Consider the following 70,429-nt stretch of genomic DNA (forward strand, 5'->3'; position numbering starts at 1 on the left):
ACACAAAAACATTTGACAGCCCTATGGTCACACATTAGACATAGTTGCAAATGGTGATTAACCATGATTAATTTGAAACTGATTAATTACACTAAAAATCGTAAACATCTAACAGGCCTATGGTCATACTTCAGACAGTTGCAAATGGTGATTAATCATGACTAATTAATTTGAGACTGTGATTAATTACACTAAAATGGTAAAGATTGACAGCCCTATGGCCATATTTCAGACATAGTTTCAAATGGTGATTAATCATGATTCATTTCATATTAATAATAAATAATAATAATACATTTTATTTGTATAGCGCTTTTCAAGATACTCAAAGACACTTTACAAAAGAATGAAGTTGAATAGAGCAAGTAAACAGAATAAAAGACACACCAAAATACAACATTCATTGGTTAGTACACAGTTAAAAAAGCGGGGGCGGGGCACAGCAGTCAGATATAGAAGGTTAGACATTAAAAACAGATTTAAAGAGGTGGGTTTTGAGTTGTTTTTTGAAGGTGGGAAGGTCAGGGCAAGCACGGAGTGAATGGGGCAAAGAGTTCCAGAGAGTGGGGGCAGCGATGGAGAAGGCTCTGTCTCCCCAGGTTCGGAGCTTGGTCTTACAGGGGAGTGCCAGGAGGTTGGAGTCTGAGGAGCGAAGGGGACGCGGGGGATTATGTGGATGGAGGAGGTCTGTGAGATATGGGGGGGTCAGATCGTGGAGGGTTTTGTAGGTGATGAGAAGAATTTTGAAGTGAATGCGTTGGGGGACGGGAAGCCAGTGGAGGTTTTGGAGGACAGGGGTAATGTGTTCACGGGAGCGGGTGGAGGTGAGGAGGCGGGCAGCGGAGTTCTGAATATATTGTAGTTTGTTGAGGGTTTTGGATGGTGTACCGTAGAGAATGCTGTTGCAGTAGTCGATTCTGGAGGTGATGAATGCATGGATTAGGGATTCAGCGGCAGAGAATGTAAGTGATGGACGGAGTCGGGCTATGTTCTTAAGATGAAAGAATGCAGTCCGGGTTAACTGTTTGATGTGGGGTTCAAATGAAAGGGTGGGGTCTAGGAGGATACCAAGGTTGCGGATGAGCGGGGATGGAGTGAGGGTGGCGCTGTCAAATTGAAGATGGAAATTATGGGTGGGCGCCGTGGTGTTTTTGGGACCGATGATGATAATATCTGTTTTGTCACTATTAAGTTTGAGAAAATTTTGTTCCATCCAAGTTTTGATATCAGCTAAGCAGTTGGTGAGGGTGGAGTAGATGTTGGAGTTGATGGAGGTGGTAGAAATGTATAGTTGAATATCATCAGCGTAGCTGTGGAAATTGAGGCCATGTCGACGGATGATATTGCCAAGTGGAAGGATGTAGAGGATGAAGAGAAGAGGACCAAGCACCGAACCTTGGGGAACACCTTGAGGTAAAGGGGCTATGGAGGAGGAGCAGCTATTTATGTGCACAAACTGTTGACGGTTGGTGAGGTATGATTGGAGCCAAGACAGAGCAGAATCGGTGATATTGAGGCTGGTTTTGAGGCGGGACAGGAGGATAGAGTGGCTAATGGTGTCAAAGGCTGCGGTGAGGTCTAGGAGGATGAGGATGGTAAGATGGCCGGAATCGGAGGAGAGAAGAAGATCATTGGTGATTTTAAGAAGAGCTGTTTCAGTGCTGTGTTTGGGACGGAAACCGGACTGGAAGGATTCAAACAGGCTGTTGGAGTTGAGGTGAGATTGAAGTTGAGCAGCTATGACACGTTCAAGGATTTTGGACAGAAAGGGGAGGTTGGATATGGGACGGAAATTGGAGAGGTTATTGGGATCGAGACCAGACTTTTTGAGTGTGGGGGTGATTGCCGCCAGCTTGAGAGACTGTGGGACGGATCCAGTGATAAGGGAGGAGTTAATGATACTTGTGATCAGCGGGGAGATGATGTGGAGGCAGGGTTTGATGAATGAAGAAGGGATAGGATCCAGGGAGCATGTTGGAGTCTTCATACCGGTTAGTATTTTAGTGAGTTGCACGGGTGAGATAGGTGTAAATTTGGAGAGTCGTTGGGTGGAGCCAGATAGTGGAGGGTCAGGAGGAAGCGAGTGAGTCGAGGGGGGGTTTAGGGAGCTGTATATTTTGGTAATTTTGGACTGGAAGTAGGTTAAGAAGTTGTTGCATTTGGTGGTGGTGAAGGATGAGGAGGAGTTGTCATTTGGCTTTAGCAGTGTGTTGATTGTTGAAAAGAGGGATTTAGGATTGTTGGAACTAGATATAATCAGATTGGAGTAGTATCGTGAGCGGGCAGTGTTTAAGGCATCTTTATATTGCTGTAGAAAATCTGTGTAAGCTTGAAGATGAACAGTTAGGCCAGATTTCTTGTACAGTCTCTCAAGCTGGCGTTTACGGGTCTTCATATTATGGAGCTGAGGGGTGTACCAGGGGGCAGTGTGGGAGAAGGAGACCAGTTTGGTTTTTTTAGGGGCCAGTTCATCAAGACAGGAGGAAAGGGTATTGTTGTAGTAGGAGACAAGTTCAGAGGGGTCCTCAGACAGCGGGGGAGGGGAGATAGCAAATTTTGTGGTTAGAAGTGAGGTAAGGGCATGAGGGTTGATGGATTTGAGATTCCTGAAGGTTATTTGACGTTTGATTTTTGAGACACTAGGAGATGTGTGTAAATCAAATGTGATGGCCAGATGGTCTGATATGTGCAGGTTATGGCTAGTGAGGTTGTGAATATTGATACCAGTAGTGCAGACAAGATCCAGGATGTGTCCTCTGGTGTGGGTGGGGAAGTTAACTTGTTGAGTGATGGAGAAACAGCTGAGAAGATCAAGGAATTCTGTCGCAGGTTTGGAGTTGGAATTGTCAATATGAAGGTTGAAATCACCGAGCAGAAGGATGGATGATGAGATTGCATTTAATTGGGTGATGAGGTCCGTAAAATCTGATAGGAAAGAAGAGTTTGGTTTTGGGGGGCGATAGATGACAGCAGTGACAAGGGGGGATGGACCGGACAGTTTGAAGGCAGTGAATTCGAAGGAGTGAACATTTTGGAGGGATATTGGAGTGACTTTGATGTCCTTTTTATATATGACTGCTGTGCCACCGCCACGTCCGTCGGGACGGGCGTTTTCAAGGTAAGTAAATCCAGGAGGTGTTGCTTGGTTTAGGGAGAAATAGTCCAAAGGTTTGTGCCAGGTTTCTGTCAAACAGAGGAAGTCCAGTTTATTGTCAGTGATGTATTCATTTAGAATGAGAGCCTTGTTGTTGAGAGAGCGGACATTTAGGAGGGATAATTTGAGATTATAAGAGTTCATCATTTGATCTTGGCTGCGGGAGAGTGGGCGGAGATTTATTAAATTTGCATGTTTATTGTTGTAATAGCGGAGTCCAGTCGGGCGGTATGACCAGTGGGATGGGATCTTGTTTGTAGGTGAAAGAAAAGGCTGAAAAGTAGAGCAAGCAGTAGCAGGGTGCAGTGAACGCTGTGGCCTGCAGGAGGAGCTGTGGGTAAAATTGTAGCCGGATATGGAAGAAGAAAAAGAAAAAGGGGGGCGTGTCTGACCATATTGATTAATTACACTAAAATGGTCAACATTTGACAGCCCAATGGCCATACTTCGGACATAGTTGCAAATGGTGATTAATCATGATTAATTTGAAACTGATTAATTACACTAAAAATTTAAAACATTTGACAGCACTATGGTCATACTTCAGACAGTTGGTGATTAGTCATGACTAATTAATTTGAGACTGTGATTAATTACACTAAAATGGTCAAGATTTGACAGCCCTATGGCGATATTTCAGATATAGTTTCAAATGGTGATTAATCATGATTAATTTCAAATTGATTAATTACACGAAAATGGTAAACATTTGAAAGTCCAATGGCCATACTTTGGACATAGAAGTTGCACATGGTGATTAATCATGATTAATTCATGTGAAACTGATTAATTACACTACAAATAGTAAATATTTGACAGCCCTTCTTATAAATCATTTTCAAACCAATTAAGGAACCTATATAATAATCTACTTATGTGTAATAATCTTGTGTGTGGCACAGCGGTTAGGAATCAATGCACGACCCCACTGTGCTGCGTATATTTTAGGTGATGATGTTGATGAACATACGTATATAACTGGCTGATTTTCAGTTGTTTGTGATGACAGTTTTGTTGTTGTGCAGATATAATGAACTTTAAGAAGAAATAAAGCAACCATCTTTATTGTGGACAAGCATCAATGCTGATCACAGATAACCGCTCCCCAGCACACCTCCTGGACCCCACTTGGCATTCCGTCATTGTTGTGGCTACACTGCCAATGCCAGAGTTCACACAAAGTGGGGTGGAGTCTTCTGGACATTCTGATACATTCTGGCACACACAACTTCCAGCTGATTATTGAAAAAAAAGAAGACAAATGATTATTATTATTAAATCAGTAATCACTGTCCCACCGTGATGCCCACGTGATGCCCACTGTTAGAAACGATCCCAGCAGACTCACCGTGACACTTTGTTCCGGGTTTGCAGTGCTCACAAGAAGTAGACGTCTCTTCTGGCCACTTACACTCACTATCGTTGACCAGTGTGAATTTGCGGCCCAAACACCGTAGAGCTCCTAACTGGCAAACGCCAACCACACGAGATGGGATCGTGCTAAATCTGGCACACAACTCTAGGGAAGCCCTTCAATACATATGGGGAAATCAGGAAAACGATTTTTGACACATGTTAAATCCAAAAAATAAAAATAAATCATACTCACGGGCACTGAATTGGCATTTTACACACACAAGTTTTTCCTACATTCTCCCACAGTTTACACTTCAGTTGCACAGGAGGAGTAGGAGCCATCAGACCTAACAGGAAGGACAATTTCAAGGTTAATAATTTTGGTATTTTGCTCCCACAATAACACATAACACATATTTTAACACTATAAAAACTATGAGCGTTTACTACACCTTTACTACAGTGAGCGGTGGATGGAGAAGGCGACCACTGCAGACTGGGACTACATATGACGTCTGATATGTCACCTGTCATCATCAGTCCGGATGGACAGGACAGGGACACTGTGTCTCCAATCTGGTACGCGACTTTAGTAGGAGTGGCTATAACGTCACTGTTGAGCTGAGGAATGTTACAAGTTGAACCTGTGAAAAGAAGTCGCTGATTAACGGCCAAGGATTTCGATTTTTAGAAGGGTATACTTACTTTTACAAACCATTGCTCCTGTCTTCCAATTCTGACCATCAGTGCATTCAGCCAAAGAGTTTCCACTGAGGTAATAACCATCTATGCAAGAGTATTGTACTTTGTTTCCTACCAAATAAAAATCTCTGGGATCCTGAAAAAAAACACAACATCAGTAGTTGCACTTCACAACATAGATGTACTATGTACGGTGTGGACATTGAAAGGGTGAACGAAAACAAATTTCTGGGGATCACAATGAGCTGAAAACCTCATATTACAAATATACAACATAAGGTGGCCAGAAATATTTCAGTATTGAACAAAGCAAAATTTGTTCTCAATCAGAAATCACTCCACACTCTTTATTGCTCTATTCTACCATATCTTACTTATTGTGTGGAAATATGGGCTAATAACTATAAAAGCAATCTTCACTCGCTAAATGTACTGCAAAAAAGGTCAGTAAGGATAATTCGTAATGCCGCCTACAGATAACATACTAACTCCTTATTTCTATAATCACAAATACTTCAACTTGCTGATATAGTTCATCTTCAAACAGCTAAAATAATGCACAAGGCTAAAAACAACCAATTACCTAAAAATGTCATCCAATACTTCTCTACAAGAGAGGAGAAATATGATCTCAGGTAAGAAGTACATTTGAAACACTTCTATGCTAGGACTACGTTATGCTAGCCATAGCATTTCAGTATGTGGAATCAAACTATGGAATGGATTGAGTAAGGACCTCAAACAATGCACAACGATGAGCCAATTCAAGAAACAATACAAGCAGTTGATGTTTGCTAAATACAAGGATGAAGAGTCTTGAACCAGTCATGATGTGCTATATATATCACTATATTGACACTTACTATGGTACACATTATGTCATTGGATGCTCATATCACCTCCTACTTTGGTACGGGGTACATTATTAAAAAAACAAAAAACTTAAACTGTATTATGGAAAGCAGAGGCACCTCTTTAATAGTCTTTGTCATACGGTCATTTCAAATTAGTTATGTCACCTGGATGAAACCATTTCTGAGGTTTGGAGGAGGGCCACAGATCTTTGGTGGAGTCACAGACAGACTGAAACATTGAGGCTCCATCATCCTGGTACGCAGGTACAGACGGAAAACACAAATTCACATCCTCATTGGACTATTTTTATTTTTGGAATGAGAATGTGTGTCCTTACTGTAAATATTCTATATCTGCATCCTCACAGGGTGATTGCTCGTTGCTTAGGCCAGAGCAGTGCTGACCACCTCCGCTTGGACTGGGGTTGGTGCAGCTACGGGATCTTGACTTTTGTCCCTCAGAACAGGAACTCCAGGCTGACCAGCAGCTCCAGCTACCATGGATCACCCCTGTGAAAATATTTTTGTAATATGAATTACAATATGGTAATGGTAATGGTTTTATTTCATTTGAACATGCATCAGATTACAATTGAATGCATCACATAATCAGTTCACAGTTCCACATGTCCAAAAGGAGTAGGAAGAAGCAAAGCTTATTAAATCCTACCCCTCCATCTGGTACTTTTACAATCAGTAACTGTTGCATTTGTTCACTTCCTGCTTTCCATAATACAGTTTACTTTTACAATCAGTAACTGTTACATTTGTTCACTTACTGCTTTCCATAATACAGTTTACTTTTACAATCAGTAACTGTTACATTTGTTCACTTCCTGCTTTCCATAATACAGTTTACTTTTACAGTCAGTAACTGTTACATTTGTTCACTTCCTGCTTTCCACAATACAGTTTACTTTTACAATCAGTAACTGTTACATTTGTTCACTTCCCGCTTTCTCTAATACAGTTACCTTTACAATCAGTAACTGTTACATTTGTTCGCTTCCTGCTTTCCCTAATACAGTTTACTTTTACAATCAGTAGCTGTTACATTTGTCACTTCCTGCTTTCCATAATACAGTTTACTTTTACAATCAGTAACTGTTTCATTTGTTCACTTCCTGCTTTCCATAATACAGTTTACTTTTACAATCAGTAACTGTTACATTTGTTCACTTCCTGCTTTCCATGATACAGTTTACCTTTACAATCAGTAACTGTTTCATTTGTTCACTGATTGTCTCAATAATACCTCAATGTCAGGCATGGCAGGGTTCACTCTGTGCATTTTGTTTCAGCACCTTGCTTCGTTTGTTCAATAGAGCAACGGCATGAACGGAGCGAGCCCTCTTCCCAGCCATCAAATCGCTCGGTGACAAACTGAGACAAAGAACATTTGTAACCATCATTTACCTGGTTGTTCTCCAATCGCAGTTCCATGCTCACATGCTCCTCCGGAGGTTCCTGGCCGACAGACGCATCGGCACTGTGAGCCTGTCAGGAGCGGCTGGCCGTTATTCTGGCAGGGTCTGCAATGGCAAGGATGCTCCTCAGCCAGGTACTCTTCAGTGGCCCTTTTCAGGTGGTGCTTCTTCAGACCTGCACACTGGACCTCCTTTACTAGCTCGTACAGAGGACGTAGCTGGAAGTACACAATAACATTAATGCATTATTAATGAGATGTATTATTAGCTATTACACTAAAGCTGTTGCTTTGTTTGTGCTAGCAGTCATACCTTCTGGTCTATGACATCAGGGAAATCTTTAACAGAGGAGGCCCAGTTGTCATAAGCCTCTCCATTTACTTCTGGATTTTCTAAGTCTAGAACTTTCAGGACATCTGAAAATGATGGATCTCCTCCGAAGGTGTTCACCTTGATGGGCATCTTGGTTGCACGATTTTCTGCGGGGAAGAAAACACATCATAACAACCGTGCGACGATACACATCTTAACACCAAAACAACTTTACTCACCATCGTCAAATGAGAAAGATTTGGAGAATTTTTCACAAATTATTTTGACCTTTTTCCTGAACAAGCGTCGTTTAACCTTTTTCCAGCACCTCTGGTAGTCGATATTTGTTGCCTCTTTACAAAGAAAGAACACATTAGTCCTTTTCCTCAACAATTATTAAGTCCTATGACACACACAGAACAATAAAGAATGCCATGTCTGTCTCCTTTGGTTGTGTCGGAACAGATTCAGTTAAGCGCTATGCTATATATATGATGGGGTGTTCAAGTACATTGGTAAGTCTGAATATTAGGTGTCAGCTTTTAGACATCAAACAATCAGAAGATGGAAAAATGTTGACATTACTGTGCACCTGTGAGGAGAACCTGAGGAGAATCTGAAATCTGATTGGTTAAAGAAACGGTCCCATTGCTAACAGTGTTTAAGTAACATCGAGCCAGCACGCCTAAATCTGAAGGCCCTGGGTAGAATTGAAAGAATAGAGAGACTTAAACTTTGGTACTGTGATTAAATACACAGAAATTGTAAAGATTTGACAGCCCTATGGCCACACTTCAGACATAGTTGCAAATGGTGATTAATCATGACTAATTAATTTGAGACTGTGATTAATTACACTAAAATGGTAAAGATTTGACAGCCCTATGGCTATATTTCAGACATAGTTTCAAATGGTGATTAATCATGACTCATTTCAAATTGATTAATTACACTAAAATGGTAAACATTTGACAGCCCAATGGCCATACTTCGGACATAGTTGCAAATGGTGATTAATCATGATTAATTTGAAACTGATTAATTACACTAAAAATTGTAAACATTTGACAGCCCTATGGTCATACTTCAGACAGTTGCAAATGGTGATTAATCATGACTAATTAATTTGAGACTGTGATTAATTACACTAAAATGGTAAAGATTTGACAGCCATATGGCCATATTTCAGATATAGTTTCAAATGGCGATTAATCATGATTAATTTCAAATTGATTAATTACACTAAAATGGTAAACATTTGACAGCCCAATGGCCATACTTCGGACATAGTTGCAAATGGTGATTAATCATGTCAGAGACTTAAAGTTTATCCTCTTCTCTCCTTTTTAATTGTGAATTGCAACCACTCTTGTTAGTCCCACCCCTTCCATTACGGAGCAATATTTAAGAGTAGTTAGGGTGCATTTGAAGTTACTTACCAGACGTTGTAAAAGCCTGACTGTCCAACTCCAACAAGCCTTGGTATTCGCCTCCAAGTGAGCCCTCAGAGAGGTAGTGTGTGCCGTACATCTGCAGCAGTCGACGGTAGGCAGCGTAGTCGTATGTGAACGGAAGCGAGATTAAAGCCTTCCAGAATTCTTCAGCCAGAGGCAGATACTGGGGGGCCGAGTTTTGGAACTGAGCCAACTCCACTTTATTCTTCAGGATGATGAGTCGATGATTCTGGAGGATATTGTTTGATAATGAAGAGGAATCGAATCATTTTGTTTGACTTGTTTGCCAAGTAGATTACATCTACAGTGTTACTGCACCTTTGTTTCAGTGAGCTCTTTGTGAAAGGTACGACGGTCATGTCCCATTAAAGCATTGGCCTGGATGTGCTGCATGTAGGACCAGGAACTTTCATAAGATTCGTCAATCTCCTCGTTGTCCACTTTCACCTTCAGGACAAGACAAAGCAATATATTGCTACAAATTCTGTATTATTGTTTTGTAATATTATCATCCACCAGAAAAACATAGATATATGTGGAATTATGTCATTTGTACGCCATCTCTGTATATACTGTGTGTCCTTGTGAGCACTAAAGGATAAATTAAATGTTTTACTAATGGTTCTCTTGGTGACCGTGGACCCAATTATTAACAGAATTCTGAACCTTGGGCTGATGCCTCACATTTTACAGGATCATCCTGACATCTCTAAGACTACTTCAGTATGAGGGTGATTTCCTGTTAATGATTGAACCAGCCTTGGACTCCGTATTAGCTTAGTCTTCCTGCTGAAGGGACAGGACTAATTTGGTCGAATTCTCCTCTGTTGGCAGGGGATTTAATACAAATTTCACTCAATGCATGAATTTCTTGCTTTGCACAACTTTCTGCACAACCTCATATCAGGGCAACATGATTGGCAGTCACAGAAATGCTCTGTTCCAGTGTAAACAGTATTTAGTGTCATTTGTTTGTTCAATTACTGGTTACCTGTTGTAACAAATTAACCTTGGAAGGTGGGAGGAGACGGCATGGCGGTCGAGTGGTTAGCGCGCAGACCTCACAGCTAGGAGACGAGGGTTCAATTCCACCCTCGGCCATCTCTGTGTGGAGTTTGCATGTTCTCCCCGTGCATGCGTGGGTTTTCTCCGGGTACTCCGGTTTCCTCCCACATTCCCACATGCTAGGTTAATTGGCGACTCCAAATTGTCCATAGGTATGAATGTGAGTGTGAATGGTTGTTTGTCTATATGTGCCCTGTGATTGGCTGGCGATCAGTCCAGGGTGTACCCCGCCTCTCGTCCAAAGACAGCTGGGATAGGCTCCAGCACCGTGAGGAAAAAGCGGTAGAAAATGAATGAATGAATGGAATTTGGGCAGAAACCGGAGTACCCGGAGAAAACCCATACACACGGGGAGAAAAGTATATAAAAACGAAAAACAATCTACAATAAAAGATTCATTCATTCATTTTCTACCGCTGGAGCCTATTCCAGCTGTCTTCGGGCGAGAGGCGGGGTCCATCCTGGACTGGCCGCCAGCCAATCACAGGGCACATATAGACAAACAACCATTCACACTCACATTCATACCTATGGACAATTTGGAGTGGCCAATTAACCTAGCATGTTTTTGGAATGTGGGAGGAAACCGGAGTACCCGGAGAAAACCCACGCATGCACGGGGAGAACATGCAAACTCCACATACAGATGGCCGAAAGTGGAATTGAACCCTGGTCTCCTAGTTGTGAGGTCTGCGTGTTAACCACTCGACAGCCGTGCAGCCCACAATAAAACATAATATGGTTAAATATATGACTATGTAGAACATTATGCTAAATAATGTAGTAATTTCGTGTGTGTATTTTTAACTTGTTTGACTTACCTCAAAGTTGTACCTTAGGACATTCTGCGGCAGTCGATAATAAATTTTATGGTCACCACTGAACACCTTTCTGCACTGCCCTCCGAAACTCAGAGTGTTGATCACACCTGCCCTTAATTTCCCTGTAAGCACATCATACCTGGGAATACCAAACACAAAAAATATGGTTATACAATAACTAAAAAATAATCAAGAAAGAATTGTTGACTTAAAGTAAACAACAATATCCAAGTAGTGTATTTCCAAGGGTTACGGTTAATAATAACATTAGTCTTCACATAAGCAAACATAGCTTTTTTTTCACAAAACAAATACAAAATAATAACACGTAGCACGAGGACCACCTGAATAAAAAAAAACAGTACTCACCCTCTGCCAGTCAAGTCAGAGTTTGGGGGTGTTTTATCAAGATCACAGACAAACTGACTATTATCTTCATTACACCCCCTCTCATCGAGACCATCTTCACAGTCTTGGTCACCATTGCACACCAGAGACTGGCTTATGCATTGACCTGTATTGGGGGTATTTTAGGTTAATCATACAATGGCAACATTTATTAAATGTATTAAATTCTATGCACCTGATGTGCATCGGAACCTTTCTCCACAGCCTGATTCCAGAGGACACCCCTTCTGTGGGACGCAGGGGTGAGTTTCTGTGCTTTCTCCTGAACATGGCACACCCCCAAACTGGGCATACACCTCAACATGCCGTGTGCGCACCTGATAATGAAGCAAAATGAAGGCCATTTAATTAAACAAGCGTTCAATTCATTACAGGGGCAGTAAAGCCAATACCGATACTGGCGTTGATACTTATTACTTGAACGTTTTAATAAGTTAGAGGTCATCCAGCGGTTGATACTGATTAGTTTGGTTAGGTTTCATTGATAAGTACACTTGTGTGTCATCTGTGTATCGTAGAAGTGGAAGTTAATGGAGTGTTTTCTAAGGGGGACATACAGTATAAAGGGCAAACAGTACAGGTCCTGGGCGTGCTGTATATATTATGGGTAGAACATGCAAACTCCACACAGAGATGGGTAGAAGGGTGGAATCGAACTCGGGTCCCCTAACTGTGTGGCCATGCACGCTAAACACCATGCAGCCCTGTAATTAAAGCATGCTCCATTACATAGATATTTGTATATATTGTAAACCTGTTTATGACCTTCTAAATACCCAAGAGCCCTCTACACATTACCCAATATAGTAGACATAAGAGAAAATAAGACATAAATAAGACATAATATAGACACACGCATGTTGGTGTTGGGTGAATTTAGTTCTTATTACTCACAGTTGCTGTCTAGTACTTCCCACAGTGGCTATTGTCTTGTTAATGTAACATTACTGATACATAGTGACCAGTGAAGAACACTACATGTCACAACATGTCTTTGAAGGCATCTTTAGAATGCCTTACATTTGTACAGTATTTTAGTTCATTCAGCCAATTATTATGCGTGAAAATGATAAATTTAGGCCAAAATATTTATACAACATTTGATTACTAAACTTGTTGAAATATTATTGTTTATGTTTAGAAAGCGGGCGGCACGGCAGGTCGAGTGGTTAGCGCGCAGACCTCACAGCTAGGAGACCAGGGTTCGATTCCACCCTCGGCCATCTCTGTGTGGAGTTTGCATGTTCTCCCCGTGCATGCGTGGGTTTTTTCCAGGTACTCCGGTTTTCCTCCCACATTCCAAAAACATGCTAGGTTAATTAGCGACTCCAAATTGTCCATAGGTATGAATGTGAGTGTGAATGGTTGTTTGTCTATATGTGCCCTGTGGCTGGCGACCAGTCCAGGGTGTACCCCGCCTCTCGTCTGAAGACAGCTGGGATAGGCTCCAACACCCCCGTGACCCTCATGAGGAAAAAGCGGTAGAAAATGAATGAATGAATGAATGAGTACAGGTCCTAGCACGAAACCCTGTGGGATGCCATGTCTGACCTTCATGTGTATGGATTCTTGGCGTGAAACCAAGTTCTAATCACTGTCAATCCTGTCCAATGCTGTAATAAAACTAATAAAAACAAAGTCTCCAGTTTTATAGTATGCACGTTACCGTATGTGTATGTTACCTTTGTTCTGGTGCAACCATCGCACTCGGACCAATCTCTGTAAGACCCCCATCTGCAGTTTATTGGCCGCAGACAGCTAAAGTACACAAAGTAATTACAAATCATATCATTATGTAGATTCCACGACCAAAACTTGGCGGTACGTTAGCACTTACCAAACGGGAAAAAGAAACACGAGCAGCAAAGTCAAAGGAGCCAACTGTAAACATACAATAATAATTTATGACAGTGCAGAAATGCTCTTGATTTAACTTCAAATTGAAACACAAGATATATTATATGTAGTATGGTATTTAATAGTACAACAAATCTGACTAATTAACATTTACCTTCATGGTGTCCTTGCCTTGACCACCTTGTCAGTGTCATATAAGAGATTACTCAACAGAACTCCAAATTCTGGAATTTCCCCCAAATAGGAAACGTCTCATCGATCATTTCCACAGAATCAAACTGTGTTCTTCTCCAAGGCTTCACTTCAATCTCTGGTAAACATCACAGCCTGTGCAATAATGAGACACATTCTGCTTTCTGTCAGAGTGTTCCATATAGTTGTGTAATCATTGTTTATTCTGAATAAAGGGGGGCATCGGCCCGGGAGAATGTGCTGAACAAGACAAAGGTCAGCACATCCAAATTTGTCAAGTTGCAGACACAAACCATTCGCTTGGGTTAGTTTTTTCTGCTTTATATAGTTTGTTTTTTTTAAATAGGACCTGATTTGATGGTGTTATCTACAGGAAAACAAAAAAGTACTACAGCAATAAATCAAGCACATATGTTGATGTTGTGTCACTGCACTTTTTTATAAGTGGACTATGAGAGTAGTAAAAATCAACATTTGCAGGGGTCTCAAACTCAATTTACCTGGGGGCCACTGGAGCTAGGATCTGGGCAAGGCTGGGCCGCATCAGGTTTTTCCAAAAAAAACCAAAACGCATTTATTAAAAACAGAAAAATATACAAACTTTTTCAGTGCTTTGGTTCCGATTTTCAGAAGCTCTGATAAAACATTCCACTGTTCCCAAATATCTTACTTTATTTTTCTACACAAAATAAGATGAAAAATAAATAAACAAACCAAGAATAAAGAAAATCAATCAATCAGTAATAAATAAATAAATATAATAATAATAATAAAACGGCAAATAATAAAAACTATTGTAAATAAACCACATATAGTTGGTGGGTAGACAAATTATTTTTTCAGATTAAAATTAACAAAGCATTATTAGAGCCCCGTAGACATGGCAAAACACGACTATAGTCACATTTATACTTTTTTTATTTACAACATATTGCGCAACTGCAGGGTCTTGAGACACATGCTAACTCGCAAACTAGAGAGCTAGCAACCTAAACGGTAGCCTTCAAGTTATTTCCTTTAAACTTAAATAGCCAAAAACTTACCACTTCCACACGGATAGGGAGGATAACTATTAACAGTTATTTAACCTTTAACATGAACATTAATCAAACGTAATCATTTTTTCTGGGTACATGATACCATACAGCATCCGTATCAAACTTTCATATCAAGGTGGGGGCCTCAAACTAGTGTCCTGCGGGCCACATTTGGCCTCCGGGCCGCGTGTTTGAGACCCCTGCTTTATATTAATTGTTGGCTTAGTGCTCGGGTAGTTGAGATAATGATGAGTTGTCATGTCACGTTTCATTGCTCATGGGTTGGTCTCAGAAAGTGCAAATACACATTGGACAATACTGAGTGAGTGGCTGTATCAATTGATGATTGGTTTTGGAGGACTATATAAAAGCACAAAAAAGGCCAGTATTGTTCGTGCAGTCAACGGCATCATGCCACGAATGAGTCAATTTATAGCATTGAAGGCGACAACCTTGGACTTTGAAGATGTTTTTGTTTTAAAAACCCTTCATGGGCGGCACCGCGGTCTAGTGGTTAGTGCACAGACCTCACAGCTTAGGGTTCAATTCCACCCTCGGCCATCTCTGTGTGGAGTTTGCATGTTTGCATGGGTACTCTCCGGGTACTCCGGTTTCCTCCCACATTCCAAAAACATGCTAGGTTAATTGGCGACTCCAAATTGTCCATAGGTATGAATGTGAGTGTGAATGGTTGTTTGTCTATATGTGCCCTGGGATTGGCTGGCGACCAGTCCAGGGTGTACCCCGCCTCTCGCCCAAGGACAGCTGGGATGGGCTCAAGTGCCCCCCGCGACCCTTGTGAGGAAAAGCGGTATAAAATGAATGAATGAATGAAACCCTTCATGTCGTCAGATGGTTATTGGACTGCACGGATCGTCTTGTGTCTTGATGTACAGCCAAATACAGTAGATCACATTCTTTCATAATTTTTTTTTTTTGGGGGGGGGGGGGCAACCACTTTACTTTTTTGTTCTATAACCCTCAGGATCTTTTAAAACATGTAAAACCACCTATACTTTGTACTATCCTGTACCTATACTAAAATGTATAATACATATGCATAATACTTTCCATCCAACCTCAGTGGGGGTTTTGACAGTATATACAATCAACCCACCATAAAATGTTATTCTTTGTAAGGTTGTACACTTACAATATCAGCAGGGGGCCAAAAAGAAGTTGTTTTTAGCTAAAAATTGAATGTGGTATCATAGTATCCACCGAGTATCAATATATAGTGAAACAGGGTGGCATCAAATTTAAATATAAAAATGGCAAATCCAGCCATGAACTGCTTTAAATTTAAGTGTGCACTATATTTTTTATTTAATGTAATTCAATTCAAGTGTTTTCTGGGTCTGAGAATGTACTTCCATTACAATACGTTGGCTTGCTGGAAATCTCAGTTTATCATGAACTTCCACGCTTCACCGATAGGTGGTGCAACTCCGTTTTAACTGATCACAGCCAAGCTGAAAAAACGAGCCTGTCTTTCTGCTTTCATACAGCGGTGTGTGCTTTGACATTCCCGGTTGTAAATGAAGGTATTCCCAGATGGGTTTTTTTGAGGAAGTTGTCTTGCAGTTCTGTTTAGTTGGAAGAAAACACCCTATGGAATCGCGCGGGCGGGGACGCTTGTTTTCCTGTTTTCAGCGGTGAGTAGTGGGAGTCAGCACGCTAATGTTTCTCCATATGTTAAAAACCATCTCGTACTGTAACTCTCTAGTACTCGTAGTAACTAAAACTCATGGGATGAAGTGTTTTAAGCGTACAAGTTACAAATGTTCTTTACTTTTTTCTCTGTGGATGTGGCACAGTCCTCGTCGGCACACCGAGGTATAATACATCTGCTCGTGAAGGCTATATCTGGACATGTAAACACACTATAAACAACTCCTTGAACTACACTTTAGCTTGTATTTACCAAAATGTAACATTACCAAAAAAGTCTATTGCCGCTTGTGTGTTGCTGAGATTCTTTGCACCATTCTGATTAAAAAAAAAAAGATATAATAAGAACAGGTTTAACTGGACGTAGCCGGTGAACACATTGCAGCACATCATAGTAATCCCACATGTGACCAGTAAGGAATGCCTTTTTTTTTTTTTTTACAAGTATCCACATTGTAATGCAAATTGCATAATATATACAATACATAATACATACAGATGTGAATGTTGGCAGATATATTGTAAACTAAATGAATAAATGCAGACCATATAATACAAAATAACAGTAAATTCAGAAATAAATAATTGTGTTTCATGCTACTTATATATTCATTCATTCATTTTATATCGCTTTTTCCTCATGAGGGTCGCGGGGGTGCTGGAGCCTATCCCAGCTGTCTTTTGGCGAGAGGAGGGGTACACCCTGGACCGGTCGCCAGCCAATCACCGGGCACATATAGACAAACAACCATTCACACTCACATTCATACCTATGGACAATTTGGAGTCGCTAATTAACCTAGCATGTTTTTGGAATGTGGGAGGAAACCGGAGTACCCGGAGAAAACCCACGCATGCACGGGGAGAACATGCAAACTCCACACAGAGATGGCCGAGTGTGGAATTGAACCCTGGTCTCTTAGCTGTGAGGTCTGCACGCTAACCACTCGACCACCGTGCCGCCCGCCACTTATATAATATACTAAAATGCCGTGCAGCACTTTTTGTGAACATGAACATGAAATATATGAAGCCAGGAAAGGTGCATCACGTCCGTTTTCTGAGGTCCACCGCTGACAAAACACTTCTGACAAAGTGTGTCCAACAATGAGTGCTCCTCCTCGGGCAGGCAAGGTTGCCACACGTCCGGCTTCCTCTGAGCTCCACCGTACCAGTGGTGCTACGTTACCATACACGGTAAGCCAGTAGCTCCTCAAAACTTTTAGCACTCCAAAGACTTTATAAACTCCTATACATTAAAAAATGGGCTTTGTTCATAGTTAGGAAGCGTGTGACCAATCACAGCAGAGTGGGCGTACCCGGAGGCGGGCTGTGGGTGGAAAGAAATTCAAACCAACCATTTTGGTCGGAAAGCACAAATCCATCCAAGCAAATACAGCTGGAATAGGTGCATATTCTGGAAGACCTAGAAAGTTTTCTGTGCAGGTTATTGTGTGTAGCTGCTCTGTAGGAGTCCACATCTCAATACAAAGGATCGAAACATTTGAATAATAAGTCCCCTTTAAGCAAATGATGCCGATATTAAAAATTTTCAAGCATAAAAATGGCTAAATGAACTAATATCCAAATATAAGGCATTCAAAAGATACATTCCAAGGCATTGATGAACTGTAGTATTCTACACGTGTCACTAGGTGTCAGTATTGTTACTATAATGTTTGATGAGTCAAGGATAAGGATAATTATCTCAAAACAGACACAATAATCCCTAATAAAAACACAAGCTACTTTTGTGGTTGTTATGTACAAAGCTGAACCTCAATTCTGAACCCTCAATGTCACTCCCTGTCCGCCTCTTTTTTAGGTCCCCTAGGGAACAAATTTCCAGTAACACACATGACCACTAGTCTTATTTATTCTTACTATGTTCATTGTATTGGGTAATATGTGTGTAATGGGTGTTATTAAAGTTATGATCAGTTAATAGTTTGTGGAACATGGTCAGAAATCGCGGCTCGGCCAGTGTCCAGGAACATACTGTGTTCATTAGTAGAGCTTCCGTTGTATGTGGTAACCCACTGATCCAGTTCCTACATTTTTAAAGCTTCATTGCCATCATAAACATTTATGACTCAGACCTTCTGTACTTGAATCTACCAAATAAAAACAGCAATTATTTGCCATTATTGTAAAGTATATACTAACTGATGAAGAGCTTGAGCAATGTATTGTGAAAAACAGGGGTCTCAAACTCAATTTACCTGGAGGCCACTGGAGCTAAGGTCTGGGCAAGGCTGGGCCGCATCAGGTTTTCCAAAAATAAAAATGCATTTATTAAAAACAGAAAAATATACAAACTTTTTCAGTGCTTTGGTTCCAATTTTCTACAATAAAAGCTCTGATAAAACATTCCACTGTTCTCAAATATCTTAATTTTTATTTTTCTGCACAAAATAAGATGAAAAATAAATAAACAAATCAAGAATAAAGAAAATCAATCAATCAGTAATAAATAAATATAATAATAATAATAATAAAACGGCATATAATAAAAACTTAAGAAACCACATATAGTTGGTGGGTAGACAAATGATTTTTTTCAGATTAAAATGAACAAAGCATTATTAGAGCCCTGTAGACATGACAAAACACGACTATAGTCACATTTATACTTTTTTATTTACAACATATTGCGCAACTGCAGGGTCTTGAGACACATGCTAACTCGCAAACTAGAGAGCTAGCGGCCTAAACGGTAGCCTTCAAGTTATTTCCTTTAAACTTAAATAGCCAAAAACTTACCACTTCCACACGGATAGGGAGGATAACTATTAACAGTTATTTAACCTTCAACATGAACATTAATCAAACGTAATAATTTTTTCTGGGTCCATGGTACCATACAGCATCCATATCAAACTTGCGCGGGCCGCACTAACATCAAACTTTCATATCAAGGCGGGGGCCTCAAACTAGTGTCCTGTGGGCCACACTTGGCCCGCGGGCCGCGTGTTTGAGACCCCTGGTGTAAAATGTGTAAAAAGCAGGCATTCAAATGATACACTTCATCATTACACACTTACCGGCATCAAAATAAAAGTGAAATTGGTCGTCTAAATGGTATAAACAATACTGTCATAAAAAATCTGTTACATGCAGTATGCAATTGGAATTGCATGGCTGACTACATCTCCCTTAATCACAAGTGTGTTGATTGTATTTAAGTTGCACCACTCTGTTGTTCTGTTTGAAATGACTGCCCTTTTCTTGTCGGTGGAAGTGGGCTGGGTTCAGCTACGTGGACGGCACTGAGAAACTAACACTTGCCATATGATTTCTCCACAGCTCAACATCATGGCGACTGTTCTCTTCCTTTTCCTGAGCTTCCTCACTGTCTCGGTGCTGGAATCTGCTACCGATAAAGGTAACCTTTTTTAAAACTTTTCGCCGATTTGCATAAGATCCCTTCAATAAGATGTATGTGATTCCCCCATTTTAAACTGCCTTTTGTGGTTTCAATAGGAAAAAAGGTACTCATATATTTGCTTTGAATAGGCTGCAAGGTCATTTTAATCCAGAATATCACAGAGCAGTCCAGGATTGGACAATTTTGCATTGGTGTGAAAATATGTTGCGCAACTGCACAGCCCTTCACACGGAGAGCAGCCTGCAGATTTCTAGTGAAGTGGCTTCCCAGGAATTCTGCAGAACACGGAGTACTCCGCTCATACAATGGCAAGCTGTTTTAACGTGTAGCGCCTCCTGTTTGCGACCACTCGTCCCCCTCTCAGGCAAAGGAGCTGTGTTTTGTTGTTTTAACTACAGGGGTTGTTGTTTTGTCCCTGGTATAAATGAGGTCTCCATTGACCATTCATGTCCTGACATCCTGTGCTTTATCTTGTTATGTAATACTGTCACTTATAGAAGTGATTAGGATGGAGAATGTTTTTCCATTATGACGCTGGTACATTTAGTTCAGTTTTTCATTGACATTTTCAAATGGTTTAAGGAGAAAGTGCTATAATGACCTTATGTCACCATCAGAAACAGACAGGTACCACTATGATTTAAGGCATTGTCGGTTTCATTGATGCCAAATTGATTTAAATTTAAAGCCTGGGGAAATTCATAGGCAAGTGGGGGTGTCAGTACAAATAACACTACTACAATCATGGTGCCAAAGCAAAAATGATGCGTAACATGTAACAGGTACGTAAACAAACATAGGGCAACGACTACTACTATGGGGAATAATAAAGGGCAACTATTTTAACGCTAAACACAACTTTAGCAAAATTTAGCAAAATAAGTACAGCAAAGCATGCTGGGAACACTCCCATCAACTCGAGTGATCTTTGTATCTTCATGATTTTTACCAAAACGGACCTTACAAGGGGGTCATGTGATATTCTTGAGGCGGAACTGGAGTCTTGAGGCGGAGTGTCGAATTTGGGAGAAAACTTTATTTTTCTTCCAAACATTAACTTGCAATCTTTGCTACGTAAAGACATGAAAGACATGAAAGCCCCGTCTCTCAACCACGACAGGAAGCGGAAAACCCCCGTCCCTTGCGCCCACCCCTCGGGGTGGCAACACCTCCCCTATCGATAGTTCCAGGGTGAATTATGTCCCGGTAACCTACCACTACAGTTGTCTAATATTTTGTTTATATGTTATTATAAGGTCTGTAAATGTGACAAAAACAACAGCATCCTGGTCTTTAAATGACAAGAGAACTAACTAAACACGACATGAGTGAAAGGGAAGGAGGATGCTTTGTCTCACTGTGGGAAAAAAAATAATAAGGGGAATAATAAAGGGCAATTATTTTAACGCTAAACACAACTTTAGCAAAATTTTGCTAAATAAGTACAGCAAAGCATGCTGGGAGCACTACCCATCAACTGGAGTGATCTTTGTGTCTTCAGGATTTTTACCAAAACGGGCCTTATAAGGGGGTTATGTGATATTCTTGGTTGTCTAATATTTTGTTTATATATTATTATAAGGTCTGTAAATGTGACAAAAACAACAGCATCCTGAGAACTAAACACGACGTGAGTGAAAGGGAAGGAGAATGCTTTGTCTCACTGTGGTACCGCTTCAAGGTTAAGAGAAAGATCAGAAGTTGTGAATGGGTATTGTCGTCTCAGAAATGTGTTATGAGGCTCTAACAAGTGTGAACAGATGTCAAGTTTAGTCTCATGTTCCCTGGCAGAGATTGAGCAAACACAGATTTCGATATGCAACAGAGGAATGTCGTGTTACGAGTTTGCAGCTTGACACTATTTTAATGATATACTCTCCCAAAAAGCTTATTTAATTGTATTGAACCATTTATGTTGCGCCGAGTGGTCGAGTGGTTAGCGTGCAGACCTCACAGCTAGGAGACCAGGGTTCGATTCCACCCTCGGCGTGTGTGGAGTTTGCATGTTCTCCCCGTGCATGTGTGGGTTCTCTCCGGGTACTCCGGTTTCCTCCTACATTCCAAAAACATGCTAGGTTAATTGGCGACTCCAAATTGTCCATAGGTATGAATGTGAGTGTGAATGGTTGTTTGTCTATATGTGCCCTGTGATTGGCTGGCGACCAGTCCAGTCTCGCCCGAAGACAGCTGGGATAGGCTCCAGCACCCCCACGACCTTTGTGAGGAAAAGCGGTAGAAAATGAAAGAATGAAATGAATGAATTCATGTTGCGTGTACTACTGACTTTAGCAGTTCTGGACAATTTGTAAATACATTGTGTCAGTCAATTAAAGACCAAATATGCAAATATGACATCAACCTAAGAAATGTAACACAACATAGTGGTGTGATAGCCACAACCATGGTATAGATTGTTCTCTAAATCCCGAGCTCGGTGTTTTTCCGAGGAGTAGTTTATCATATAGTAAACAGATTTATTTTTACCCTCTGACACTACTTCCCTGAAACATTGGAGCCAGGGAGGGTCATCAATCATCTGTACTGCTGCCTCTCAGATCTTGTTTTCATAGTTCTTATTACTCTGCCTGCACGGTCTTGTAGTATCGCTCTTCTCTATTGGGCTTGGCTCACTGCTGCTGCTTTCGCAGAAATGTAAATAGAAGCGGTTCAGGTAATTATACTGGTAATTGTTTACAAAGTGTTCACTAGAGTTGGAAATCATTATTGGTCAGTGACACACAACACCCAGCATTTTTCTCCCCCCAAACCGTTCTTGGAAAATGCATGTAGGGGGTTTAATTTAAAGCAGGGGTCTCAAACACGCGGCCCGCGGGCCAAATGTGGCCCGCAGGACACTAGTTTGAGGCCCCCGCCTTGATATGAAAGTTTAATGTTAGTGCAGCCTGTGCAAGATTGATATGGATGCTGTATGGTATCATGTACCCAGAAAAAATGATTACGTTTGATTAATGTTCATGTTAAAGGTTAAATAACTGTTAATAGTTATCCTCCCTATCCGTGTGGAAGTGGTAAGTTTTTGGCTATTTAAGTTTAAAGGAAATAACTTGAAGGCTACCGTTTAGGTCGCTAGCTCTCTAGTTTGCGAGTTAGCATGTGTCTCAAGACCCTGCAGTTGCGCAATATGTTGTAAATAAAAAAAGTATAAATGTGACTATAGTCGTGTTTTGTCATGTCTACAGGGCTCTAATAATGCTTTGTTAATTTTAATCTAAAAAAAATAATTTGTCTACCCACCAACTATATGTGGTTTCTTAAGTTTTTATTATTTGCCGTTTTATTATTATATTTATTTATTTATTACTGATTGATTGATTTTCTTTATTCTTGATTTGTTTATTTATTTTTTTATATTTATATTTTTATATAAAATTTTTCTTCAGATTTTTTCCACATTTTTATATAAAAAATACAAAATGCAAAATCTATGAATCTATGAAAATCTGATTATTTGCAAAAATGTGATTTATTTCATATTATCATTATTATTAGGGCGGCACGGTGGTCTAGTGGTTAGCGCGCAGGCCTCACAGCTAGGAGACGAGGGTTCAATTCCACCCTCGGCCATCTCTGTGTGGAGTTTGCATGTTCTCCCTGTGCATGCATGGGTTTTCTCCTGGTACTCCGGTTTTCCTCCCACATTCCAAAAACATGCTAGGTTAATTGGCCACTCCAAATTGTACATAGGTATGAATGTGAGTCTATATGTTCTCTGGGATTGGCCGGCGACCAGCTCAGGTTTAAGAAGGTCAAAAATGAATGAATGAATGAACTCTACCCATTGTCCCAAGAAGAGCGGAGAGTAGAAATCTGACTTACAGATGCTAAATGACATTTTTACCTTCAGCCAGTTTACACAATAACTAATGTACTGCAGCCTAGTAAATAATTGACTAGCCTCCAACCGAACAAATGGTGGCCAGTTTGTTGGCTGCAGTTCAACAAGTCAGTGTGCATAACCTCAGCCTAACCTCGGCAATATATATTGACTCTCTCTTTCTTAGCTTAGCTGAAGCCTGTTAAACAGGATCTAAGAATGTTAGTCATGGTCCTATAGTGGGAACAACAAGTAGCTGCTTCCATAAAAGGTATGGTAGTGATTTGGCAGCTTTCAGTGAAAAGCAGTCAAATGACTTCCAGAAAGATGGAAATGTTTGTACTGCGGTTTCACAACAGCTTACTACCGAGCTTTTCTAAACAGCAGCACGGCTTCCTACAAAAGCCACTGGATTAGTAGACCATAGCAGATCTTTAATGTCTTTTTGCTCTCTTTTTATGCTTCCCTAGACTTCCAACCCAAGTGTCCTCATCTCACTGGCTGTGTGTCCACCAACATGGAGACTTTCTACTGCAGATGGGATGTCTGTGCCGTGCAGAACCACTCAAAACCAGAAGATGTGCATCTGTTCTATATTAGCAAGACGTAAGGAGTTTTGTCCACCTCAAGAAAGCTGAATATAACATTCTGGATTATCTGAAGGGAAAAATCAATGCCTTGGTGGCAGTGTTGGTGCATGCTTTCTTCCACCAATAGCAAGGTGGTGTCATGTTTCATTGTCTGTTCTGAAAGCGGCTGCCTTCCTATGCTGAAGGCGCCGACAAAGGAGAAATAATGTGACAACACAAATCAAATCAAATCAACTTTAATTGTAGAGCACTTTTCATGCAGAGACATGCAGCACAAAGTGCTTTACAGAATTAAAAACATTTACCACAATTAAAAAGAAAAACAATTACAAAGAAAGCCCACCCTCCACTCCCACCCTCCATACTAGACACACACACACAATCACACACAGTAGGGAGACATGGCATGGCACTGAGCAACAAGGAAACGCCACCTTTGGGGCCGTCCACACTGGGACCAGCACCCTGGCCCCCCCGACTCCGACAGACGGGCGGACCCCCACATCAAAGGGAGGAACCCCCAGCCGGCCGGGTCGAAGGGACCCAAGGATGGCACCCCCTCAACAGACCCGACACAGCCCCCAGTGTGGAGGACCCCCCCTAAGGAAACACTGGAGTTAAAAGCTAAAGACTAAGAGCATAAAATAGGACTAAAAAGATAAAAACATAAGAAAAGTTTAAAAATATTAGTTAAAAGCCTGATTAAAAAGGTGTGTCTTTAATCTTTTTTTTTTTAAATATCAACAGTCTCTGCATTCCTGAGACTCTCCGGCAGGCTGTTCCACAGGTGGGGGCCATAGTGGCTAAATGCTGCCTCACCGTGGGTTTTTGTTCTGGGTTTTGGTATTGTTAAAAGGCCAGTGCCGGAGAACCGCAGGGTCCGCGGGGGTTGATATGGTAAAAGCAGATCAGATAAATAAGAAGGTGCAAAGCCGTTAAGTGTCATGCCTGTCATCGCCTACCCCGCCTTCACCTTGGAGACACCGCCTCCTGCCTGATTGCGCTCAGGTGTCCCTCATCACCTGATTACCTTCTTGCTATTTATTGCCTCCGATGCTTCCTGTCTGGTGCAAGTTCGTTGTACATTCATGTCTCGTCCTAGCACTCCTTGTTATCGCCTCGCCTGGTTTTCGACCCTTGCCTGCTTTTCGACCACCCCTCCTGCCTGCCGCTCTCGGATACCTTTGCCTTATTGGACTGACTTACCGTGTACCGACCTTCACCCTCGTGTAGTACCTGCCAACTCTGCCTTTGGGTCCTCCTTCCCACGTCCCCTCGTGACAGAACGAACTTGCCATCATGGACCCAGCGGAGTTGGAGTCCGTTCGACAGGCTCTCCGGACGCAAGGACAGCGCCAGAGCCAACAAGAGGAACAGCTTGCCGCTCTAGGCACGGCGTTGCAATCCCTGTCGGAGCGACAGGACGCCATGGCTGGGAATCTAGGCTCCCAGCTTAACTCCCTGCTGTCGGCTCTTCAGCCTGCTGCTCAACCCGCGGCTCCAGTGGATACAGCCGCGGCTCCGCTCCCTCCACCGGTCCTGACTTCCGCCTTGCCGGCCGCTACGTGTCCACAGTTGTCACGGCCGGAGTGGTTCTCTGGCGAGTCGGGTGACGTACGCCCCTTTTTGACCAAGTGTGAACTCCATTTCGAACTTCAAGCCCCCGCATTCATGTCAGAACGTGCCCGGGTGGCTTTTGTGATCTCCCATCTCACGGGCAGGGCAGGAGCGTGGGCCACCACGGAATGGAGCCGTCGATCCGCTGTGTGCGAGTCCTACGCAGCGTTCTCCAAGGCACTGGAGCAAGTGTTCCAACGTCAGCCGTCCGGCAGAGAAGCAGCTCGCTCCCTGCTCCAGCTACGTCAGGGGCGTCAGCGTGTCACCGACTACGCTGTCGAATTTCGCGCTCTAGCGGCTAACAGCGACTGGAACGCCCCCGCGTTGTTAGACGCATTTTTTCTTGGACTGTCCCCCCACATTCGTAGACAAATGATCCCTCTGAAACTGCCAGGAACAATTGATGAGCTCATCGCCTTGGCGGTCATGATTGAGAAGCGCCTTCATGATCATGAGGAGGAGAGCAGGTCACGCTGGCGAGATTCCACCACACACTGGGGTGGCAACCTAGGGCACGTCAACAACGTCCGACCCACCCCTGTCGCCGTGCCACTTGCTGCGCCCTCTGCTGACGAACCCATGCAACTGGGACTAACCCGCCTGTCTCCAGAGGAAAGGACCCGCCGCCGAAGTGAGGGCAGGTGCTTTTATTGTGGTCAAGGGGGACATCTAGTGGCTAATTGTGGGGTCAAGATGGGCAAAACAAGCAACCTGGGACATGGCTTGGTGAGTCTTAATGTCATTATCAGCAATCCTGCTCCCTACAAACCTTTGGTCCAATTTTGCTCTCAGCATACATCCATCATGGTACCTGTATTTGTGGACTCTGGGTCAGATGCCAATCTCATTAGTACTTCACTCGCCAGGAAACTAAAGCTTCGCCTGTGCCCTCTACGACACCCCCTAACGGTGAAGGCGGTGGACGGAAGTTCTCTGGGCAAAATTAGTCACAGAACTCATCCGGTCAAGATCTCATTTCCAGACAGTCACACAGAAAAACTAAGCCTCCATGTATTCTCTAGCTCTGATCATGAAGTTATCTTAGGGCATCCTTGGTTGAAGCAGCATAACCCCCACTTCGATTGGGCGTCTGGTCAGATCGTCTCGTGGGGGCCCGGCTGTCAGGACAACTGTTTGGTGAGTGCCAAAACAGTGATGGAACAAGGGGAGGTCAATCTAGACTCTGTTCCAGAGTGTTACCACGATTTAGCTGCTGTGTTCAGTAAAGTCAAGGCCAAGTCACTGCCACCCCACCGGGTCCACGACTGTGCTATTGACCTGTTGCCAGGAACCACACCCCCACGGGGAAGACTCTTTTCCTTGTCCCCTCCCGAACGTCGTGCTATGGAGGAATACATTCAGGAGTCACTTGCAGCAGGGATTATCAGGCCTTCCTCATCTCCTGCGGGGGCTGGTTTCTTTTTCGTAGAGAAAAAAGACAAATCCCTTCGGCCATGCATAGACTACAGAGGACTTAACGACATCTCCATCAAGAACCGGTATCCCCTGCCCCTCATTGCCACCGCCACTGAGCTCCTGGAAGGAGCTAAGATTTTCACCAAGCTGGATTTGCGTAATGCTTATCATCTTGTCAGGATACGAGAGGGGGACGAGTGGAAGACGGCCTTCAACACCCCAACCGGACATTATGAGTACTTGGTGATGCCCTTTGGACTGACCAATGCTCCAGCAGTGTTTCAGGGCCTGGTCAACGACGTTTTGAGGGACATGTTAAATATTTTTGTGTTTGTTTATCTTGATGACATTCTTATTTTTTCTCGCGATGAATCTACTCATGTGCAGCATGTCAGGAAGGTTCTGCAAAGACTCCTGGACAACCACCTATTTGTGAAGGCCGAAAAATGTGACTTTCACCAGTCCTCTGTATCATTTTTAGGGTTTATCCTATCCGAGGGGAAGGTGAGGATGGATCCGGGAAAAGTCTCTGCTGTTGCACAGTGGCCCACTCCGTCGTCTCGTAAAGACGTTCAAAGATTTCTGGGATTTGCAAATTTTTATCGTAAATATATTAGAAACTTTAGCTCGGTAGCCTCTCCTCTCCATGCTCTCACCTCTCCTTACAAACCATTTCACTGGACTTCGGAGTGTGAGAAAGCTTTTGTGAAGCTTAAGGATGGTTTCACCACAGCCCCGGTGCTTGCCATCCCTGATCCCCATCTGCAGTTTGTGGTTGAGGTGGATGCGTCAGATATTGGAGTCGGAGCCGTCCTGTCCCAGATCGGTCCTAAGGACGGTAAACTGCATCCATGTGCCTTTCTGTCAAAAAAATTGTCTTCAGCAGAGTGCAATTACGACATTGGGGATCGTGAATTATTGGCAGTCAAGACGGCTCTCGAAGAATGGAGACACTGGCTGGAGGGGTCTACGCTGCCATTCCAGGTATGGACTGACCACAAAAATCTGGAATATCTCAAATCCGCCAAGAGATTAAATTCTCGACAGGCTAGGTGGTCATTGTTTTTCAGCCGTTTCAATTTTACCTTGTCATACCGTCCTGGTTCCAAGAACACCAAGCCTGATGCTTTGTCCCGTATTTTTTTCCCGTCGGAAAAGGAACCTGAGATCGCAACCATCCTACCTAACTCATGTTTTGTCTCTGCCGTGCAGTGGGCAATAGAAGATAAGGTCAGGGAGGCAGGACTTGAAGTGCCTCGGCCCCCAAACTGCCCTCCAGATAAATTATTTGTTGTGGAAACCATGAGGGGTTCAGTCATTCATTGGGCTCACACCAATAAGACCTCATGCCACCCGGGGGTGAAAAAGACCATGTTTGTAACCCAGCAACGCTTTTGGTGGCCCAACATGGCGAAGGATGTTTCTGAATATGTCTCTGCCTGTCCTGTCTGTGCGGCTAACAAATCTTCACCACAGAAACCCATGGGAGAACTCAGGCCCTTGTCTATTCCCCACCGGCCCTGGTCCCATATCTCGTTGGATTTCGTTTGTGGACTGCCCCCGTCAGAGGAGAAGACGGTGGTACTCACAGTCGTGGACAGATTTTCCAAGATGTCAAGGTTCATTCCTTTTGTTAAAATTCCCTCTGCCAAAGAAACGGCCGAGGCACTGCTGAACAATATATTTTGCATTTTTGGTTTCCCGCAGGACATAGTGTCCGATCGTGGTCCTCAATTTGTCTCCTTGTTTTGGAAGGAATTTTGTGTTTTGCTGGGATCCACAGTCAGTCTCTCATCTGGATTTCATCCCCAGTCTAATGGACAGGCAGAGAGGATCAACCAAGTGCTCGAGACAAAGTTGCGGTGCCTCGCCTCTCAAAATCCCTCTTCTTGGGCTAAACAACTCGTGTGGGTGGAGTTGGCCCACAACACCTTGCCTAGCGCATCCACCGGTATGTCTCCGCATCACGTGGTATTTGGTCACCAACCCTCCTTGTTCCCCTCGCTCGTCAAGGATTCCGTTGTGCCCTCCGCCTTGGCCTTGGTGGGGCGCATCAAGAGAGTTTGGCAGAGGGCTCGCAACAACCTTCAAAGACAGTCTGATATCTACAAGGTGGCGGCAGACCGCAAAAGAATTCCTGCTCCTGCCTATACGGTGGGCCAAAGAGTTTGGTTATCCTCCAAGACCCTTCCTCTGAGAGTGGAGTCGAAGAAGCTTGCCCCCAGGTTCGTTGGCCCATTTCCAATCTCCAAAGTGATTAATCCTGTCTCCGTTCGTCTAAAACTACCTAGGTCCATGCGAACCCACCCATCCTTTCATGTAAGTCAGATCAAGCCTGCAAAGACCAGCACCCTGGTCCCACCAACCAGCCACCCGCCGCCCGCCCGAATCATTGATGGAGGTCCTGTTTACACAGTCAGGAAACTGCTGGCTTCCCGACGGCGGGGCCGAGGTTGGCAGTATCTCGTCGACTGGGAGGGGTATGGACCTGAGGAACGCCAATGGGTACCCTCCCGGTTCATTTTGGATCCCTCCCTCATCGAAGACTTTCATTTAGCTCACCCTGAGGTTCCTGGGCCGTCAGGAGCCGGCCGTTGAGGGAGGGGTTCTGTCATGCCTGTCATCGCCTACCCCGCCTTCACCTTGGAGACACCGCCTCCTGCCTGATTGCGCTCAGGTGTCCCTCATCACCTGATTACCTTCTTGCTATTTATTGCCTCCGATGCTTCCTGTCTGGTGCAAGTTCGTTGTACATTCATGTCTCGTCCTAGCACTCCTTGTTATCGCCTCGCCTGGTTTTCGACCCTTGCCTGCTTTTCGACCACCCCTCCTGCCTGCCGCTCTCGGATACCTTTGCCTTATTGGACTGACTTACCGTGTACCGACCTTCACCCTCGTGTAGTACCTGCCAACTCTGCCTTTGGGTCCTCCTTCCCACGTCCCCTCGTGACATTAAGACATTTAAAAACCAGTAAGAGAATCTTTTACAGAGGTGCCTTGGTTAGTGACATTAATGTATTCCAGAAGTCCAACCAAGGAATTCATTCATTCATTTTCTACCGCTTATCCTCACGAGGGTCGCTGTGGTGCTGGAGCCTATCCCAGCTGTCTTCGGGCAAGAGGCGGGGTACACCCTGGATTGGTGGCCAGCCAATCACAGGGCACATATAGACAAACAACCATTCACTCTCACATTCATACCTATGGACAATTTGGAGTCGCAAATTTGGGAATATGAATATTAATTAATTATTAATTAATTATTATTAATTAATTTAAAAAAAAAAGTGAAAAAAAATCATATTTTTGCAAATAATCATGATTTTCATGAAAATCATACAAATTTTGTAATTTCCTTTGTAATTTTTTTGGTAAAAATATAATTCAGGTCGGGTGGCATGGTTGTCTAGTGGTTAGCGCGCAGACCTCACAGCTAGGAGACCAGGGTTCAATTCCACCCTCGGCCATCTCTGTGTGGAGTTTGCATGTTCTCCCCGTGCATGCGTGGGTTTTCTCCGGGTACTCCGGTTTCCTCCCACATTCCAAAAACATGCTAGGTTAATTGGCCACTCCAAATTGTCCATAGGTATGAATGTGAGTGTGAATGGTTGTTTGTCTATATGTGCCCTGTGATTGGCTGGCGACCAGTCCAGAGTGTACCCCGCCTCACGCCCGAAGACAGCTGGGATAGGCTCCAGCACCCCCGCGACCCTCGTGAGGATAAGCGGTATAAAATGAATGAATGAATAATTCAGGTCTTAGAGTTATTAGTATCAGCTTGAACATTGTGCTGTGGGCCAATAAAAAACAAACCCTGTCACACTTTGGACACTCCTATGGTAAAAGTAACACTTTTTTCATAGGTGGGATAGTCCTGAGGATATATAGTCAGGTGCGACTTATATATAAAAATTCATGAATTCATTCATTTTCTACCATTTATCCTCACGAGGGTCGCAGATGTGCTGGAGCCTATCCCAGCTGTCTTTGGGCGAGAGGCGCCATTCACACTCACATTCATACATATGGACAATTTGGAGTCGCCAATTAACCTAGCATGTTTTTGGAATGTGGGAGGAAACCGGAGCATCCGGAGAAAACCCACGCATGCACGGGGAGAAGTTGTTCAAGTTGTGTCTCCTAGCCGTGAGCCCTGCACGCTAACCACTCATCATCTGTACAGCCCCCAACCAAGGCAAAATAATGTAAATTCAATTCATATAGCCCAACTAGCCAAACACTTTTTATAGACAATAATTATAGTTTCACACATAAAAAATGATGCAAAAATAATAGCAAATGACAATTGAACATTTAACATCGTTTTTAGCTTTATTTAACTCTTTGCAAACAACAATCGGAAGGGAGGATTGAACTTGAGAGTGGGGCAGAGGAAAGGATATTTTGCTTTTTTTGAAGTGTTACTGCACAAACAGTGGTCTGTTCATGGCTTACATTCAAAAAATGTGCGCCATCTTGCACACTAACCAGGCGGGCGAACGCAAACCAAGGCATACATGTCGGATGTTAACTGAAAAACATCAGCAAGGTACCACTACTACTTATAGATTTTCACCATTTTAAGACTTTAGTCCTCGCTTTGAGTTTGAGTTAAAGGGGAGCGCCTGTATCAATCAAGGTCACTCAAGTTTATACTCACTTTTTTTACTACTACATTTGTTGTGTCTGCACTGCGGTTGCCAAACTGCACTTGCAGACACAAAGTTCACTTTGGATTTAAACCATAACCAAAATATTTGCAACTCAGAGTAGAGATTTTAACCTTTTTTACAAACCTGATTGATTAAAGCGTCAAGGATAAGCGTCATCCAGGGTTTTTTTCAGCCACACTTCCATAGTACTCTGTTGAGAACCATAACCATACCCATTTAAGTGACCATTGTTCCCATTTTAAATTGTTACTTCCCCCTCCGGAGCCGATCGGATACAATCACTTACTTCCTTGTCCTTGCAGACCTCCGCATGCATCTCCTAAAGAGTGGAGTGAGTGTCCTCATTACAGCACCGAGACCCCGAATGAGTGCTTCTTCAATGAAAATCACACATCCGTGTGGGTATATTATAGCGTTCAACTCCGCTCAAGGGATCAAACCGTCCTCTATGATGAGAAACACTTCTATGTCCAGGACATTGGTAAGTCGGATGTTGACAGTTCAGACACAAATGTACTGAATAATCAACTTGGACTTAATTTATTTAAATAATGAGTTGTTTAATACATGTTGATTGAAGGATTTTAAAAAAAAAGTCTCCCCTTGCAGTGCAACCTGATCCACCAGTCAGCCTAAACTGGACAATACTGAATGTGAGTCTGACTGGTAACTTCTATGATATAATACTCAATTGGAAGCCGCCTCCGTCTGCGGACGTGGCGACGGGATGGATGATATTGCAGTATGAGGTCCAATACCGCAAAGAGGATTCAGACACCTGGGAAATGGTGAGTGTGTTATTTTAAATATACTTTTTGTGAACTTTTGCATCCTACAGTGGGTACCGTTTATGTCAACAACTCGACGACTTGGACCAGCTCATCAGGTGTCGTGAGTTCTTAAGTTGGTGTTGACACACAAAATTTGAGACCCAAAAGGTCCGTTTATGTTGGCTTGTTGCGTGAAACGATAACTGCAAAGTTGCAAACCTTTACAGGGCTCTACATTAAAAACAAAAATGACTTGCCTATGGGGAATACTTAAGGTTAGAACTACTTGCCCGAACTTGCCCCATGTAAAATGAAAAGACTGCCATAATGATATCATCTCATTTTTGTGGCATCACATGAGAATCTCAAATAACTTTGTAAGTTGTGCACCACAATGAAACATTATTGAATAGACACATTTGTGTACTAGTAAAGTGTTTTTAAATCCAGAAAAAAAAATGCTCAATGGTCAAACAATAATTTGTGAAGCTAAGATGAGAAAAATACACAGAGAAATGGAAGCGCTAGATTTTGTAGCTTGTGCAAAATCAGCACTTGGTATTGGATCTAATCGGTGGTGTTTCATTGTGACCACTAATAAAATACTTGTTTAGGAGGCACTGGTTCATCACTTTTTGCTGTTTTCCTTCACAAGTTGTTGAAGAATTAGACCATGTTGGCAGGGACGCCATGATAGATGTTTTCCTAGTCAAACCATCGCTGATTGGTTGATCGCAAACAAGAACGGGTGTGGGTAAAACACGGACTGTGGTCTAAATAAACGATTCTGATTGGTCCATTTCAAGATTTGCAAGGATTGGTTTGCAAATTACCACCGGAATTACGCAGTCCGTGTTTTACCAACACCCAACAAGAACCGCTTTAAAAAAAACGCTTCGCAGTATGGCATGCCAAAGTGCACTTGCCCGACGGGAATATCACTGATTGGATTTACTTGCCCCAATTTTGTTTTAACCTGCCCCGGGCCATCGGTACATTGTTATTGTCGAGCCCTGCTTTAAAATGTGCAATAAGTAAGCAGGCAATGGTAAGTTTCGGATTTGGTTATGTCGACAACTGCTTATGTTGACGTCTGTCAGCCAGTCCGAGGGTTGTTGACATAAGCGGGTTCCACTGCACTGTATTTGTATAGTATGTATAGTATTTTCTTGATTTGTATCTATTATTCTGTTGACCACAGGCTGAACTTGTGAAAAGCACACATCGCTCCTTGTATGGGCTCCAAAGTAATATAAATTACGAAGTTCGAGTCCGCTGTAAAAGTAACGGTGGGAAGAATTTTGGAGAGTTCAGTGACTCGACATTCGTCCATGTTGCAGCTGAAGGTAAAAACTCAGTAGAGGAACAAATCTTTAAGAGGTTCTATGATACACTGACAATATAAGTGTGTGTATTTGGGATAGTACATAATTTATCCATTCACGTTCTTCCATTTATCCTGGTCTGGGTCATGGGGTCAGCGGTATATGTAAGTAGGATTGCCCAGACTTCCATGTCTACTTCCATGTCTTTATGTTTTATACCACTTCTGTGCATACAGGATGTGTATGCCTGGTTTTCTTTTGTGCACCAGGTGTCCCGCACAAGAGGTCAGACAATGACCCACTTAAAGAAAAAAAGGCGTTTTTGAACCCTCCATCATTTTTTTTTTTTAGTGCATAATGCAGTGGGTTTTTTTTCAGCATCACAAGTCCCTTTGGTGGCTTTACTGATCTTCGGCACCTTGTGCTTAGTGGCCATCCTGATGGTAGTGGTTGTTTCAAAGCAGGAAAAGTAAGTGATTTTTCTTTTGTTTGAACCTCCAGGTTCGTCATTCGCACAATGAAAATACTATGTACGCACAAAGGATATGATTCAGTGCATCACCAACTGTGTACAGCAGTATGCCAACTTATTTATTCTTATATAATGAAGTACATTTTACATGTGACATTGTCCTTTTTTACTTACTCAAGGTTGATGGTAATTCTTCTACCACCTGTCCCTGGACCTAAAATAAGAGGAATTGACTCTGAGCTACTCAAGGTATCCATCTATGTTTGATCTTGATGTCAAATATTGTCTAATCTTGACATAACTGGCATTTCGGGCAATATTTTGTGTTGTAAGGAGGTCATAGGAGTATTAGTCTGAAGCTTACACCTAACAATTTAGAGGCTTCAGACGGGATGTGCTCAGGCAGATTGATTTAAAGTGTCATCAGCAGGTATTATAAATATTATATATGTAAATATATGTAAATATTCAGAGAGACTGGAAAAGTCACATAGTGCATTCTTTATGTCAGACACTGAGCTTTCAGTGTGAATGAACAGTGGGGTCACTAGACAGACATTCACCGAGCTCCCAATCTCAATTCACATTCCATTCCATTCACATGTTAATTTTTTATTTTTAACATTTTTAATTTTATTTATATATACCATATTTATATATCAGGCATCTCTGTGTGGAGTTTGCATGTTCTCCCCCGTGCATGCGTGGGTTTTCTCCGGGTTCTCCGGTTTCCTCCCACATTCCAAAAACATGCTAAGTTAATTGGCCACTCCAAATTGTCCATAGGTATGAATGTGAATGTGAATGGCGCCTCTCGCCCAAAGACAGCTGGGATAGGCTCCAGCATGCCTGCGACCCTTGTGAGGATAAACGATAGAAAATGAATCAATTCATTAATTTTTATATATAAGTCGCACCTGACTGTATGTCCTCAGGACTATCCCACCTATGAAAAAAGTGTGAATTTTACCATAGAAGTGTGACAGACCTGAATTATATTTTTACCAAAAAGATTACAAAAAAATTACACATTTTTTATGATTTTTATAAAAATCTGATTATTTGCAAAAATATGATTTTTTTATTTTCAAAAATATAATTTTTCTTCAGATTTTTTCCACATTTTATATAAAAAATATACAAAAATGCATATTTTTAGTATGCATTGTTGTAGTAGCTGTACTTCTCCATCTCACAGAAAGGAAAGCTGAAAGAGTTGACGTCCATCTTGGGTTCCCCACCTGATCTGAGACCAGAACTGTATACCAACGACCCATGGGTGGAGTTCATCGACCTGGATATTGAGGAACATAACGACAGGCTGACAAACCTGGACACGGACTGCCTCATGGATCGCTCCTTGTTCTCCAACTGTTCACATCTTTCTATCGGTTTCCGGGACAACGACTCGGGTCATGCCAGCTGCTGTGATCCGGATCTCCCCAGTGACGCGGAAGCATCACATTCCCATCCTCTCATCCCGAACCCAGTCCGCAATAAGGAACAGGCTGCTGCGAGACCCAGCTCTGCAAACCAAAGCACCACAGCGGGAGAGCCTCCTTTAGCAGCCCCTGTCAGAGAGGCGTTGTATACACAGGTGAGTGAGGTGAAGGCATCTGGCAAGGTTCTACTGTCCCCTGAGGGTAATGTGGAGAAAGACACAGTCAAAGACACCAAAGAAAACAAGGAGGACCAGAAGGAGTTAAAGCTCCTGGTAACTACTGACGGCAGTGGTTACACCTCAGAGATCAGTGCGAGGAACATGAGCCCATCCTTGCCTGCGATGAGTTCTGTCCCATGTTCATCATCAGTGGACTACCACAAGCCTTGCCAGGAATCAGTTCCCAATGCCGCACCCTCTCTCCCCCATGCGCCAGTTTATACAGTAGTAGAAGATGTTAGCGGGCAAAACAGCCTGGTGCTGACACCAAATTCAATACCAATCCAAAAGACCATGCCCACACCGGACAGCTACCTGACCCTTGACCTTTTGGGAAGTATTGCACCGTAGTGATCTGTTTAAAGTTCAGTCGACAGCAGAGACAGATTTCTAAAACAGTCTTTATGATTAATGAGTGCCTCAGTGTTGAATGTCAGCTCACCTAAAATAGCAGCTTATGCTTGTCCTGCCAACACCTCCACATCCTCCAACCTGACGCTACCCTTAGTGGGGAAACATGTGTATTACTTCAGGAACAAGAAGGGAATTTATATTTAGGTCTGATGACAGATTGAGTCTTATCCCGCAGACTACGAGCTTTTTTTTTTTTTATATCATTTTTCAGTCAGATTTATTCCTGTCTTTGTATAAAAATCAAATTATTTGCAAAAATATGATTTTTTTTACAAAAATATAATTTTTCTTCAGATTTTTACCACATTATATATATAAAAAATACACAATAATGCATATTTTTAGATTTATTCCAGTCTTTGTACAGCAGCAGTCATGAAAAAAGAGCTATTTTTTAATGCATGCAGTCATTCGAAATGTAAGCCTTTTTTTTTACATACCTAAGCATGTGTTATTGATTAAACAGAGTGTTTGTATTGTATATCATAGGTAGAAATGTATGTAAATAGATGATTAATTGTCCTTTTGCATTGCGACACTACATTTTGTATAATACAATAAATAACTGTTCTATGCAGCCAATTGCCATCAGACTCGTTAAGAGTGATATCAAGAAATGGAAATGGAATGATATTATGTACACACTCATAAATATGCATTGTTTAAATGAGAACATGCATTTCAATTACAAGTAAGTGTAAGTGTAAGTAGATGCTAAAAGGATACATTGGTGTAAAAGGAAATGTTTACACTAAATGTAAATTGAAGAAACGGAAATGTTGGTACAACTAATAAAACAATGTATTGTTTACATATATATGTATGTATGTATGTTTAAACTGACCTGATCAAAATCTCAAGGCCAATTAAAATTGCTAGAATATGAATATTCTAGAATATTCTAGTTATTTTGAGCTTAATGAGGTTTTATGTATAAACTGGCATTTTCCCATTAATTACATACAATTGTTTACAACAATATAAATAAGCTTTTATTGGATAACAATAATGGCTACTGTCGGCCGTAACCACGCCGCTAAAACCACAGCCAGCAACACAAACACAGCACAGACACGCCCCCACCCCTGGTGCATTCACAGTCACCCGGAACAGTCAGACACTCAAGAGCACAACATGTCAGCATGAACACGTCAGGGTCGCTACAATATATATATATATGTAACATAACGTCACGCAACAAAAACAGTTGTTCAAATAAGAACTGAAAAATATCGATCAAATCACGTGAGTATCAAGTAGTAATCCCGACCTTGGTATCGATGTTATCGATAATTGTCTCGATCCGCCCGCCACTCGTATTGATTATTAATAATTAAATGAAACTCAGCTTTCTTCTCTTTTGCGCACACCGCCAATTTTAAGGTTTAACTGTAACTTTTTGTTTCCAGAATGTCAAAGATCAACCGCGTCAATCTTGATAAATTTGTAAAAGAATTCGCCGTCGTCGAACAGGTAATGTTTAACCTTGAACACACAAAGTTAAGTCAACAGTGATGAATGAGCTCTGATTCGTATTGGGGATTTGATGTGTTAAATGTTACGTTGCACTATTTTGGCCAGAAACTATACAAGTCTTAAAAGGTGAGTGGCAAAACTGACGGCCATCTTGTCACAGCTTGTGGCCATTATTTGAAACAGAATATGACCGAATTAAATGGCAGAAACAACCTGCTGAAGACCAAACTGGACGAAGCCAATAAAGTCGTCAAATTCTATGAAAACAAGGAGAAAAGTTTAACTGAAGGTGAGTTCATTTTGATTCTTTTTCATGCTTTTGTTATTGCAGTATTTGTCTTTTAGGTAATGATAAACGACCACATTCTCTCTGTGATTAGTTTTAATGTAGTCACAAATGTACTGTTGAGAAGTTGGTATCGCCCTCTTGTGGTCACTCTGGGGAATTACAACAACAGGCCATGCATGACAACTTGGGGAAATTATAACAGTTGCCTGAAAATCAATAAATAAAAATACTTTTGGGGGTAGTTTTTAACAGTTTTTATTAAAACACTCAAAAAACGTATTTACCCAGGTAACTGAGGTATTGTAATGCAGTACAAATACAATTAATTGATGCGATTTGATACTCTTTCAGAAAGAGACACTCTGTTAGTCACAGTGAACAGCCTGCAGCAGACTCTGCAACAGCAGTGCAGTCTCAGAGGTGACTATTAATTACTAAATGAAGTATTACTACTTAGTAGTAATATATTGCTATTCATACATTTGTCAAAACCTCCGAAAGAGGACTTTAGTTACTTAGTTTTTGTTTGACACTGGTTTTGAGTTTGTCACAGGCTCACCACAATGATACTGAGGTTATATACCATATCGCATATTCTCATCTTTTAGTGGAGAATGACTCATTGAAGAAGAATACAGCCGACCTAAGAAAACAGCTTGAAAGAACAGCAGAGGTAAGAACGGGAATGACCAAACTAATGCAAATGAGCTCTTTTTCATCAAATACTTGATGAAAAAAAAAAGAAAATGATGCAGTTTGTTCAATTGTCCATCTTGGAGTCATGACAATGTGTCAAACAGCTAAGCAAGATTTATACAGGACCTTAAAGTTGAAGCTACTCCACTTGATTTGAGTGATAAATGTTAAATTGTCCACTTTTTGGACATTAAACACATGGTTCGGTACTACTGCGTGGTTCATATTCAAATGTAAGCATCCATTGTTAGGCATAACATACTGTATCTTGTTTCTATATGATCAGGATGGGGAGGCTGAGATCCAGCGCCTGCACAGTGAAATGAAAGCACAGAGACAGAGCCACAAGAGGGAGCTAGAGTCAGTCATGGAGCGGTGCAGGAAGCAGGTGGAGGATGCCCACATGGAGGCGGTCAATCGATGTAAAATCTCTAAGTCAACTCTCATGCATGATGCCGTACTTTGTTGAAATACATATTAGTATATATATCCATTTAAAAATGAGTGTTGCCCTCCATCATTTCTTTTTTTTTTTTTAATCTTTAAATCTCTAAATATTTAGTGCTTACCCCTGACTGGAGGTGAGGACTGACTGTAGGCCAGTCCAGGGTGATGTCTGGCTTATGCCAACATTCCGCATTAATAGGCTACAGCTTAGATAATATTCTCCCCTGAATGTAAAACCATATCTCATCATTTCAGACTTCTCGATCTCATGCTTCACCTTTTTAACCATTTATCTGTACTATTTGGGTGGGCTGACCCGCTACCGCAGTGGAAGCTAAAGAGGCCGAAGTGAAGACGTTACTGGAGCAAAAAGACCTGGATCTGGAGGTGATGAAGAAGACGCTGAAGGACCAGGAGAGAAAACAGCAAAGCGAGCTGTTGAAGTTGCAAATGGAGGTAAAATAAAAATGCTGCTGAATGTGATGTGCTTATGGTCTTACAATACTTTACTTGTTGAAGTTACCTTTGTCTTCATGTTCAAAACTCCAAATAAGTCAAATTGACCTGCACCTGAAATCTAGTGGTCTAACATAAGTCCTTTCCTGTTTTTTTTTTTACAGTTCGGTGCAAAGTTAGGCAGAATCCAAAATACAGCCCAGTGTAACCAGCAACAACAGCAGAAACATGACCTCGACAACACTGCACATAATTTCTTCAAAAGGGTGAGTGTGCTTTGTACTGTTGCTGCTTAAAGCCATGGTCATGTTCCCAACAATCTATTGAAAATGCGTATATTAGTTTGTTGGGGCCATCAACTGGTCAATCTCTCCAGGAATTTAATGTTGCTATCCAGCCAATCCCTTTCAGTTTTATCCAATCACGGCGACTTTGCCTTGAATTTGACTTAGACTGTAGTCTGCTCCTGCGTGCATCATCAATTTGAAATCTTGTGATATTTTACACAATACTAGAGGGCCCCAAGACTTTGCTCTTTGTGCTTGTTTATATTCATAAGCAAGTTTTCTATGCTTTAACGATGAAAATATTCAATTTCTTAATATTGAATCTTACTTTGTGATAAACGACGGACACTTAAATTACTTTGACTTTAAGTCTGACACCCTTAGTAACTCATTCAATCCCAGCCATTTCTCAAAAGACATTTCAGTACCGGGGGGCGGTATGGCGATCTAGTGGTTAGCGCACAGACCTCACAGCTAGGAGGACCAGGGTTCAATTCCACCCTTGGCCATCTCTATGTGGAGTTTGCATGTTCTCCCCCGTGCATGCGTGGGTTTTCTCCGGGTACTCCGGTTTCCTCCCACATTCCAAAAACATGCTAGGTTAATTGGCGACTCCAAATTGTCCATAGGTATGAATGTGAGTGTGAATGGTTGTTTGTCTATATGTGCCCTGTGATTGGCTGGCGACCAGTCCAAGGTGTACCCCGCCTCCCGCCCGTAGACAGCTGGGATAGGCTCCAGCACCCCTGCAACCCTCGTGAGGAAAGTGGTAGAAAATGAATGAATGAATGAATTTCAGTACCGGCAATTTTAGATGAGGCACACAGAATATTGGATTTTGGGGCTCAATAAACTTGGTACTTCTAGAGATGAATGCCAAGCTGTTTTTATGGTTTAAAACGGCACCAAACATGATCTCTTCTATTGTGCAAGTGGGATCATCACCTCTCAAAACACCTGAGGGAAAGCATTCAGATTGAAAATTAGTCGCGAATCAGTTAAAATGTGAATTTCGTGCTGTATTAATTATTGTTTCCACTGCCAGAGGTAATGGTAATGGTAATGGTAATGGTAATGGTCTTCTTTCATTTGAACATGCATCAGATTACAATTGTGTGCATCACATAATCAGTTCACAGTTCCACATGTCCAAAAGGAGTAGGAAGAAGCACAGCTTATTAAATCCTACCCCTCCATCTTGTCATGATCGGGCTTCACCCCCTCATGACAGCTTCCTTAGTTTTTCTCTTTCCTCTCTGTTCCTCGTTCGTGCCCTTATTTTGTATTCACTTCCTCTGTTGCTCTGTCCTGCTTTCCGTTTCTTTCCATTTTCTCCTGCACCTGTTTCCAATCGGTGATTGCTATTTAGTTCAGGTGCACGCTCCCTTCGTTGTCGGTTCATTGTCTTATGTCGAGTTTTGCCATGCTTGTACGCAATCCTGCTACATAGCACAAATAAATATATCTTTACCTGCATTTGGGTCCTAATCTCTGCATCCTGGGGTCGAACCACAAAGCTCACAAGCCGGACCGTGACACATCTGGTACTTTTACAATCAGTAACTGTTACATTTGTTCACTTCCTGCTTTCCATAATACAGTTTAAGGTTTTTTTTGTTTTTTTTAATAATGTACCTCGTACCGAAGTACGAGGTGATATGACCATCCAATGACATAATGTGTACCATAGTAAGTGTCAATATAGTGATATATATATATAGCACATCATGACTGGTTCAAGACTCTTCATCCTTGTATTTAGCAAACATCAACTGCTTGTATTGTTTCTTGAATTGGCTCATCGTTGTGCATTGTTTGAGGTCCTTACTCAATCCATTCCATAGTTTGATTCCACATACTGAAATGCTATGGCTTTTTAACGTAGTCCTAGCATATAAGCGTTTCAAATGTACTTCTTCCCTGAGATCATATTTCTCCTCTCTTGTAGAGAAGTATTGGATGACATTTTTAGGTAATGGGTTCTTTTTAGCCTTATGCATTATTTTAGCTGTTTGAAGATGAACTATATCAGCAAGTTGAAGTATTTGTGATTTTAGAAATAAGGAGTTAGTATGTTCTCTATAGGCGGCATTATGAATTATCCTTACTGACCTTTTTTGCAGTACATTTAGCGAGTGAAGATTGCTTTTATAGTTATTAGCCCATATTTCCACACAATAAGTAAGATATGGTAGAACCAGAGAGCAATAAAGAGTGTGGAGTGATTTCTGATTGAGAACAAATTTTGCTTTGTTCAATACTGAAATATTTCTGGCCACCTTATGTTGTATATTTGGAATATGAGGTTTCCAGCTCATATTTTCATCTATTGTGATTCAATGTCCACACCGTCTATTTGTATTTGCTGGTGCGTGTCCTTTCTGCTGTTAGCAAACAGCATGATTTTAGTTTTACTTAGGTTCAAGGACAATCTATTATCTTATTATATCTTTTTAGTGTGACCATTTCTTCTCTGACCTTTCTAATAATTTAGTTTTAGTTAGTTAATTTAGTTTGTTTTTGTATTTTTATTCCTAGTCTGTGTTTTATGTTGTTTGTAACGATGCTTATTTGTCCTTTAGAAGCTGCACTTCATCCAGGAAGAGAAGTCCAAGCAGATTGAGGCTCTGCGTCAGAGAATCAAAGAGCTGGAAGACAACCAGCGAGTTGGCAGCCTCAATGACAACCGTTCGAAGAAAAGAAGGACCTAGTTTGTTTTGAAGCTAAAAGCACTAATACGCTGGTGACCTGTCACTTCTCCAACTTCAAGCATAAGTATCCATCTTGTCTTTAGGTTCCTAAGGTGATAGCATTTTCGGGTGCATGGATTTTATTTATTTGATCATCCCGACAGACATGAGGCAGGTATGTTCTCTTGTCGGTTGATGTGCAGTTTAAGCGACATGCGGACAGGTGACCAGTGTGCTGAGATCACAGTTAAACACAGGTGGTATTCCTGTCTAAGGCTTTAATCCAATCAGATATCCACACAGGAGGGGGTAGACGACACATGGGCCGTTTCAGGTTCATTCACGAAATCAGTTCTGTGTATCTTTTTTGTAGCAAAAAAAAACCAATTCATTTCCTGTTTTGCTGTTGGTGAAGCTAGTTTGGATATGTTAGTAAAACTGATGCTTTTTTTTTTTTTACTTTACACGAAATCCTTTATCTTTCCATGAAAATAGCCCAAATTGAAATGTAATGGCACGTAGAGGTAAACGATCAGCAGTTATACTGTACATCTCTAATGCGTTCCCACGCTACTTCTCACACAACCGAATGGCGAGACTCGGCTTCGTGAAGCTGACATGATGCTTTGTAATCCCTTTACCTGTGCTGCTCAGCCAACGTCGAGAGGGAACACAGCGCTAATCCCAACGAGAACATTGTGTAATAGTATTGCGTAACATATCATCTCACAAAAGCCAATTGATCGACTGCATGTAACACAGCCGATTTTCTTACTCAAAGCAACCATTTGACATATAATACGTTTCACATTCATTAGCTGCTTCGTTTTGGGTTTTGTTTTGATTTAGTCTGAATTTATATCAGTCAGCTGTTTAAGGGATTGGGGCAGAACTAACTTCAAACAGGATTAGAGTTCATGACACCGTAATAGGGAACCTTTCCTCAATGAGGGGGAAAGGTAGGCGGCGGTGAGGGGGTGTGTCTTGAGAAACCTTGCTACCCATCAGGAGTATTGTAGTCCAGTCCATTGGAAGGGAAGGATGGGTTTTATATTACAATTCCGAGATTAGGTCTGAGTTTATGTTTGGATGACAGTCACACGTTCTGAAACTTGGTAAGAAGTTCATTTAAATACGTGTTTATGTGTTTATGTGGTACCGTAATGTAATGTGTGTACTGTAAGGTCATGTTGAATTAAATATAAACGTACGTTCAGCTATGCAGTAATATTGTGTTAAATTAAGACACACAAGATATGCATACTGTGCATTTAAAAATACTGAACATTTTCCAGAAAATTGTAAATACTCGACTAAATACTCCCCCTAATGTGCCGTTATACAATCTTATGTCAAACTTTTGCAGACACAAGTATCTTCCGGAATGCCTTCAGGACAGTTCAAGGCACCAGGGCCGAAGTTCCACCACAGTCTTTACAGTCTCACAGACAGCTCGGACCAGGACCAAGAGGAAGATGAGGAGGCAGATCCCCCACTGCGTATTACCCCCCTTCAGAAGCTCACTATAGAAATGCACAAGGATGAGAGGACTATCAAGGAATTGATCATAGGACGCAGGGTGGGCTTCTACAAGGTTCGAGGAGAGATTGGCCACGGGACGTTCTCCAGAGTCAAAATGGCTTTTCATGCTTTGACTAAAGGTAGTCAGATTTTTTTGATCTTTGATATTGTATTCAGTTTATTGCATTGTATTATGGCGGTATATTACTTGGACAGCGGAACCTCAAAGGTTGTATACATCAATTATGAGGAATTATGAATTAGGAGTTAGCCATTTAAATGGGATTAAGTGTCTTTGATGACTGTACTTTAATCAGTAATCCGAAGTACTTTAGTCTTCTAGTTTATGTGTTATTTTCTAATGCGTTCTCCAACAATTACAACACTTCAAATATCAGCCTTTTGAAAACCATCACCATGTTGTCGTTTGTGCTCGTAGACAAAGTGGCACTTAAGATCTTGGACAAAACGAGGCTCGACACGCATGCCCAGCGACTTCTCTCTAGGGAAGTCAGCAGCATGGACTCCATGCAGCACCCCAACGTGATCCGTCTCTACGAAGTGGTGGAGATGCCGAGTCGTCTCTACCTGGTTTTGGAATACGCCGGCGGAGGGGATCTACACAACAGGATCTGCAACGAGGGGAAACTTGCTGACAACATCAGCAAGATCACTTTCTCACAGATGCTCTCTGCCGTCAAATATATGGTGAGCGAATCGGAATCCTTTTCCCATCTGAATACTCATTTGATGATTGCTGATGGCTGGGTTTCAAACAGTGGGGACGGTAACATTTCACTTCCTGATATTATCGTAATTATCTTAAACAGGGAGTCTCTAAAGTCTGGACATACATTATACACACTTTTTTAAATAATGACAATAAAATCATGTTTGACGGCACGGCGGTCGAGTGGTTAGCGCGCAGACCTCACAGCTAGGAGACCAGGGTTCAATTCCACCCTCGGCCATCTCTCATGGTTTGGTCTCAGAAAGTGCACATACACATTGGACAATACTGAGTGGGTGTCTGTATCATGTGGTCATTGGTTTTGGAGCACTATATAAAAGCACAAAAAAAGGCCAGTATTGTTAGTGCAGTCAAAGGCATCATGCCACGTCTGTCATCCTTCTCAATTGGATTTAGAGTCATTTTATAGCATTGAAGGAGACAACCTTGGACTTTGAAGATGTTTTTGTTTTCTAGTGGTTAGCGTGCAGACCTCACAGCTTAGGAGACCAGGGTTCAATTCCACCCTCGGCCATCTCTGTGTGAAGTTTGCATGTTTAGAAGAAATGAATTAGCGGACAAGTGGTTAGTGCGCAGGTGACCCGAGTTCAATTCCACCCTCGGCCATCTCTGTGTGGAGTTTGCATGTTCTCCCCGTGTGTGGGGGTTTTCTCCGGGTACTCCGGTTTCCTCCCACATTCCAAAAACATGCTAGGTTAATTGGCCACTCCAAATTGTCCATAGGTATGAATATGAGTGTGAATGGTTGTTTGTCTATATGTGCCCTGTGATTGGCTGGCGACCAGTCCAGGGTGTACCCCGCCTCTCGCCCCAAGACAGCTGGGATAGGCCCCTACGACCCTCGTGAGGAAAAACCGGTAGAATCATGTTTTTAAATAAAAAAAGGGTTATAAAATATTAATATTGTGCAGTATATGATAAATGTAAGTCAAGTATACTAATAATACAAATTAATATTTTGCGTTACAGCACAATATCAACATCATCCATCGGGACCTGAAGGCAGAGAATGTTCTGTTCACCACCAGCGGTTGTGTGAAAGTGGCAGACTTTGGATTCAGCACACAGATTTCAAACCGAAATCACGCCCTCGATACTTTCTGCGGCTCGCCGCCGTACGCCGCGCCGGAGCTCTTCAGGGAGGAGTCCTACCTGGGCCCCCCGGTGGATGTGTGGGCAATGGGGGTCATTCTTTTCTTCATGGTGACCGGTACGATGCCGTTCCGTGCCGAAACCATGGGCAAACTCAGACGCTGCATCATCCAAGGCATCTACACTATCCCTCCCTGGGTTCCTGGTCCCTGTCAGAGGCTCATCAGGGGCATCTTGAAGCCAGAACCCGGTGAGCGTTATGCAGTTGACCAAATGCTGGGCTGCGATTGGCTTTTACCCGTCGAGTTTCCCTGGTCGTTGGCCTCTCCGGAGACAGGAAGCTCTCTCCAAGGATCTGAGCTTAGCGACATTGTGGAAGAGGATGATATGGAGGAGGTCAGAAGCTCACTGGAGAAGCTTGGCATCACGTCGGAACACTTACGGAACAATCAGCTCAACAACAGCCGCAGCCCTGTCACCGGGGTGTACCGAATCTTGCTGCACCGGGCTCAGAGGAGGCGGGGCTGCGACAGTCTGCCCGTAGTCCGAGGTATGGTGAGGGACCCCAAGCGGGAGGGGCTTCGAGCGTATCGGGGCCTCAGGCACACTTCGAAACTTTGTGTGCTTTCATAGTTAAATATATATATTATTTGAATTATTGATATCAAGATATGGCGTAATTGGGGATACTTTTTTAAAGACTTTGAAAGACAGTGCCTGATTGAGTCTATGGTATAGAAATATATGTCATCTTGTTAAAGCCTTGTTATTCTCCCTTCTTTTCATTGCATGCAATGGGTTAGATTTGCCATGCAACCATATCTAGAATTTTGTATTTCTTTATGAAAAAATGCTGCACTCAATTAAAGGTTAAAAAGTATAATAAGTGAAATGCAGGTCTTATTCCAGCATGAAGCCGAAGTGCTTCTTTGTGTGGATTCTTTACCAAAGTTTCGGCAAGTGCCTGTCGGTAAATAATCGCCCAGACAGCAGCTGTTGGGACACCAGATGATACATGGGACGACTCCACAACCGGCCCAAACCAGCCAGATCAGTGCAAACTAAAAAACTTAGCTCCTCCCCTCCCGGCCTTGACTGACCTGCACCTGCAGGGACGGCAGATGGCTTGGCTGCAGACATCTGCAGGCCAGACAATAGGAGCTGTGTGCACGACGCTGGGGCTGACAGGCCTGGAGCTGCGCTATTGTCCGCCAAGCTTTACACATGGAGATTAGACGAGAGTGAAGGGAGGGGGGCTTTTTTTTTTTGTTCTTTTTATGCTGCAGGGGACAACAGGGAGCAGATGACAGACTGGAGCCCCTTTTGCTGTGCTTTAAACATTTGTTACGACAACACCGATACCCCTCCTCTATCGCCCGCTGAACTACACACACACACACACACACACACACAATATATCTACAAGAGAAAATGCATACACACAAGATCCTTATTGTCGTACTTTATTTCCACTTGTAATTTTACAGTTTTGTTACATTTTTCTTCAGTATACAATTAAAAGTCTTTATATCTAACATTCAATTCATTCAAGCATATGCTACACAAGTGAAACCTTTAGTTTTTTTTGTTGCTAAGCAATACCTTTCGAGAATATAACCGTTTTTACTTTTACATCTCGGAATTTACATTTTCCAATAGTTTAACACATTAATAGTTATTTTTCTAAAGTCTTATTCTAAAGTGAAACCTTTAGAGTGCAGACAATTTTTTAATATATATTTATATTTTAGCATGATTTTGTCGATGTTAAATTTCTAAAGTGAAACCTTTAGAGAATTAAGACAATTCTGGAAAGTGAGAAACGTTTCCGCTGACTGCAACTGTTGTCATGTTGCTCAGCCAAGAGGCCATCATTAAAAAGTCCTTTTTTTGACGAGTCCTCTTCCTCAGCACCGCTTCTTCTCCTGCTGCGCGTGCTTCTCCTTCCTCTCCAAACCTCATCCGCACAAAGAATGAGGGTCGATGTGTCGCTCTTGAGGCATACCCGACCTCATTCACACAAAGAATGAGAGTCATCTTGGCATGGACGGGACAAGAGGCGACGGTTCCACGGGTGGCCCCCTCGGGCCGGCGCCGTGCTGCCTGGATTGGGGAATCCTCCTCAGGAGTATCCAGGGATGAGCAGAAACAGGCTCATCCTGTCCATCAGGATGAGTATTTCCAGATGAGAAGCTTGACAAGCATCTGAGACCGGAGAGGAACCCGCATCAGCGTCCGGGGAGGCTGATTTCGGGGACCCAGTCGTTCAGACGCCGGCTCTCCTCGCAGAATAAGTGCAGCTTCTCCAGAGCCGGATCCTCCCAAGAACCATCAGATGGGTTCTGTTCAAACAGGAAGAGGAGACAGGATTTAGTTATGCGCTTTCTCTTTTCCCATGCACAGTGAACTAAACTGACTTGTTTTTTTTTTGTTTTTTGTTTTTTTTAGTGCATTCACACTGAGAAGTCAAGACCCGGATGTAATGGAGAAAAAAGTGTAAATACTGCGACCGTCATTTCCGCTACAGTCATCAATTTTGGGACAGTGGTACACCCAAAATTGTACACAATTGGTACACAAATTCCCATGGCAACTAAGTAGGCGATTAGTATACATATTTAAGTGTAAGCGGTCATTTTCGCACTGCCCGTTTGTCTTTAATCGCCATGACGGAGGAAGCTAACAAGCTAAAATGATGGTTGCTAGCTGAGTCGGCAACTGAAAAACAGCGCCCCCTAGCGGTTCGGCCTTTGAGCTACACGTACCGTGATGAGGACACAGTGGGCGTCTTCGAGCTGCACCGACTCGCCAGCGACAATCTCGGCCAGACGCTGCGTGTCGCTCACTCTGACGATGCTGATGTCGTTGTCGAAGCAGAAAGACTGAATGAGAGTGAAGTGGATCTGCAGAGCAATGTCACATTCGAACTCCTCGTCCGTGGCCAGCACGCAGAAGGACACGCTGTCTGGATCTCTGTGATAAAAAAATAATAAAAATGAACTGTGTTAGAATCCACGTGTAAAAGATATTGATGAATTCACTTCAAGTTCAATACTTACAGATTCATCACTTTCGCGCACTCGTAGACGCCCACGGTGAGGGAGTCGTTGTCTTTGGCGGCAACCAGCACCTCCTCCAGGGCTTTTCCGGTGCACGGAGCACGGTCGGTGGATTTCTGAGTGAGAACTTCCTCAAGAGTCATAATGATGACGGTTTGATTCCTCAAAGGAGCAAAGAGAGAGAGAGCTTTCAAAGAGCTGGAGTGTGGAGTAATCCGAATAAAGAGCGGAGTGTCCTCACCGGGGAAGACCTCTACTCCTTTTATAGGCAGCAGCTCGCACGAGGCCAGTGAAAGAGCTGCTCTCTGATTGGCTGCAGCTCCTCAATGCATTGGTATGATAATACTATTGTCACGCTTCTGGCTCGTGGCAGATTGATGGGGGTCATGTAGCTACGCGCGCCCCCCTCCATTGTGTGTGTGTGTGTGTGTGTGTGTGTGTGTGTGTGTGTGCAGCTAAAAATAGCCTAATTTTCTATTATTTTTTTGTACGGACGACTGAATGCAGTACATGAATATTACACTAAAAAGTATTATTCAAAATACAGTAACGCATTTAAAAGTTTTAACTATTTCCTGTCCAGGGAAAGGGCAGGTGGACGATGCCATCTGTGTCCTATTGTCTATGTCTGTGTGTGTGTGTGTGTGTGTGTGTGCAGAAACCTCCATTATCACAGCACCCATACAAATGCAAATGAGCAGCGCGTGCCAGAACCTTGTGCGTGTTGCTGCAAGGACCATTCACGCAGACCACGTGATCATCAGCTGTCCGCAAAAAAAAAAAAAAAAATCACGCCATTCTTTTTTTTTTCTGGACACATACGAATGCAAATGTGCACGCATCTACGCATTAAGTGTGTGCACATGTTTCATATCGGTGCAAACCAAATTTTGCATATTAATCCAAATTTATTTGCTAAATAATTTGCTAATAATGCTATTAATGTGCAAGAAAAAAAAGTAGGCGGTGCCACAGTGATTCAATCACTCTTTTGTTAAAGTGAAGGCAAAGCGGCAGATGGAGAAGTGTCGCTATGAGCCCCCCCCCCTCCTCCTTCTCGAACCTAAACCCAGGTCACCCCAACCCCAGGGTGCCCCCATCTATTGTCCGCAAGTCTACATGTGCTGTCCTGCTGTCTGAGTTTTGATTAAATTAGAATACCAGAGATCACATTTAACTTATAGTGCAAACTTTCACACTAAAAATCCTACTTATCTCTTAAAAGTGATAAAAATCACTTCATGCATTCAGCTCGTGTGTGTGTGTGTGTGTTGTAACTACAAAGATCGTCTAGAGTGTGTTTTGCGCAACAACAAGAACTTTATTGCAGCAACAAAAAAAGTGTTTACTTGCAAACATGCAACTTTCAGTTTCTGTCCCGCATATGTGCACTATGTGTGTAAACAGAGCATCGATACACGCGCATTGCCACGGGGCAGGCGCGTGTGCAAAATCGATAGGATCCATTGTGACTGCAGCACATCTGCCACACCGATCACCCCCCCCCCCCCCCCCCCCGGTAGTAGTGAGCGGCAGATGTTGCTTTGGGGGAAGTTCTTCTTTGCTGGTGGCCTGCTGCCCCCCCCCCCCCCCCCACTCCCACCATCAGAGCTGGAAGTCAGCTAGAAAGTGCTGCAGGTTATAATGATGCATGATGTGGGTGATCGATCCGATACCATGTACATGCGGACCTGTATTCCGATACTACACTCAAAAAATACATGTTTAGCCTCAAAAAAAAAAAAAAATCAACGCAACAATTTCCATTAGTCTTTCTTAGTTATGACAACTTAATTTGAAATTGCTTTGAACCAACAAACAATATTGCATTGCACAAATTAGCTTTTCCTCTTCACTCATTCATTCATTCATTTTCTACCGCTTTTTCCTCACGAGGGTCGCGGGGGTGCTGGAGCCTATCCCAGCTGTCTTTTGGGCGAGAGGCGGGGTACACCCTGGACTGGTTGCCAGCCAATCACAGGGCACATATAGACAAACAACCATTCACACTCACATTCATACCTATGGACAATTTGGACCTAGCATGTTTTTGGAATGTGGGAGGAAACCGGAGTACCCGGAGAAAACCCACGCATGCACAAGGAGAACATGCAAACTCCACACAGAGATGGCTGAGGGTGGAATTGAACCCTGGTCTCCTAGCTGTGAGGTCATAATTGTTGTCATGGGACAAGTTTTTAAGTTCATGAGTCAAAATAATATGTTAAGTCGACTGACTTAATCATTTTAATCAAAGTAGTTTAATTTGTTGTCTACTTAATTATAATAACAATGCACACAGCTTTTTAAGGAGCAGTAACTTTATATATATATTACTTTTTAGAGTGTAATATTGATTGTTTTTTGAAACTTTTCCAAATTATTGTTAAAAATCAGAATGAAACACGAGACAACAAACAAAAACACAATAATGTAGTTATCCAGTCATTATCTTTAATTACATGTAATTGAGCAAAATAATAATAAACAACATCGACAATGTAACAACATTGCGCAACACGACCACATACCGACCCTGATACCACCCTTGTGTCGATCTTTGGACCCCCCCCCCCCCCCCCACACACACACACCCCACACTCGTCCCCTACAGTGGAATGAATGAATAAGCACCTCGTGTGCGGCCCACGCCCGCAGCAGGTGTTGACCGACTTCCTTTGTCCGCACGCTCCCCTCACCTTCCCCCGGGGGACAGATGGCGCCCCGCGGTCGTCATGGAAACGGATGCAGACAGAGGAGATAAAGCTCTGAGGTATATCTGCAGATGCCACGCGCCTTGGCTGAGGTCTTTACACATGCAAAGCAGGGTGGCGTGTGCCGCTGCCTGCAAGTTACATCATGCAAACATCCCAAGTCTTGCTCACACTTTATTATTCATTATATATCTTATGTATCTTGTGTTGATATTTCACAATGTTTGTAAGGTTTTTTTTCCACTTATATTTAACCCAAATTTATTTAGGTGAAACTATTATTATTATTAGTCAAACTTGAAATACTAGAAAAGCACTCAATACTCAAAAATTGTCAAAATTTCGAAGGCCTCCTATTTTGTCATATTTACTTAATTTAGCATGTCATATACACTCAAATTTAATGTATTTATTTTATTTAGCAAATTATATATATATATATATATATATATATATATATATATATATATATATATATATATATATATAACATTAAGTTACTGCTACTTAAAAAGCTGTGTGCATTGTTATTATAATTAAGTAGACAACAAATTAAACTACTTTGAATAAAATGATTAAGTCAGTTGACTTAACATATTTTTTTTAGTTACGAACTTAAAAACTTTATTATTCTTATTATTCTTTTTTTATTTAAAAATAATTATTCAGTAAGCATTACTTAAAATAAGCTTTGAGTGCAAGGAAAAGCTATTGCAATAGTGTTTGTTGGTTCAAAGCAATTTCAAATTAAGTTGTCATAACTAAGAAAGATTAATGGAAATTTTTGCGTTAATTTTTTTTGTTGAGGCTAAACATTTATTTTTTGAGTGTATGCACAAATGCCGAAAATGGTCCGATTTTGCAAAGTTTTAGAATCCCTGGATCCAGACGGTGATCCGGATCACCCCCGAAATGTAATCAGTTCTTCCATATCCCATATATAACAATTCCTGGGGAATTTCATCCAAATCCATTTGGAACATTTGAAATTATTTTGAACACAAACAATCAGCGTAACAAGTGATCTTAGTTGTCTTTCTTTTTCTTTCCTTTCTTCTTAATATTCCCTCTTTCTTTGGGAAGGACTTACTTGGCTCCATGGGAGTTCACTAGGTGGCAGTAATGACGCAAAGCATTGAGACATAACTTACATTACATTGCATGAAGCCATCAAGTCAGCCATGGAAGATCTGGCAATATGATAGAGTGGGGAAAAAATCTCCTCACATTTCGTGTGGAAGTGGTATGTTTCTGGCTTCTTAAGTTTAGAAGAAATTAATTAGAGACAGAGACCCTGGTTCAATTCCACCCTCAGCCATCTCTGTGTGGAGTTTGCATGTTCTCCCCGTGCATGTGTGGGTTTTCTCCCGGTACTCCGGTTTCCTCCCACATTCCAAAAACATGCTAGGTTAATTGGCGACTCCAAATTGTCCATAGGTATGAATGTGAGTGTGAATGGTTGTTTGTCTATATGTGCCCTGTGATCGCTCGAAGACAGCTGGGATAGGCTCCAGCACCCCTATAAATGAATGAATGAATTAGAGGCTCTGTGACTAGCTGGTGACCGGTCCACGGTGTACCCCGCCTCTTGCCAGAAGACAGCTGGGATAGGCTCCAGCACCCCCGCAACCTTTGTGAGGTTAAGCGGTAGAAAATGAATAAATGAATGAATTAGAGTCTCTGTGACTGGCTGGTGACCGGTCCACGGTGTACCCCGCCTCTTGCCAGAAGACAACTGGGATAGGCTCCAGCATCCCCGCAACCTCCGTCAGGATAAGCGGTAGAAAATGAATGAATGAATGAATTTGAGGCTCTGCAACTGGCTGGTGACCGGTCCACGGTGTACGCCGCCTCTTGCCGGAAGACAGCTGAGATAGGCTCCAGCACCCCTGCAACCTTCGTGACGTTAAGCAGTAGAAAATGAATAAATTAATGAATTAGAGGCTCTGCGACTGACTGGTGACCGGTCCACTGTGTACCCTGCCTCTTGCCGGAAGTCAGCTGGGATAGGCTCCAGCATACCCCCGCGACTCAAATGAGGATAAGCGGCATAGAAAATGAATGGATGGATAATTCAATCAGAAAAAGTACTAAGTTTCCTTTCAGTACTCGTAAAAGTAAGTTTATTTATGTTATAAATTGTGTCAAAAGGCAAAACAAGTAAAGGTCGGTGGAGTAATACCTGCATTGCAACAGTTATAACATCATTGTGTAGAACTACATTGAACTTCCAATAACTGCAATATCTGCACGAGTGACACATATGGTGTCTAAACTTATGAATGGTGCGTAACGGCAGAAGTGTGATCCTCCTGTGTGGTTTCATTAGAAGAATCATCAAAAGGTCAGAAAGTCTCTACATTTCATTCTTCCTTTCAAGAAGACTTCTAAAGGCACGTGTCCCAGAGGGCAGGCGGGGGGTGGGGGGGGGCAGCAGGCCTGTTGTAGCCATTGTGCCTGAAAGAGCCAATGGGAGAGACGGCGTGTGCTGGGTGTTTGGTATAAAAGCTGGTAGAGTCCCTGAAAGCAGCACAAACTGCTTCAACATCAAACCTACTGTAAGCCACATACAAGCTCACCATGCAGTCTGCTGGGAAATCCCTAAAGGAAGCTTTGCTCTGCGCCCAAGGCGAGAACCGACTCACTGTTGGAGTCTATGAGAGTGCCAAAATCATGACTGAGTAAGTTGGACTCAAACGTTTGCAAATTGTATTACTTCATCATGAGAATGAAGCTAACATGTTTTTTTACTTGCTTTGCACAGAGATCCAGACAGCGTGTCCTTCTGCGTGCTGGCCACAGATGAGGAATTTGAACGTGACATTGCTCTGCAGATCCACTTCACGCTCATTCAGTCCTTCTGCTTTGATAACGACATCAGCATCGTCAGAGTGAGTGACACGCAGCGTCTGGCTGAGATTGTCGCTGACAAGTCGATGCAGCTTGAAGACGCCCACTGTGTCCTCATCACGGTACGTGTAATGTTACATCGGCAGCTTTTATTGCAAATGTTGATCCAAAATCAGAAGGACCGTAAAGACAGTTTTTAAATAACTAAATCCTGTCTCCTCTTCCTGTTTGAACAGAACCCATCTGATGGTTCTTGGGAGGATCCGGCTCTGGAGAAGCTGCACCTATTCTGCGAGGAAAGCCGGCGTCTGAACGACTGGGTCCCCGAAATCAGCCTCCCCGGACGCTGATGCGGGTTCCTCTCCGGTCTCAGATGCTTGTCAAGCTTCTCATCTGGAAATACTCATCCTGATGGACAGGATGAGCCTGTTTCTGCTCATCCCTGGATACTCCTGAGGAGGATTCCCCAATCCAGGCAGCACGGCGCCGGCCCGAGGGGGCCACCCGTGGAACCGTCGCCTCTTGTCCCGTCCATGCCAAGATGACTCTCATTCTTTGTGTGAATGAGGTCGGGTATGCCTCAAGAGCGACACATCGACCCTCATTCTTTGTGCGGATGAGGTTTGGAGAGGAAGGAGAAGCACGCGCAGCAGGAGAAGAAGCGGTGCTGAGGAAGAGGACTCGTCAAAAAAAGGACTTTTTAATGATGGCCTCTTGGCTGAGCAACATGACAACAGTTGCAGTCAGCGGAAACGTTTCTCACTTTCCAGAATTGTCTTAATTCTCTAAAGGTTTCACTTTAGAAATTTAACATCGACAAAATCATGCTAAAATGTTTTTAAAAAGAAGAAAACTATGCCTTTTCTCTGAAGGTTTCACTTTGGAATATGGCAGATTGAAAATAAGACAAAAAATAAGACAATTACTATTAACCTGATATACTAGTATAATTTACAGGTAAACTTCATAATGTGTTGTACCTTATGTTTAAAAAAATGAACATAAAGAGTAAAATTGTAGTTTGGCTTTGTTTAATGAATGAACATATTAGGTGGATGTCATTCTATTTTAGCCTGCGAATAAAACATTTCAAGTCATAATTTCTCTCGTTTTTCTCCCTCACTGCAAAATCCACATTATTAAACATTTGATCTCAAACAGGGGTGGGCGATGCCGCACATTTTTATATCAATCTGAAAAGAGAGGGCCAGTATTGCTAATATATTCATTAATTCATTCATTCATTTTCTACTTTCTGACAATACAGTATGTATAGTTTAACACATTCGTTCAATTCAACATATTTATACGTTTGAATGAGAGGCAAAAAGAGGTGATGATGCAACCGCGCAATAGAAGAGATCATGTTTGGTGTGTTTTTAAGCCATAAAAATGGCCGCAGGTTGGCAGAAGCGCTTTTTATAAGAGCTCGGCATGCATCTTTACCTTGTAAAAGAGTGCTCTGCAACAACCAGGAAGTGAAAAGGCTTGTAGCCGTGTAGCGTTCAAGAGTTTATGCATTGAAGGGAAATGTGAAAAGGTGTTATTCATTCATTCATTTTCTACTGCTTTTCCTCACGAGGGTCGTGGGGTGTGCTGGAGCCTATCCCAGCTGTCTTCGGGCAATATATTGCTGATATGTTTTATTTGAAATTTTACAAAATCCATCCATCTGTTTTTCTTTGCTGCTTATCCTTATTAGGGTCGCGGGGGTATGCTGGAGCCTATCCCAGCTATCTTCGGGCGAGAGGTAGGGTAATTTGAGAGACTATTTAGGATTAATTATGAGATTAATTGAGATCTATCATTCTGGAGAAGGTTTTAAAGCCATTTCTAAAACTTTAGGACTCCAGCAAACCACATTGTGAGCTATTATCCAGAAATGGCAAAAACATGGAACAGTGGTGAACCTTCCCAAAGTTACCCGGCCAACCAATATAACCCCAAGAGTGCAGGGACGACTCATCCGAGAGGTCACAAAAGACCCCACGAAAACATCCAAAGAAACTGAAAGCCTCACTTGCCTCAGTTAAAGTCAGTGTTCATGACTCCACCATAAGAAAGACACTGGGCAGAAACAGCATGCATGGTTCGAAAACAAAAACCACAGCTGAACAAAAAGAACATCAAGGCTCATCTCAGTTTTGCCAGAAAACATCTTGAAGTTGAACTTTTTGGAAGGTGTGTGTCCCATTAGGCATTTTATAAAAAGAACATCATACCAACAGTAAAATATGGTGGTGGTAGTGTGATGGTTTGGGGCTGTTTTGCTGCTTCAGGACCTGGGAGACCATTAATTCTGTTGTCTACCAATCTACCAAATAGATCTTTGTCCTTGACTTGAAGTCCCTGAGTGACAGTAGTAGTCGAGGTGACTGTGTGATCATCTTCTTATATATATTATATATATTATATTCAATATAAGTATTGATTACTTATATTGAATGAGATGTGTTTTCTGCGGGAAAAAAAAACAGTGACTAAAAATGATGTGGGTGGTCACACCTGTAGATACACCTGTGTGACATCTTGGTTGCATCAGTGCACATGTGGTCTGTTTTGAGCTTGCATGTTCTCCACATGTTTTCCATGCATGTTAGGTCTGAGAGGATTTGGCCACTAAAAAGCTACTGGACTATGTTGGCTAGTTATGAAGGCAGTTTTATCAGAACATGTCAACATTCATTTATTGTCCTGGGTTTGGGCCTTAGTGTACCTTGCCACTCACCCAAGGTCATCTGGGGTACGCTCCAGCTCACCCAAGAATTATATGGAAAATTATGTATAATGCGATTATTTTGGATAACTACTGAACTAATTGATAGCATCTTCTTTCTTTTTCGGCTTTTCCCTTCAGGGGTCACCGCAGTAAATTAATCTCCTTCATCCAACCCTGTCTTCTGCATCTGTCTCTCTCACACCAACTACCCTCATGTTCTCCTTCACTACATCCATAAACCTCCTCTTTGGTCATTTACACTTCCTACCTGGCAGCATCCTTCTACCAATATATTCACTATTTCTCCTCTGGACCTCAGTCTGGCCTCTAACATGTAATGTCCCTCTGATGTACTCGTTCCTGATCCTATCCATCCTGGTCACTCCCATTGAGAACTTCAGCATCCTCATCTCTGCTACCTCCAGTTCTGCTTCCTGTTTTTTCCTCATATCTCTAGATCAGGGGTCTCAAACTCAATTTACTTGGGGGCCACTGGAGCTCGGGCCTGGGTGAGACTGGGCCGCATCAGGTTTTCCAAACAACAACAACAAAAAAACGCATTTATTAAAAACCAAAAAATTTAAAAAACTTTGCTTTGGTTCCAATTTTCTACAAGAAAAGCTCTGATAAAACATTCCACTGTTCTCAAATATCTTACTTTTTATTTTTCTACACGAAATAAGATGAAAAATAAATAAACAAATCAAGAATAAAGAAAATCAATCAATCCGTAATAAATAAATATAATAATAATAATAAAACGGCAAATAATAAAAACTTAAGAAACCACATATAGTTGGTGAGTAGACAAATTATTTTTTTCAGATTAAAATGAACAAAGCATTATTAGAGCCCTGTAGACATGACAAAACACGACTATAGTCACATTTATACTCTTTTTATTTACAACATATTGCGCAACTGCAGGGTCTTGAGACACATGCTAACTCGCAAACTACAGAGAGCTAGCGACCTAAACGGTAGCCTTCAAGTTATTTCCTTTAAACTTAAATAGCCAAAAACTTACCACTTCCACATGGATAGGGAGGATAACTATTAACAGTTATTTAACCTTTAACATGAACATTAGAGACCATGACATGAGACCCCTGCTCTAGATGAAACAACTAATATTGATAGTATCATGAATCCTATTGTTCCTTGACAACGGTCAAGGAATCGAAATATGTAGATAAAATAAATGTAGGACTAACATTTATGGATTTGGTGGAAGTCTGAACTCCCTGAGTGCTTTTCTTGGCATTATTGCACAATTTTCTGCATGTAAAACTATAATTGTTGTCTGTAAAATGTGTTCTGTGTTAACAATTTGGGGTGTTTCGAATGGATTAATTGAATTTACATTGTTGGGAATTGCCTTGGTTAGAGTCAGTTTTGGTTTAAGTCTGACCTTTTGGAATGGATTAATGAAAATAAACAAAACACAACTGTATTTGCGTTTTGTTTGATTTGTTTACATTTGCTGATAGTCCCAGAGAGTAATCCTTACAAAAAGTGGGGATGTACTGTACATAGTAGTGTGTAGTAGTGTTTTGGTGTCCAAATTGTGCAAATTCAAACAAATCGATCCAATACAGCTAGCATCCTTCAGTATTACCAATATTTGGATCAATGAGTCCACACATACTAATTAGACGGTGGATGTGTGCCCACCTACCTACTGATCAAAATGAATGTGATGATTTGGACCTGCACACCTACTTTATGTTATTGTGATTACATTTTTCCGTGTCTTTTGTGACTTTGTATTCCAACTGAAAAGTCAGCCTGACCTGCCAGTCTTGAGTCACCATTGCAGTCAACAGCTGCCGTTGCCTCCACGCCCCACTGTCACACACAAAGCAGGACCAGCTGAAATCAGCACTTTAAATCTCCCTGGCAACCACGCCAACACTCCATCTGCTGTTCACTTTAATGACTTGGAGAAAAGAAGATAAGGTCGGAGGGGATGACGGAGAACACAGGAAGAAGATGTGCCCTCAGGGCCCAGAAATTCATCAAATACATCACAAAATTTTTCAAAATAGTTGACATTTTCATATAGAAATGCATCATTTACACTGATATTTGCATAGAATCTAAAATAAACACCTCTTAAAAGTGCAGCAGAAACAAATGGTACTTTGCAAACACGCTTTGAACCCCCTCACCCTGTGCAGCCTTGTCTGGCCCCTGCCTCAACTTGAGCCATGAAGAGGTCTGCTGCTGCAGCCACATGCTGCTTCTCAAGTGTCCCTTCAACATAAAAGTCCTCCTCCCACATAAAGCTTTCTATGTGCTACAGATCTGCAGCAGATGGTACTGATGGACTGGATTCAGAGTCTGTGCATGTGTGTGTGTGTGTGTGTTTTGGTGCAACCCCCATCACTTTAATTAATGGAAGATCAAATTGATTATCAAAGAAAGCGTTTGACTGCATTTGGAAAAAGTTGAGCAGGCTTGAATTACTGCCAAACAAGCTGAATCATGCTCAAAATATTAGTATTAGCTTTAGAATTAACAGAATTTGAGGCATTGATAAAAGTGGCTTCATACTTTGAGGGAACTTAATTGCTGTCTGGTAACTATGCTAATATTATGCTGCATCATTACCATGATTACCATACACACACACACACGCAGCTGTTGCTCCAGCACTGGCCTGCAACGCCATTCAATAGTGGAGGGTTGGGGCCTTTATGAATTTCTTTCAATTTTCTGTGCATTATAACGCAAGAAAATGAGTAAATATGAGCTAGCTAACAATGCATGTTATTGGGACTCACTTTGGACATCGTTTCTCTACTCAATCCTGGGCTATGCTTATGCTTATGCTTGACATTTCTAACCATCGGAACACAACACAAACCCAACCAGGAGGTCATGAACCCAACCACCTCACACAACAAATGTGATACACACAATGCACCCGCACCACGTGGATTGTGCTTGTGCTGAAATAAACAGTTACACACAAATACACATGCAAGGCATCCATCCCATGCGTTGTTTTGCATGTATATTATTAGTGCAGTATTAGCAAACGGTCCCCGCTTTTGATTGAACCTAAACTCGTGTTTTCTGCAGAATAAGATCAGGTGGCTAAAATCGCTTGTACCGCATCCCTGCTCTGACTCACTCTCTCTGAAACAAAAGCTACAGCCAACACTCCTGCACCCAACTCAATGGGTGCAAAGAGCAGAAAAACGAGGGGAGGGTCCTCAAACAAAAGTGCATGGGGACCCCTGGCCCTGTTTGGTCTTTTGTGCTAAAGAATAGAGAGGTCCAGGAGCAGCTGCTGCGGCTGCATTGGACATTTGAGACTGTGCCTTTCACCCCAACACACAAAGTCTGGACTTGTGAGTGTGCAGGCTGCAGGAGGGCTCAGGGTGTGGGTGTGAGGGGAGGGGGTGTGGGGGGATGGCGATGTATACAAAGCAAAAGGCACACTTTGCCACATCAACGTGGTGCTGACTCTCTATTGAGCCAGCAGATCAGCAGCAGGGGGAGGAGGACTTAAAGTGGAGGAGGAAGCCTTTAAAGTTGTCGTGAGGCACATCAGTCACAGGACAAAAAGAGGCCCTCAGGTCTACCATATGGACGCACGCATGTCATCTGTTCTCAAAACACGCAAAGAAATCCAGCTTGAACCAATAGCGGTTGAAGCTGGGGTGCATGGCTACCCAGCAACAACAAATAAAGTTTCTGATTGGCTGTAGGCTTGTGCCACTAGTATACATTAGTCGCTTATAGCTAGTCTGCAATGCTGACTAGCTTGAAATCAACAACAAAATGACAATAAAATAGCTGATACCAAATTGTTCAATTCATACACAAATGACTGGAAATTGTGGAATTTAGTTCCATGATTTTAATATATTTAAATATGTATCCTCAATGTTTTTGATTTATTTGGTCATATGGTCAACAAAAATATAGTTTGGAATATCATAGAGTGTTGCCATGCACTACAGTGTAGACTAGGCGCACTGTTACCTTTATATATTTTTAATATATCATCAAAGCTACAAAGATTTTCTTGGACTCGATAGAAATAAAACATATTTAATGTGTATATCATTACAGTAAAACAACTTACCCATCCATTCAGGGTTACTTAATTTATTATTTTGACATTCTATAGTTATAGCAGTTATTTTAAACTACTGTGCCGCGGCACAAAAACTGGCAGAGCAATGGAATATTCGTCCGTGTGGAAACACGTAGCTGATTGCCTTGTTCCTCCATTAGACCCAGTGATGCACGTGACGTGGTTAGTGGTGTGCAGCAAGATTTTTCCAAAGTAAAAAAAACGTGCCGTGGCTCAAAAAAAAGGTTGAAAAACACTGGACTCAAAAGTTCCAATATTTTGACTTTGGTAGTATGGCTCTATCTAGTGGTGACATGGATCCGGTGCTCTTGGGCGTTACAGGAGCTCTACTGTCATCTTGTGGTGCAAAGTAAACCCTGTCGCTACAGTTATACGGTGCTAATGCTAATGGTAATTTAAAGTATTTTATTTCAGTAAAAAAAAGTGAAACAATGTTCTATCACTGTATTTACACAGAAGAGTGGAATATTTTAATAAATGAAGGAAGTTTGTTGACATAGAAAAAGAAGACTGTCTGCATTGTGTGCTTGGAGTACTTTGCAAAGTGTGGATTAAAAAAAAAGGTACATTTAGGCCCATGAAGACTGGGTATTTTTCATGTTTTGTTGCCTCACAACCTGGATTTAAAATGGATTGTTTGCATCTTTTGTTTTCCAGAATATGCCGACAACTTTGAAGATTTGACTGACAAACAACTTATTGTATTTACTAAAACAAGTTATCATGAATAAAACAAAAGATGTTATCTATAATTATTATTGTATCCTTATAAAATAAACTGGTCCAACTACTGAGGCTTAGAGGTACACATCTGTAAATGTTGTGTATATATATACATATACACACATATATACACATATACATATATATACACATATACATACATATATATATATATATATATATATATATATATATATATATATATATATATATATATATATATATATATATATATATATATATATATATATATATATATATATATATACACACACACACACACACACACACATATATACACATATACACATACATATACACATATACATATATATACATATATACACATATATACATATACATATACACGCATATATACATATATACACATATACATATATACACATATATTTATACATATATACACATATACATATATTCACATACATATATACACATATACATACATATATACATATACATATATACATATACACATATATACATATACACATATATACATATACACATATATACATACATATACACAAATATATATATATATATATATATATACACAAATATACATATATACATATACAAATATATATATATATACACATATACACATATATACATATATATATACACATATATATACATATATACATATACATATATATGTATATGTATATATATTGTATATAACTTCCTGTTTTGTACTACCTTGATTTAGCGCTTTCTATGCTCTAGTGTGCCCTTTGTACTCTGCTTTTGCTGCTGTAAAAAACAAACAAACAAAAAAGCAGACTGTGTATATACGTATATTTATACTGTTTATTCTGTCTATTTTGCAATTTCATTTTTAATAAATGTGTCTGCACCTACTTCACCAAAACAAATTCCTAGTATGTGTTTGATCATACCTGGCAATAAACAATTTCTGATTCTGTAAATCTGGAATTTCCCCCTTGTCGGACTAATAAAGGGATATGACAGAATGTGTAAAAAATGCCCTAAAAAAATCGACAATGACTAACCCGGGACTTAAACACTCCTCAAGATCCAACAGTGTGAAATATATATTTTTATGTATTGACCAAAATAATCATCTTATATATATTTTTTATCCGTCTTTGATATACTGAACTCGTTGACAACAGGAAATAAATTGCCATATAAGGAATACTAGCAACAAAAAATGTGTCACTGACTGACGAGGCAGCAACGCTTAAGAATGGCTTGATTGCAAACAATATTTCATATTTCATTGACTGGACAGCATTGATCAGATATACCAGACATTATTACACATTGCTATTCCACAGCTGAACTCCTTAAACCATTTCTGCAGGGCTCATTTTTAACCTCACACACGCACCCTAGTCTAGCCCCATTACTTACCCGAATTCATGCATAATCAAACACATTAGCCTTTATGCTAATTTCCCAGGAATCAATTACGTAAAAAGCCAGGCTTAAATGACAGTTATAATTGCGTTCATAATGCTGGAGGAGATAGTCGGGAGTAAATGACAATGGATGTGAAGGAGCAGGCTGCACGAACAGGTCACACAGAAGAAATAAACCGCTTGTTTGTATGCTCTTTTTGTTTATGATCACAGAAGTGTCAATCATGAGTACTTGGGTATTAAAACAAATATGCTCTTGACCAGCCATCACTGGGGATTTCAAAGGAAAGACTGACATTTCTTTTGGGTAATATATTCATTTATTCATTCATTCATTCATTTTCTACCGCTTTTTCTCACGAGGGTCGCAGGGTTGCTGGAGCCTATCCCAGCTGTCTTCGGGCGTGAGGCGGGGTACACCCTGGACTGGTCGCCAGCCAATCACAGGGCACATATAGACAAACAACCATTCACACTCACATTCATACCTATGGACAATTTAGAGTCGCTAATTAACCAAGCATGTTTTTGGAATGTGGGAGGAAACCGGAGTACCCGGAGAAAACCCACACATGCACGGGGAGAACATGCAAACTCCACACAGAGATGGTCGAGGGTGGAATTGAACCCTGGTCTCCTAGCTGTGAGGTCTGCGCGCTAACCACACGACTGCCGTGCCGCCGGTAATATATTCATTAAAAAAAAAACAAAAAAAACAAACAAATGTCTTCCTTCATTCATAAATTAAATCAACTCCAAAGAAGTCCATAATATTGTGGCACTTACCAGATGTACTGATGAGATGAATGTGAAACAAGGCAGTAAAGTAATTGCCTTATTACAAACTGTATTTCTTCTGAAGAATGTTGTACGACACCGCTTTTTACCCAGCTTGCCATAAATGATGGCAGGACATGCACTCATTATTTCACCAGGTTCTCAAACAAGCTCCCTCTCCCATTTATTGTATGTTTAAGCATCTGCCATGGCAGCCCAGTATGGTTAACAGTGAGGGATTTACAGTTTAAAATGCATTCCAAGGATGTTTGGAAGTGTATGGATATGTTATATACAAAGGATTATGTTTCACTCTATCTTCTAAAGCAGGGGTCTCAAACTCAATTTACTTGGGGGCCACTGGAGCTAGGGTCTGGGCGAGACTGGGACGCATCAGGTTTTCCAAAAAAACAAAAAATGCATTTATTAAAAACAGAAAAATTAATAAACTTTGCTTTGGTTTCGATTTTCTACAATAAAAGCTCTGATAAAACATTCCACTGTTCTCAAATATCTTACTTTTTATTTTTCTACACAAAATAAGAAGAAAGATAAATAAACAAATCAAGAATAAAGAAAATCAATAAATCAGTAATAAATAAATAAATATAATAATAATAATAAAACGGCAAATAATACAAACTCAAGAAACCACATATAGTTGGTGGGTAGACAAATTATTTTTTTCAGATTAAAATGAACAAAGCATTATTAGAGCCCTGTAGACATGACAAAACACGACTATAGTCACATTTATACTCTTTTTATTTACAACATATTGCGCAACTGCAGGGTCTTGAGACACATGCTAACTCGCAAACTACAGAGAGCTAGCGACCTAAACGGTAGCCTTCAAGTTATTTCCTTTAAACTTAAATAGCCAAAAACTTACCACTTCCACACGGATAGGGAGGATAACTATTAACAGTTATTTAACCTTCAACATGAACATTAATCAAACGTAATAATTTTTTCTGGGTACATGATACCATACAGCATCCATATCAAACTTGCGCGAGCCGCACTAACATTAAACTTTCATATCAAGGTGGGGGCCTCAAACTAGTGTCCTGCGGGCCACATTTGGCCCGCGGGACACGTGTTTGAGACCCCTGTTTTAAAGAGTTCCCCATGGCCATAAAAAGTGCTGTGCTGTTTGCCTGCCTTATTCGGTATACACAAAGCATAATGGTAATAATTTATACATTTTTTTTCATTTCTGTGTAATGTTAAAGGTACATTTCTCCGGGAAATGTTGGTTACGTAAATGCAAAATTCCAGTACTAAGGCAGCCCTGCTTAGCCCAGCATGACAGTAAGATTTAAATTTTTATATCAATTAGGCTCGACAAATCTGTATCAATTTGTTTGGTTTGGTAAAAAAAAAAGTGTAGCAAATATTAGCAACTACAAAAGCACTCGGAGAGTGCAGACCTCCCCCATACATGCTAATGTTGGCATGCTAACACCTAGCATGGAAGTGTTTATATGTGTCCAGCTATTTAAATGGCTAAACACGCTACTATGCTAATGCTAGATGTGTTAGCTATTAGCAAGAATGTCCTGACTTTGTTGAATGAGTTGATGTTGAAATGACGTGTATCGGTTAAAAAATATTTGTTGACTTTTGAATCAAAAACAAAGACAGGAAAAAATAAATATGGAAAAATATAGAATCTTATACTGTCTTGGTTTACTGCTGAGGGTGACAAATATGACGAGTACCTAAAGTATCAAAATGTGGCATTCAGTAGACTCAACGTATTTGACGGCCTCACCTGAAGTAATCTGGCATAGCCTCCAGCTAATAAGGACACACGGTACAGAAAATGTATGAATAAGTGTCTATGAGTTGCTGTTGTGTTACACCAGAATCCTGACATGCTGTATGGCAAATTTAAGATGAAAACAAAATGAAACCTTGAACCTCCAGGAGAGAGCCTTGACGAGTGAGCTGGATAAATCACACCATATGGAAGCATTTGGATACGGTCTGTTAATTCATTTCTGTGAGATGCTCCTCATTGTTTTTATATGGACTATATGGATTCACTTGGACGATGGTGCATCTGCCAATCACATCAGTGAAGAAGACATCCCTGGTGTCTCGCCTCATGACTTAATCCCATTAATGTAATTTCAATTTTCCAGGGTTATATGTCGAGTTGACAAGAAGTACATCTTCTTACTCTCTGGTTCTACCATATCTTACTTATTGTGTGGAAATATGGACTAATAACTATAAAAGCAATCTTCACTCGCTAAATGTACTGCAAAAAAGGTCAGTAAGGATAATTCATAATGCCACCTACAGAGAACATACTAACTCCTTATTTCTAAAATCACAAATACTTGCTGATGTAGTTCATCTTCAAACAGCTAAAATAATGCATAAGGCTAAAAACAACCAATTAGCTAAAAATGTCATCCAATACTTCTCTACAAGAGAGGAGAAATATGATCTCAGGGAAGAAGTACATTTGAAACACTTATATGCTAGGACTACGTTATGCTAGCCATAGCATTTCAGTATGTGGAATCAAACTATGGAATGGATTGAGTAAGGACCTCAAACAATGCACAACGATGAGCCAATTCAAGAAACAATACAAGCAGTTGATGTTTGCTAAATACAAGGATGAAGAGTCTTGAACCAGTCATGATGTGCTATATATATCACTATATTGACACTTACTATGGTACACATTATGTCATTGGATGGTCATATCACCACGTACTTCGGTACGAGGTACATTCTAAAAAAAATTCAACCTTAAACTGTATTATGGAAAGCAGGAAGTGAACAAATGTAACAGTTACTGATTGTAAAAGTACCAGATGGAGGGGTAGGATTTAATAAGCTTTGCTTCTTCCTACTCCTTTTGGACATGTGGAACTGTGAACTGATTATGTGATGCACTCAATTGTAATCTGATGCATGTTCAAATGAAATAAAACCATTACCATTACCATCATCAGGTTATTCCATCTGTATGGAAGTGATGGGGAAAACCCCCCAAAGCCACATACACACCAATAGAGCACACCGGTATGTAAGCCGCAACCAATACATTTAAAGCAAAAAAAAAGGTTTGGTTCCAGGTGTCTATGTTGTAATATTTTTACTACAGAAATGCCTTTTCCAAACAGCAGCGAACAATGCATGTAATACGGCTAGTTAAACATTACCCTACCAACACTTGAAGCCTACAGTAGTCTAAAAGTCATCATCCTCCATCATCCATCCTTCATCCTCCTCCTGGAAACTAAAACCACTAAAGTCGTCTTCTTCAGCATCAGAATTTAAAAGCCTCATAATTCCTTCATCACACACTTTGTCGGTCTCTCTGGTACTGATTTACATTGGAGACACAAGCCAAATGAAATTACAATCTCATAGAATGTTTTTTTCTGACCTATAAATGTACTTGGATGCCAAAACTTCAGATAATAAGGCTTGTGCATTTGGAAGTGAGCCCTGAAAGAAATTTGTGATGTCACAGAGTGCCGGGCTTCCTTATATGGGTGTAGGCCAGATGCGCTCTCTGCCCTCCCCCAAGCTGTTTCTTTGGGTGTAAGGGAAAAACCTGCATTTGTTTACATTTCCTAACAAGGAAAACATCAGGCACAAGTGGTTGGAGTTCCTGATTCCCTATCAGCATTCTGTCCACACTTTTCCACACTGGACCGTTTTGTGAACATGGACCAGTATGCAACTGGACTAGCCTACAAAGTTGCTGAAGCCCGACGCCTTTCCAAAGTTACTTGGTCGTGTCCAAGGGACAGAGCAAGCAGTAGTGACAATTTATCAGTGTCCTGACTGTGTTTATTTTATATAAGTAATGGGACAACAGCGGTTGTATGTGTAGCATTATACAGTGTGCATACAGGGAGTGGGGTGCAAATTACACTCACTGGGTCTGGAGTTGGTAATAGCCATTTCCCCAGACGGCGGGAGCATGGGTGGAATAAATTAAAAAAGGCAGAAGGGAAAAAAAGGCATGGGAACCATGAAATCCAGAGAAATACAGCTTGAATGGGTGCAGTTTATGGAAGATCTCAAAAGCATTTTGTGCTGGTTATAAAGTGTAGCTCTATAGGAGTCCTATAGACTGATGCTACTGTTGACTGATGCTACTTGCTGGAAAATACGGTACATTTGTCACATTTAAATTTTGAATATTTACTGGCGGAATACCAAGAAAGGAAATCCATAATTCCATCCAAATAACACATGAATTGAAATTGTTACACTTGTAAGTAAGTAAATTCAAAGTCACTCGACAACACATAGCAATGTCAGCAGTACTTGAGAAGTTGATGTCACAGGAGAGATAGTATATTACATCCTGCTTCCCATGCAAATGAGAAGTATGTTCATATTCCTCTGTAATATAACTTCCATGTCAACTCCAATCTACTTTCACTGTGATCCTTCTCATCACAACTGTATCGGTGGTCATTACGCTTCATCTGATTTGATTTTAAGCTCATCACCTGGTGGTTGGGGCATATATTTATTAGAGAAAGAAAATTGCTGTTAAATGACTTTCATTTAGTTTAGCTGCACAATTATATCCAATCATGTCGGCTTGTTAGTGTGTTTGTATCATCAGTTAGGTAGTCATGCTTTGTTCTTAATTACATTTAGAGGTTATTAAAAACATTTTTGCTCACGTATTTTGGGAGGAGGGACGTTTGTTTTGCAATTCCTCCAAGCTGGAAATGTCTCTCAAAGTATTATTAATCTACACATTTTTTTTTTTTTGCCTTTGCAGACAGTTTATTGGACTTGAATCATTGTTTATTATGTGTGGAGATCATCTAACACACATAACTGCCATCCATATGGACACTAATTTTCTTCATTCCTGGCAACCTGGTGAGTCTCCTCCATACCGGATACTTGATCCCGTCCACGACGTTATGAAATCTTGCTGTGAGATTAATAAATATTGGTTTGAGTTTGCATGCTGGACCAGAAGCAAGCATGTTTTGAGTTAAGTTCTCAGCTGGAAGAGGCAACACAGATGCCACAGAGGAAATAAAAAGACAAGAAGAATCATATTTATGGCTGCAATGTAGCAGATTTGAACATTTGATCATTTGACAAAAACAACAGATTGTATGGGCGGCACGGCGTTCGAGTGGTTAGCGCGCAGACCTCACAGCTAGGAGAACCAGGGTTCGATTCCATCTCTGTGTGGAGTTTGCATGTTCTCCCCGTGCATGCGTGGGTTTTCTCCAGGTACTCCGGTTTCCTCCCACATTCCAAAAACATGCTAGGTTAATTGGCGACTCCAAATTGTCCATAGGTATGAATGTGAGTGTGAATGGTTGTTTGTCTATATGTGCCCTGTGATTGGCTGGCGACCAGTCCAGGGTGTATAGACAGCTGGGATAGGCTCCAGCACCCCCGCGACCCTCGTGAGGAAAAAGAGGTAGAAAATGAATGAATGAATGAACAGATTGTATGTAGTAGTATAGGTAGTCTGCCTGTCACACAAAAAACACAGTGATTGACTGATGCACAATCGTGCCCGCTGTCTTGTTAAAACTGTGTGTGACTGACCAATCACAGAGCATGACGAGTAAATACACAATGAGCATTTTCTTTGCATTGTTTTAGAAATGCTTTAATGGTCCTAGCATTGCAAATACAACAAATCTAATTGTACAGCACTATGCATCATCGTGAGTTAATTATTAGACTCTAAAATATTTGTACCTTTCCCATGTCCCATTTTGTGAAAGTCACACAGCGCAAAGGGCATACAATACCTTGAGGGAACCACCGTGGTAATAACCCAATTATGTCAATAAAGGTACAGTGGGGTTAAACTTCAAACTGTTGGACAGCTGTTGAAACAATAGTTGGCTTGACAGCAGT

At 41.5% G+C, this 70,429-nt stretch overlaps 5 protein-coding genes across 13 annotated transcripts; 3 read left to right on the plus strand and 2 right to left on the minus strand.

Moving 5' to 3' along the window:
* Positions 1-4,202: 4,202 nt before the first annotated feature.
* On the minus strand, positions 4,203-13,765 carry c7b (complement component 7b). The gene is made up of 18 exons (XM_058064663.1): positions 13,565-13,765; positions 13,391-13,434; positions 13,236-13,311; positions 11,729-11,870; positions 11,515-11,659; positions 11,146-11,284; positions 9,578-9,706; positions 9,245-9,488; positions 8,045-8,158; positions 7,806-7,972; positions 7,483-7,711; positions 6,405-6,576; positions 6,232-6,319; positions 5,216-5,348; positions 4,963-5,154; positions 4,764-4,857; positions 4,503-4,684; positions 4,203-4,389 (listed from the first exon to the last, which is right to left on the minus strand). Exons 1-18 carry the CDS (start codon positions 13,568-13,570, stop codon positions 4,217-4,219), a joined length of 2,469 nt encoding a protein of 822 aa, XP_057920646.1. The 5' UTR covers positions 13,571-13,765; the 3' UTR covers positions 4,203-4,216.
* A 2,470-nt stretch (positions 13,766-16,235) lies between these two features.
* LOC131118800 (growth hormone receptor-like) lies at positions 16,236-36,905 on the plus strand. Its single transcript, XM_058064664.1, is given in 10 exon segments — positions 16,236-16,263; positions 16,266-16,294; positions 19,617-19,695; positions 24,004-24,139; positions 32,132-32,310; positions 32,439-32,617; positions 33,801-33,945; positions 34,303-34,393; positions 34,576-34,645; positions 35,595-36,905. Coding segments are annotated over 10 exon segments (1,734 nt in total). The 5' UTR covers positions 16,236-16,250; the 3' UTR covers positions 36,408-36,905.
* Positions 36,906-37,503: 598 nt separating this feature from the next.
* On the plus strand, positions 37,504-49,174 carry nim1kb (NIM1 serine/threonine protein kinase). 9 transcript variants are annotated; one of them, XM_058064670.1, is made up of 9 exons: positions 37,504-37,715; positions 37,880-37,943; positions 38,130-38,235; positions 38,587-38,655; positions 38,844-38,908; positions 39,218-39,353; positions 39,707-39,834; positions 39,999-40,100; positions 42,704-43,273. In XM_058064670.1, exons 2-9 carry the CDS (start codon positions 37,881-37,883, stop codon positions 42,830-42,832), a joined length of 798 nt encoding a protein of 265 aa, XP_057920653.1. In that variant the 5' UTR covers positions 37,504-37,715; position 37,880; the 3' UTR covers positions 42,833-43,273. The 9 variants fall into 9 exon arrangements, 7 of the variants coding, with proteins under 7 accessions (XP_057920653.1, XP_057920655.1, XP_057920652.1 ...); XR_009126038.1 differs by lacking the exon at positions 37,504-37,715 and adding an exon at positions 44,178-44,321 and having other exon boundaries at positions 37,730-37,943; positions 42,704-42,896; XM_058064672.1 differs by lacking the exon at positions 37,504-37,715 and adding an exon at positions 44,178-44,327 and having other exon boundaries at positions 37,730-37,943; positions 42,704-42,864.
* On the minus strand, positions 47,630-49,535 carry gadd45gb.1 (growth arrest and DNA-damage-inducible, gamma b, tandem duplicate 1). Its single transcript, XM_058064673.1, has 3 exons — positions 49,235-49,535; positions 48,941-49,148; positions 47,630-48,517 (listed from the first exon to the last, which is right to left on the minus strand). The coding sequence occupies exons 1-3, from the start codon at positions 49,375-49,377 to the stop codon at positions 48,404-48,406; spliced, it is 465 nt and encodes a 154-aa protein (XP_057920656.1). The 5' UTR covers positions 49,378-49,535; the 3' UTR covers positions 47,630-48,403.
* A 4,918-nt stretch (positions 49,536-54,453) lies between these two features.
* LOC131109180 (growth arrest and DNA damage-inducible protein GADD45 gamma-like) lies at positions 54,454-55,678 on the plus strand. Its single transcript, XM_058060877.1, has 3 exons — positions 54,454-54,629; positions 54,713-54,920; positions 55,035-55,678. The coding sequence occupies exons 1-3, from the start codon at positions 54,529-54,531 to the stop codon at positions 55,146-55,148; spliced, it is 423 nt and encodes a 140-aa protein (XP_057916860.1). The 5' UTR covers positions 54,454-54,528; the 3' UTR covers positions 55,149-55,678.
* Positions 55,679-70,429: the final 14,751 nt, after the last annotated feature.

Source organism: Doryrhamphus excisus, chromosome 2 (genome assembly GCF_030265055.1).
Source record: "Doryrhamphus excisus isolate RoL2022-K1 chromosome 2, RoL_Dexc_1.0, whole genome shotgun sequence".
In the NCBI taxonomy this organism is placed as follows: domain Eukaryota; kingdom Metazoa; phylum Chordata; class Actinopteri; order Syngnathiformes; family Syngnathidae; genus Doryrhamphus; species Doryrhamphus excisus.

What these genes read in the sequence shown, in the direction of transcription:
- gadd45gb.1 (XM_058064673.1), bottom strand. Translation starts at nt 49,377, where the DNA reads ATGACTCTTGAGGAAGTTCTCACTCAGAAATCCACCGACCGTGCTCCG. An exon ending in TGCGCGAAAGTGATGAATCT is followed by an intron (nt 49,149 to 49,234) that starts GTAAGTATTGAA and finishes TTTTTATCACAG; the next exon opens with AGATCCAGACAGCGTGTCCT. An exon ending in CCCACTGTGTCCTCATCACG is followed by an intron (nt 48,518 to 48,940) that starts GTACGTGTAGCT and finishes CTGTTTGAACAG; the next exon opens with AACCCATCTGATGGTTCTTG.
- c7b (XM_058064663.1), bottom strand. An exon ending in TCCTAAGGTACAACTTTGAG is followed by an intron (nt 9,707 to 11,145) that starts GTAAGTCAAACA and finishes CTTGTCCTGAAG; the next exon opens with GTGAAAGTGGACAACGAGGA. An exon ending in TGCGATTGGAGAACAACCAG is followed by an intron (nt 6,577 to 7,482) that starts GTAAATGATGGT and finishes ATATTTTCACAG; the next exon opens with GGGTGATCCATGGTAGCTGG.
- nim1kb (XM_058064665.1), top strand. Translation starts at nt 42,945, where the DNA reads ATGGATTTTATTTATTTGATCATCCCGACAGACATGAGGCAG. An exon ending in TTTTCATGCTTTGACTAAAG is followed by an intron (nt 44,473 to 44,771) that starts GTAGTCAGATTT and finishes TTGTGCTCGTAG; the next exon opens with ACAAAGTGGCACTTAAGATC. An exon ending in TCTCTGCCGTCAAATATATG is followed by an intron (nt 45,041 to 46,052) that starts GTGAGCGAATCG and finishes TTTGCGTTACAG; the next exon opens with CACAATATCAACATCATCCA.
- LOC131109180 (XM_058060877.1), top strand. Translation starts at nt 54,529, where the DNA reads ATGCAGTCTGCTGGGAAATCCCTAAAGGAAGCTTTGCTCTGCGCCCAA. An exon ending in AGTGCCAAAATCATGACTGA is followed by an intron (nt 54,630 to 54,712) that starts GTAAGTTGGACT and finishes TGCTTTGCACAG; the next exon opens with AGATCCAGACAGCGTGTCCT. An exon ending in CCCACTGTGTCCTCATCACG is followed by an intron (nt 54,921 to 55,034) that starts GTACGTGTAATG and finishes CTGTTTGAACAG; the next exon opens with AACCCATCTGATGGTTCTTG.